This window comes from Triticum urartu, chromosome 4A, assembly GCF_056163025.1.
Source record: "Triticum urartu cultivar PI428250 chromosome 4A, HENAU_Tu73, whole genome shotgun sequence".
NCBI lineage: Eukaryota > Viridiplantae > Streptophyta > Magnoliopsida > Poales > Poaceae > Triticum > Triticum urartu.
This window is the reverse complement of record NC_141876.1, coordinates 16,896,589-16,968,677: the sequence shown is the minus strand read 5'-3', so window position 1 is coordinate 16,968,677 and position 72,089 is coordinate 16,896,589. Positions and strand designations below refer to the sequence as shown.

The 72,089-nt window shown below is 45.2% G+C and overlaps 2 protein-coding genes and 2 non-coding genes across 4 annotated transcripts; all 4 read right to left on the bottom strand.

Moving 5' to 3' along the window:
* Positions 1 to 19,900: 19,900 nt before the first annotated feature.
* Positions 19,901 to 21,440, bottom strand: LOC147974487 (uncharacterized). The gene is made up of 4 exons (XM_087520053.1): positions 21,423 to 21,440; positions 21,237 to 21,354; positions 20,415 to 21,110; positions 19,901 to 20,295 (listed from the first exon to the last, which is right to left on the bottom strand). Exons 1-4 carry the CDS (start codon positions 21,438 to 21,440, stop codon positions 19,901 to 19,903), a joined length of 1,227 nt encoding a protein of 408 aa, XP_087376179.1.
* A 25,896-nt stretch (positions 21,441 to 47,336) lies between these two features.
* Positions 47,337 to 52,317, bottom strand: LOC147974484 (glycine-rich protein). The gene is made up of 4 exons (XM_087517528.1): positions 51,558 to 52,317; positions 51,302 to 51,471; positions 48,115 to 48,186; positions 47,337 to 48,034 (listed from the first exon to the last, which is right to left on the bottom strand). Exons 1-4 carry the CDS (start codon positions 52,225 to 52,227, stop codon positions 47,549 to 47,551), a joined length of 1,398 nt encoding a protein of 465 aa, XP_087373654.1. The 5' UTR covers positions 52,228 to 52,317; the 3' UTR covers positions 47,337 to 47,548.
* On the bottom strand, positions 49,091 to 49,179 carry LOC147974486 (small nucleolar RNA Z161/Z228). Its single transcript, XR_015602353.1, has one exon. It is a non-coding gene; the product is annotated as a small nucleolar RNA Z161/Z228 (small nucleolar RNA).
* LOC147974485 (small nucleolar RNA Z161/Z228) lies at positions 49,349 to 49,436 on the bottom strand. Its single transcript, XR_015602354.1, has one exon. It is a non-coding gene; the product is annotated as a small nucleolar RNA Z161/Z228 (small nucleolar RNA).
* Positions 52,318 to 72,089: the final 19,772 nt, after the last annotated feature.

Here is a 72,089-nt window from a genome sequence, read left to right as displayed (position 1 = left end):
GACGCGCCTGATACGTCTCCAACGTATCTATAATTTTTGATTGCTCCATGCTATATTATCTACTGTTTTGGACATTATTAGGCTTTATTATCCACTTTTATATTATTTTTGGGACTAACGTATTAACCGGAGGCCCAGCCCAGAATTGCTGTTTTTTTGCCTGTTTTAGGGTTTCGAAGAAAAGGAATATCAAACGGAGTCCAAACGGAATGAAACCTTCGGGAACGTGATTTTCTTAACAAACAAGACCAGGGAGGCTTGGACCCTACGTCAAGAAAGAAAAGAGGCGGCCACAACGTAGGGGGCGCGCCTACCCCCCCCCCCCACGCGCGCCCTCCACGCTCATGGGCCCCCTGTTGCTCCACTGACGTGCTCCTTCCTCCTATATATACCTACGTACCCCCAAACAATCAGATACGGAGCCAAAAACCTAATTCCACCACTGCAACTTTTTGTATCCACGAGATCCCATCTTGGGGCATGTTTCGGAGCTTTGCCGGAGGGGGCATCGATCACGAAGGGCTTCTACATCAACACCATAGCCCCTCCGATGAAGTGTGAGTAGTTTACCTCAGACCTACAGGTCCATAGTTAGTAGCTAGATGGCTTCTTCTCTCTTTTTGGATCTCAATACAATGTTCTCCCCCTCTCTTGTGGAGAACTATTCGATGTAATCTTCTTTTTGCGGTGTGTTTGTTGATACTGATGAATTGTGGGTTTATGATCAAGTCTATCTATGAATAATATTTGAATCTTCTCTGAATTCTTTTATGTATGATTGGTTATCTTTGCAAGTCTCTTCGAATTATCAGTTTGGTTTGGCCTACTAGATTGATCTTTCTTGCAATGGGAGAAGTGCTTAGCTTTGGGTTCAATCTTGCGGTGTCCTTTCCCAGTGACAGTAGGGGCAGCAAGGCACGTATTGTATTGTTGCCATCGAGGATAACAAGATGGGGTTTTCTTCATATTGCATGAGTCTATCCCTCTACATCATGTCATCTTGCTTAAGGCGTTACTCTGTTTTTTAACTTAATACTCTAGATGCATGTTGGATAGCGGTCGATGAGTGGAGTAATAGTAGTAGATGCAGGCAGGAGTCAGTCTACTTGTCTCAGACGTGATGCCTATATACATGATCATACCTAGATATTCTCATAACTATGCTCAATTCTGCCAATTGCTCAACAGTAATTTGTTCACCCACCGTAGAATACTTATGCTCTTGAGAGAAGCCACTAGTGAAACCTATGGCCCCGGGTCTATCTTTATCATATTAATCTCCTACTACTTAGTTATTTCCTTTGCTATTTACTTTGCTTTTATTTTACTTTGCATCTTTATCATAAAAATACCAAAATTATTATCTTATCATATCTATCAGATCTCACTCTCGTAAGTGGCCTTATAGGGATTGACAACCACTATTTGCGTTGGTTGCGAGGATTTATTTTTTTTGTGCAGGTACGAGGGACTCGCGCGTAGCCTCCTACTGGATTGATACCTTGGTTCTCAAAAACTGAGGGAAATACTTACGCTACTTTGCTGCATCATCCCTTCCTCTTCGGGGAAAACCAACGCAGTGCTCAAGAGGTAGCAGCGCCCAGGGGGTAGAGCGCGCCCTCCACCCTCATGGACGACTCGGGACTCTTCTGGCTCAACTCTTTTACTCCGGGGGCTTCTTTTGGTCCACAAAAATAATCAAAAATTGGGACGTCAATTGGACTCCGTTTGGTATTCCTTTTCTGTAAAACTCAAAAACAAGGAAAAAACAAAAACTGGCACTGGGCTCTAGGTTAATAGGTTAGTCCCAAAAATCATATAAAATAGAAGATAAATGCATATAAAACATCCTAGATGGATAATATAATAACATGGAACAACAAAAAATTATCGATATGTTGGAGACGTATCAAACACTACTAGTCACCCACAAGCACCAATCTATAGTTCCCGTAGCAAGATTAAACACAAGAGATGAACTAGGGTTTGAGATGAGATGGTGTTGTTGAAGATGTTGATGGAGATTGCCCTCCCCAACATGGAATAGTTGTTGGTGATGATGATGATGATGATTTTCCCCTTCGGGAGAGAAGTCCCCCCGGCGGAATCGCTCCGCCGGAGGGGAAAAGTGCTCCTGCCCAAGTTCCGCCTCGAAACGGTGGCGCTCTATCCCGAAAGTCCTCCTCTTATTTTTCTAGGTCAAAATTACTTATATACCAGAAGATGGGCACCGGAGGTGGGCCTGGGTGAGCACAACCCACCAGGGCACGCCATCACAAACGATTTAACGGCAAAAAATTGTGTGTGATGTACCTGTGAACGGAAACGTTTTCCTTGGAGCGACTGTGTGGGATGTGCATACGAAGGGAAACGATTAGCGGGGACTGACTATGTGGGATGTACTTGCGACGGAAACAATTTTGTTGTATAATTCTATTTTTTATCTGTACTGTATGTATTTTCGTATTTGAGCGCTCGCCGGTCGCACACGACCTTATTTTTCCGAACGTGTGTGCCAGGAGGGCATATCCCCGGCGATTTCTGGGTCGTGTGGGAAGGACCCCCCCTATCGCCCACACTCACTTGGAGACGGTTCCAGATGCCGTCACGGAAAGGGGTTTTAAACCGTTTGTTTAGGACCGACGCGCACCAGTGTATTATGTTCACACACGGATTTTGCTGCGGAAATCGTGTGTAATTTAAACTACAGTACTTGTAAATTCTGCGACCAGCGCGTGTACTATTCCCGTCGATCTAGATTCCGGCCGCCAATAAATACTACCTTGCTCATGTCAGCCGCCAATAAATACTACCCTGTGTAGGATCGAAAGTATGTCTAGAGGGGGGTGATTAGACTACTTGACGAAATAAAAATCTAGCCTTTTCCTAATTTTAATTCTTGGCAGATTTTAGCAACTTAGCACAAGTCAAGCAAACAACCTACATGTGCAATTCTAAGAGTATAGCAGCGGAATGTAAAGCAATTGCATATGAAGGTAAAGGGAGGAGTTTGGAGGGAGCAAACGCAATGTAGACGCAGAGATTTTTGGCGTGGTTCCGATAGGTGGTGCTATCGTACATCCACGTTGATGGAGACTTCAACCCACGAAGGGTAACACTTGCGTGAGTCCACGGAGGGCTCCACCCACTAAGGGTCCACGAATAAGCAACCTTGTCTATCCCACCATGGCCATCGCCCACGAAGGACTTGACTCACTAGGGTAGATCTTCACGAAGTAGGCGATCTCCTTGCCCGTACAAACTCCTTGATTCAACTCCACAATCTTGACGGAGGCTCACAAGTGACACCTAACCAATCCAGGAGACACCACTCTCCAAGAGGTAACAAATGGTGTGTTGATGACGAACTCCTTGCTCTTGTGCTTCAAATGATAGTCTCCCCAACACTCAACTCTCTCTCATAGGATAGGATTTGGTGGAAAGATGATTTGAGTGGAAAGCAACTTGGGGAACGCTAGAGATAAAGATTTATGTGGTTGGAATGAAGTATCTTGACCTCAACACAAGTGTAGGTGGTTCTCTCTCAGAAAATGTATGTTGGAAGTGTAGGCATGTTCTGATGGCTCTCTCCACGAATGAAGAGTGGGTGGAGGGGTATATATAGCCTCCACACAAAATCTAACCGTTAAACACAAATCACCAAACTCGGTGGGACCGAATCATACATCTCGGTTAGACCGATTTAGTTCACAATGTGACCGTTAGGGTTTTTGGTGGGACCAACATGTCATCTCGGTGGGATCGATATCGTTAGGGTTAGGGCATAACGTAATCTCGGTGAGACCGATTAAAGAAACTCGGTGAGACCGATTTTGGTAATAGACTAACCAGAGAGTTGGTCAGGCAATCTCAGTGGGACCGATTCCCTCTCTCGATAGGACCGAAACATTATGAAAGGGAAACAGAGAGTTTGCATTGCAATCTCGGTGGGACCGATCGCTCATCTCGGTTGGACCAAAACGTTACGAAGGGAAACAGAGAGATTACAATCCCATCTCGGTGAGACTGAGATCCCTATCGGTAGGACCGAAAAGACTAGGGTTTGTGGCAGTGGCTATGTCAAGTGAACTCGGTGGCGCCGGATAGATCAAATCGGTGGGGCCGAGTTTGACTTTTGGTTTGGGGTATATTTGGATATGAGAAAGTGGTTGAGGGCTGTGGAGCATATCACTAAGCACTTTGAGCAAGAACCTCACTAAGCAACACCTCACCCCCTCTTAATAGCATTGGCTTTTCCTATGGACTCAATGTGATCTTGGATCACTAAAAATGAAATGTAGAGTCTTGTGCTTTGAGCTTGAGCCAATCCTTTTGTCCTTAGAATTTTGAGGGGTCCACTTTCTAATCCATGCCATGCCAATCATTGAGCTTTTCCTGAAATATTTATCTTCAAGTAGCATTAGCTCAATGAGCTATATGTTGTTAGGAATTACCAAAACCACCCAGGGATAGTTACACTTTCAATCTCCCCCTTTTTGGTAATTGATGACAACATATAGATCAAAGCTTCGACAAATGATTATAAGATTTGAAAAACATCGCTGCTTTGAGAAGTATGTGATAAGCAAGAGCTCCCCCTAAATTTGTGCATTATTTAAAATTTGCTTTTGAATGCAAATGCACAGTCGATTAGGATCATGGGTTACTCTTCCATGTCACATACATCTTGGTGGAGCACTCAAAATGATAGAAATTAAAAGCATGCACTCATCACCAAGCAAGTGAATGATCATATATGGAATATAAAGGATAGCATCATTCAACCAAACATTAAGGTAGCATATGATCAACCACATGATCATATAAGTATCTCACAAGGACATAAAGTATCTCACACAAGAACACAATAAAGTAGTTCAACCAAAATAGCAAGAGAGATAAAAAGCAAGACACTCTCTCTCGAAGCCTATGATCTATACATATTTCTCCCCCTTTGGCAACAAGTTACCAAAAAGTTTGAAAATGCATAGTGATATACGTCTCTCAGGCTTGGTCTTCGGGAGGTGGTGTAGATATAAATCCAAGGACGAAGGCTTCCGATGAAGTAGTTGGTCCTGATGGAGAGGGTGCTGGAGGTGGCACTAGAGCTGTAGCTGCTGGTGCTGACATTGAACCTCTAGCATCTGAGACTGGTATTGCAGCAGACCTTGGAACTCGTGGCACACACTTAAAAGCATCAGTGGTTGCTTTTCCTCTCCTCTCATCTACTTCCTCCTGAAGCTTCTCAACTGCAGTCTGAATCTTAGTCACCTTCAAATCAAGATCATAGAATTTTTTTTTCCACAATCCTCTCCAGGCTCTCTTGATTCTGAGTCAGGGTGGCCAAGCCCTTCTCAATCATCAGTGTAGCTTGAATAAGATAGCCTAACTGATCTTGCTTGCTCTTCAGGAAGACTCGAGATGCCTCTTCAACACTTGGCATCTGGGCAGCTTTCTCAGCCTTTTCCTTGGCTCTCTTCTCCTGGACTTGAGCTGATGATGGTTCTTCCTCATTCATCACAGTAGTGTTGTCTTCAAACTCAGGATATAGAGGTAGATGCTCCTTGTCCAACAAGTAAGTCCTTGTGCCCATTTTAGAGTTGATGAGCTCCTGAATGTGTGGGGCATACCCACAACTCCTCTTTTGATCAGCAGCAGTCCTTTTGATCGTTTCTACAAACAAGCTCATAACTTTGAATTGTTGGGGAACATCAAAAATCTGCAGCATGTTGCTGGAGTGTCCTCTGATCATCTTGTGATCTCCTGACTTGGGTAGCAATGTGTTCCTTAAGATCGAGTTAATGGTAGGCAGACCAGACAATAAGAAATGCACAGATCCAAGCTTGTGAGTTTCTAAAGCCTTATTAGGGATCTCCTTGTACATGTTTGCCATTGAGTTGTGGTCTTTCTTCTTGGTGGCATACACATCCAAGTCATCTCCATGTTCCTTTGGGGCATTGATTAGCTTGGCCCATTCATCAACTGTGGACTGGTACCTAGTACCCTCAGACATCCAAACTATCCTCCCATCTGGATAGAAGTGGGCAGTGGAGTAGAACTGCATGATCAACTCATCATTCCATTTGGTGAGCTTTTGTCCAACGAATTCATCTACTCCACAAGCCTTAAAGCTGTCATACACTTCAGGGAAGTGATCTTCATTTTCCTGGATGAACTCCCAGTCCACCCATTTCAAGTCACACACTATGGGCTTCTTGTCAAGAAGAATAGTCTCATAGAAACCTCGTTGTTCCTTTGTATGGAACCTGTAGTCAACTGCAGTCCTCCTCCTAACAGCATAGGGATCAGACTGTCTCCACAACCTCAGCCCTGCATCTTTCCTGATGTGCATGTCCTCAGTGACTGGGTGAGCATCATTGTGGTCAGGAATTTTGGGCTTCAACTTCCTCAAAACAAGAGAATCATCTTCTTCTTCTTCAGCTTCAGGCACTGGGGCCTTGTTCTTCTCCTCAACAGGTATACTCCTGGTGTTCCTCTTGGGTTTTGGGGGTTTCTGAGCAGCAGCCTTGGGAGCAGACTTGGGCTTAGATGGAGCATCCCCTGACTTGATTGCATCCCCCATAAGCTTCTGAGCCTTAGGAGCTGGTGCAACATCCTCTTCCTCCTCCTCTTCTTCTGAATCTCTCATAATGGAGAATCTACCAAGTACTCTGGTAGTGGTCTTCTTGACCCTTTCTTTTCTTTTCTTTCCTTCTTCAACTGCCTCTTCAGGTGGCTTGGAGGTTTCAGCAGTTGAGGCTCTGGCCTTTGACATGGGAATCCTCTTTGCTGGAGCCTTCTTGTGCATCCCTGGCTTTGTTGTAGCAGCTGAGCCATACTCTTTCTTTAGCACCTTTTTCTTGGAGCTGACTTCTTCCTCAACAGCCACATAATCCTCATCCTTAGAATCTGAGGTCTTCTTCTTCCTTGTTCTGGTGGCTGCCTTGGGCAAGTTGCTTGGTGTGCTCCTGCTGTCCTCATCAGAAGTGCTAGAGGGACTAGTGCCCTCACTCATATGAACCTGCTCCTCAGACTTGTTCTGGCTGTCACTTTGATTAGACATCTTGCTGGCAAACTGTCAGTAGACCCTGTGAATAGATTGTAGATGGGGTAGAGTAGATGAGCATCACAAAGTGCATAATTTTTGCAAAATAGATGACTTAAAAACTTAATTTTAGTTCTTCACGGAAAGCATTTCAGATCTACCGATTTGTAAACTCGATGATACCACAGCAGCTATTGGAACCTAAACTAGTGAACTCGGTCAAACCGAGTCACAGTTCGGTGGCACCGAGACTGCTAGGGTTTCATAGAGAATTGAACTCGGTCACACCGATTTGCAATTTTCGGTCAGACCGAAAACGCATGTGCAATGGCCTAAGCCAAATCGGTGAGACCGATTTCTACAACTCGGTCAGTCCGAGATGAGTTCGGCGGAGACCTAACCCTAAATTTTCAAATCAAATCTAATCTACGGGATGCTTTCGCTGGACAGGATGATTTCATACATGGCAAGATTCATGGAAAGGCAATGTGCTACGAATCGGAGTTAAGGAATAGCACAAAGATCAAGTGCATACCCTACTTCAGCGGTGAACTTGCTACGGCGGCAACGGCGGGGCAGATTCCCATTGACGGCGGCGGAGACCAGCGGTGGGAGGTCGCTGGCAGCGAGAGGACGATCCGGAGACCCGAGGAGGCAGAGAAGGTCACGCGCGGGTGAAAGGTTTTGGAAAAATTTCCAAAATTTGACCCATCAGTATATATAACCTGACCCTGTCGGTGTGATCGAGTGGAACAACTTGGTGGCACCGAGATGCAGAACTGCAAGCGGTTACTACAACTCGGTGTTACCAAAAAGTTCTAATCGGTTGCACCGAGATTGAAAACCTAGATCAACTTAGTGATCTCGGTGTGACCGAAATGGATGACTCGGTCATACCAAAGTGCACAAAGAGGTTTTGGAAGTTTAAGTCTATGACGAATCGGGGACTCCGAGTGCTCCTCACACAGAGTGGTTCGAATCTGACTTGATCAAACTTTGTGATGTAGCATGAATAGAGTTTGAGACGAGGAAAGCATAGATAGATAGATAGAGGGAGTTCTTAGGCATTCTTGTGCATCCATTTGGCAAAAGAGAAAAAGCCAAACAATCAAAGCAACAAATGGATGTCCTCGAATGATTAAAATATGCAACCAACATGCTCACACAATAAGATGGCAAAAGAAATATGTGACAAAGCATGCACAAACACTCTAGCATCTATCAAGCAATTTGGCGACGACTAGGTCATCTATATATGAGTATATTGACTTAGGAGTCAAATGAGAACATTTGATCGTAGGTCATACTCATCGTTTAAGCACAAGTGGGGTTGCCACTTTTACATAAAGCATTGTTGTGTTCACACCATTAGAGTTGCTTTAGCTCAATTAATTAGAGTAAAGCTCCCCCTAGATGTGATATCCCCCCTTAAGAGGGATGAACTAACCTTGGGTTTTGTCGATGATGACTTCATGTAGGTGTTGAAGATGTAGATGCTCAATGTTGATGTAGATCCTTTGGAGCAATCCTTTGAAGTGAGTTGCACTTTCAATACCTACACGGGTTAGTCCCACAAGGAACAAACAAGGATATCCATAGACATAGAGTGATATCACATGAGATGATGTCCATGAATGCATTAGGTTACCTTGTCCCTTGTCTTACCAACAAGAGGGTTTGTGACTCCTTGAACTAGTGCAAGGTATGGAAGTTGTTTGCACTTGTCCTCGCCAAAATGATATGAGTGAAGTGTGTTGGTGGAGTCGCCCACAAGAACTATCTAGTTCTTCTTCTTCGGGATCCACACCATCTTGATGGGAATCCTTGGAGTTGTAGTCGTACTTGATGAAGTAGAACTTGATGTAGCCTTGGGAACCCACTTGACCAAGGCTTTGGGAGCTTCTTCAAATGCATCAATCTCCTCTTGAAGCTTGTCCTTGCCATTTTGCTTGTGGTCTTGTGGTGGAAGATCATCTTGAGCGTGTGTTCCTTGGAAAGAAGTAGGATCATACTTTTCTTGTTGAGGAACAAATTTCATCTTGGGGTATTGATCTTCTTCCCACTCAACTCCATTGGCATTGAACTTTCGTTCAAAACCAACACCTTGATTCTTCCGGTGTCTTCCTTGCTTGCGTACAATTTCCTCAAATTGCTTACTTCTGGCAAGGCTCTTGTAAACACCTTTCTATATAATTCCCTTCAATAAGCTATTTTCTTGCTCAAGTGTAACTTGGTAAGAGAATCATTAGTGGAATCAAGAGAACTACTAGAAGCAACATCATTGAGTTTAGCATGATTATTGTTACTACTAGAAGAAGAATCTTCCTTACTCTTGTTGCTAGATTTAACTTGTGGCACGTAAGTAGACAAAAGTAAATGTTTGCCAATGTAAGAAGAACTTTTCTTGCGAAGATCATCATTGATCGCTTTTAAGAACCCATGTTGTTGCTCAAGGTTGAGCTTTTCGAAGCGTAACTTCTCAGTCTTTAAAAGCTCTCGATTATTTTCCAAGGTAGTTTCATGAGCTAACTTAAGAGTGTTTAGCTCTTTAGTTAGAAGCTCAATCTCCTTCTTATCATCGTCATTCGTTTTGTCTTGATTAGCATGATTAATAGCAAGTTCATCATAGTTTTCATCACTAGAATTGTCAACAAGTAAATCATCATCACCTAGCAAGTCATCTTCATCACTATTGAAATCAACATACTCGGGGTGTGATACCTTTGGGCCTTTAGCCATGAAGCATCTTCCAATCCCTTCATTTGGTGACTCAAATATGTCGTAGGAGTTGGTTGACACAAGTGCTAGACCGGCAACACCTTCATCTTGAGTATATTCGGAGTCGGAGTGATAACTTCTCTCTGAGTGATCGTCGGAGTCGGAGCCGGATACCCATTCACCAACGTGAGCTTGATGTCTTCATTTTTTGTTGCCCCTTGATGATTTGTCCTTCCTTTCCGAATCCTTGCTTCTCCGTGATGTTCTTCGTTCATAATGGTCATCTCTACTCCTTCTTTCTCTTGGTGGTGATTCTTCTCTCCTATTCCTTATTTTGGGAGAACCTTCTCTTCTTTTGTAGGGAGTCGTACACTCGTTGGAGTAGTGTCCGGGTCTTCCACAATTGTAGCAATTACGTTCACGACTTGAAGATCTTTTGTCATTGTAGGACCTTGACTTGGAACTTCTTTCCTTGCTTCTACTCTTGTAGAACTTGTTGAAGTTCTTCACCATTAGGCTCAATTCTTCATTGAAGTTTTGTTTCTCACTTGATGATGTGGGAGCATCATATGAGGCTTTGTAAGCACCACTTGACTTGTTGTGAAGCTCTTCCTTATCCTTGAGTGACATCTCATGAGCAACAATCCTTCCAATGACTTCCGTTGGCTTGAGATCTTTGTAATTGCGCACCATTTGGATCAATGTGCACACGGTATCATATTTTCCATCCAAGGCTATTAGGATCTTCTTGATGATGAATCTATCGGTCATCTCTTCACTTCCTAAGCCGGCAATCTCATTTGTGATGAGAGCAAGCCTAGAGTACATTTCAGCGATACCTTCACCATCCTTCATTTTGAAATTGTCAAGTTGACTTTGAAGCACATCCAATTTGGATTCCTTGACAAAGTCGGTACCTTCGTGCATATCAATCAAAGTATCCCAAATTTCCTTTGCATTCTCAAGACGGCTGATTTTGTTGAATTCTTCGGGGCACAATCCGTTGAAGAGAATTTCACAAGCTTGAGCATTTTATTGTAGCATCTTCAACTCTTCCGCGCTAGCCTCACGGTTCGGTTCCCTCCCATCACCTTGCAAGCCAATACACATAATAGCCCAACAGCGGGGTTATGTCCAAGAATATGCATTTTCATCTTATGCTTCCAACTAGCAAAATTTGTACCATCAAAATAAAGACCTCTACAGTGGTAATTTCCCTCACTAGACGTCATACTCTCCTAGGTTGTGAAACCAAGGCTATGATCACCAAAGCTATGGAAATCAAGTCAAATGGAGACCAAAGCTCTGATACCATGATACGTCCATTTTGTATCACGCTTTTATATCAATATTTATTGCATTATGGGTTGTTATTACACATTATGTCACAATACTTATGCCTATTCTCTCTTATTTTACAAGGTTTACATAAAGAGGGAGAATGCCGGCAGCTGGGATTCTGGGCTGGAAAAGGAGCAAATATTAGAGACCTATTCTGCACAGCTCCAAAAGTCCTGAAACTTCACGGAAGATGTTTTCCAAATATATAAAAAATACTGAGAGCAAGAACTTCACCAGGGGGCACACCCTGCCCACGAGGGTGGGGGGCGTGCCCTACCCCCTGGGCATGCCCCCTACCTCGTGGGCCCCCTGGTGGCCCTCCGGTGGCCATCTTCTGCTATATGGAGTCTTTCGATGGGAAAAAATCACAAACCATCTTCTCGAACGAAACTCCGCCGCCACGAGGCGGAACCTTGGCGGAACCAATCTAGGGCTCTGGCGGAGCTGTTCTGCCAGGGAAACATCCCTCCCGGAGGAGGAAATCATCGCCATCATCATCACCAACACTCCTCTCATCGGGAGAGGGCAATCTCCATCAACATCTTCATCGGCACCATCTCATCTCAAAACCCTAGTTCATCTCTTGTATCCAATTCTTGTCTCCAAGTCCGGGATTGGTGCTAGTAGGTTGCTAGTAGTGTTAATTACTCCTTGTAGTTGATGCTAGTTGGTTTAATTGGTGGAAGATCATATGTTCAGATCCTATATGCATATGAATACCCCTCTGATTATGAACATGTTTATGCTTTGTGAGTAGTTACTTTTGTTCCTGAGGACATGGGAGAAGTCTTGCTATTAGTAGTCATGTGAATTTGGTATTCGTTCGATATTTTGATGAGATGTATGTTGTCTCTCCTCTAGTGGTGTTATGTGAACGTCGACTACATGACACTTCACCATAATTTGGGCCTAGAGGAAGGCATTGGGAAGTAATAAGTAGATGATGGGTTGCTAGAGTGACAGAAGCTTAAACCCTAGTTTATGCGTTGCTTCGTAAGGGGCTGATTTGGATCCATATGTTTCATGCTATGGTTAGGTTTACCTTAATACTTTTGTTGTAGTTGCGGATGCTTGCAATAGAGGTTAATCATAAGTGGGATGCTTGTCCAAGTAAGGACAGAACCCAAGAACCGGTCCACCCACATACCAAATTATCAAAGTACCGAACACGAATCATAACGTGATGAAAACTAGCTTGACGATATTCCCATGTGTCCTCGGGAGCGCTTTACATCATATAAGAGTTTGTCCAGGCTTGTCCTTTGCTACAAAAAGGATTGGGCCACCTTGCTGCACCTTATTTACTATTGTTACTTGTTGCTCGTTACAAATTATCTTATCACAAAACTATCTGTTACCACTAATTTCAGTACTTGCAGAGAATACCTTGTTGGAAACCGCTTATCATTTCCTTCTGCTCCTCGTTGGGTTCGACACTCTTACTTATCGAAAGGACTACGATAGATCCCCTATACTTGTGGGTCATCATACCACTTGTAGGATCGAAAGTATGTCTAGAGGGGGGTGATTAGACTACTTGACCAAATAAAAATCTTGCCTTTTCCTAATTTTAATTCTTGGCAGATTTTAGCAACTTAGCACAAGTCAAGCAAACAACCTACACATGCAATTCTAAGAGTATAGCAACAGAATGTAAAACAATTGCATATGAAGGTAAAGGGAGGAGTTTGGAGGGAGCAAACGCAATGTAGACACGGAGATTTTTGGCGTGGTTTCGATAGGTGGTGCTATCGTACATCCATGTTGATGGAGACTTCAACCCACGAAGGGTAACGGTTGCGCGAGTCCACGGAGGGCTCCACCCACGAAGGGTCCACGAACAAGCAACCTTGTCTATCCCACCATGGCCATCTCCCATGAATGACTTGCCTCACTAGGGTAGATCTTCATGAAGTAGGCGATCTCCTTGCCCGTACAAACTCCTTGATTCAACTCCACAATCTTGATGGAGACTCCCAAGTGACACCTAACCAATCTAGGAGACACCACTCTCCAAGAGGTAACAAATGGTGTGTTGATGATGAACTCCTTGCTCTTGTGCTTCAAATGATATACTCCCCAACACTCAACTCTCTCTCATAGGATAGGATTTGGTGGAAAGATGATTTAAGTGGAAAGCAACTTGGGGAACGCTAGAGATCAAGATTTATGTGGTTGGAATGAAGTATCTTGACCTCAACACAAGTGTAGGTGGTTCTCTCTCAGAAAATGTATGTTGGAAGTGTAGGCATGTTCTAATGGCTCTCCACGAATGAAGAGTGGGTGGAGGGGTATATATAGCCTCCACACAAAATCTAACCGTTACACACAAATCACCAAACTCGATGGGACCGAATCATACAACTCGGTCAGACTGATTTAGTTCATAATGTGACAGTTATGGTTTTCGGTGGGACCGACATGTCATCTCGGTGGGACCGATATCATTAGGGTTAGGGCATAATGTAATCTCGGTGAGACCGACTACACAAACTCGGTGAGACCGATTTTGGTAATAGACTAACCAGAGAGTTGGTCAGGCAATCTCGGTGGGACTGATTCGCTCTCTCGGTAGGACCGAAACATTACAAAAGGGAAACAAAGAGTTTGCATTGCAATCTCGGTGGGACCGATCACTCATCTCGGTTGGACTAAAACGTTACGAAGGGAAACAAAGAGATTACAATCCCATCTCGGTCTGTGGCAATGGCTATGTCAAGTGAACTCGGTGGCGCCAGATAGATCAAATCGGTGGGGCCAAGTTTGACTTTCGGTTTAGGATATATTTGGATATGAGAAAGTGGTTGAGGGTTGTGGAGCATATCACTAAGCACTTTGAGCAAGAACCTCATTAAGCAACACCTCACCCCCTCTTAATAGTATTGGCTTTTCCTATGGACTCAATGTGATCTTGGATCACTAAAAATGAGATGTAGAGTCTTGTGCTTTGAGCTTGAGCCAATCCTTTTGTCCTTAGCATTTTGAGGGGTCCACTTTCTAATCCATGCCATGTCAATCATTGAGCTTTTCCTGAAATATTTATCTTCAAGTAGCATTAGCTCAATGAGCTATATGTTGTTAGGAATTACCAAACCCACCTAGGGATAGTTGCACTTTCACTCATCTACATCCTTCCTTCCCTCGCTCGCCCTCTCTCTCTCAAATCTCTGCCATGGACAACACGTCCGAACCATGCGGTCCGGACGTATGCGGGGCAGTTGAGGGACGGCGTTGAAGATGTCCTGATATTGAAAGTCACGCATTTGGCTAAGGACCACGCAAAATGGCTGAAATGTAAGCATGCTGTATGGATGCAAAACATCCCTTGCTACCTCACATCGTTGGGGAGAACTTCTACTTCCTCTTAGAAATCCATATCGTCCTCCTCCTCCCCATTTAATTTCATGCTAGCAAAATAGTCTTTCAAGCTAGGTTCTGGCAATTTTTACACTTGCTAACACCTGACCCCACCACCGATGCAAGTGTTGCCTTCCCTCACCTTCGCATCCTCTTTTTCTCCAAGATCTGTTGGTGAGAAGAAACCTGGTGGAGATGACAGTTCGTTGTTGGCTTCGGCGGCGATCGTCGAAGGAGATTGTTTTACTCGTCAAAATAATTGTGACAGATTTTTTTTGAACATCAGTACAAACACAAGCGCTCGTATACACGCGCATACACTCACCCCTATGAACGCACGCACGCACACCCTGCTCCTATGAGCACCTCCAAAATACTGAGCCGGCATATCATCTTGAGATTTACGAACTCGCCGTAGGCACCTCGTCTTCGACGGAAATGTCTTCTCCCACTGTCGGGGAAATGACACCTATGGGATCATAGGGAATCCGTACTATGGTTGATAGGGCACGGGGCTGTGGAAAGAGCAGGTTTAGGAGATCAACACGGGGGAGTTTTATCCAGGTTCGGGCTGCAAACGATGTGTAATACCCAACTCCTGCTTTGGTGTGTTTATCTCGCGTTCTTGGACTAGCTACAAGACGCGCAGGGTCCAAAAAGTCCGAATCCTTCCTCAGTACGCCTCGGGCCTCCCTTTATAGTCAAAGGGGTCGCCGCAGTGGCACACAGGAGGTGGAAAGTATGTACTGTACACAAGTCTATCGCCTGGCATCATAGGACAAACGCATTTAATGCGCTGCTGACGTGCCCTCTTACTTTATCGAGGACAGCAAGGAAGCTCGTCCCGTCCGTCGCTGCCTCACCTCGCTCTGACATGTGTCCATGCTGACGAGGCGTGCAGCGCCACACTGGCTGGCTGGCTGCTGAGCTGGTGCGGTGGCAGAGTCTTCACGAAGATCTGCATGCCACCTCGCAGGTGCTTGCTGAGTTGGTTTGGAAGCCGCACGCCGCCATGTAGGTGCCTGCTTAGTTGGCGGGCTAACTGTTGTGTTGGAACAGCGGTGGAGCCTCGGTAGGTGTGGGCCTGGCTGTGGCCCTGCAAATGTCCCCGGCAAGAGCCTTGCCGGGGTCTCGGCAAGGGTCTTGCCAGGGTCTCGTGGTTGTCCCCGGAAAGGATCTTGCCAGGGGCCTTCGTCTTCTGGTTCTCATCTAGTCTTGCAAGCCTTCGGTCTTCACAAAGATCTTCATGCCACCATGCAGGCGCCTCCCGAGCCTTGGCTCCAATGTTGTTGATGGTGTCGGAACTCTTAGGCTTAAGGGTGGCGGCCTCGCTGGTGTTGGGCAAGTTGCCCCAGCAAGGCTCTTGCCGGGGAAAGCCTACCTTGTCCCTTTGCTCCTCGCGCCTCGGGCTTGAGCGCTGCTCTGGTAGTCTTGTTCTTTGCTTCCTCTTCGGCCCTGCCAAGCGCGGCCGCAAATGTGGCTGCGACTGCCCGTGCACAAGTAAAGGGGTACAGAAGGCCCCTCATTTGTACACCGACAGGAGCCCCCGGTCCTGGGCCACATATAAGTGTGGAGCGTTATTGGGCCAGGCCTAGAATGGTGCGCGGGCACGCGTGGCAGAGTTTTACCGCAGTGACTCCCTCGCCAGTTGCGCTTCCCCACGGCCCGCGTTGAATGTGTGACGTGGGGATCATGCATGGAGCGGTTGCAGCATGCTTGCGTCACGTCGTCGTGGATAATAAAGAGGCGGCTCGCGTCTTCCCCATAACAAAATAGGAAGCCGCAGGGGCGTGGCTCATTTACTAGGTGGACTCAGGCCGTGGTCTTCAAGGCGCCCGCTCCCCACGATCACGGGGCGGAAAACGGTCTCTTCACTTGTCCTCTTGATTTTAGCTTGCTCTCCACGTGTCCTCCATGCCCCTGGGAGGGTAGGTGATGAATACGGAGGGCACGGGCCTTAACACCACAGCGGGGAGCCGGGTCATCGCTGATTGGAGCAGCGGGTCGGTCCCGATTCCCTATGCTTCTGGCTGCCAGATTGGTCGAGTGGGGCGGCCGCCCTTCGGTTGGGGGGACCGAGCCCCGGCCCTGTCCCCTTATAAGAAGGGGAGAGGGATGGCATCCTTCAACATTCATCTCCTTCCATCTTGACTCCTTCCTTCCCTTTGCCATGGCGAGAGGGCGTGCCGGCGCTCCAATGGCAGCGACAAGCGCCTCTGCTCGACAGTGCGTCCCCCCTCCCCAGGAGCTCACGGTGGCAGATCCCGCCATGAGAGGGAGAGGGAGGGGGCGTGGCCAAGGCCACCGTGGCACTCGGGGGAGAGGAGGACGGGGCGGCGCATCGGCCGCACCTCCGCCAGTGGCTCTTCCCCCAATGGAGGGCCATGTCGGAGACCAGCCTCGCGAATTCTTCATTAGGCTGTACAAGTCGGTGCACGGCCACCTCCGCCTTCCCACTCCATTCGCTCGGGAGATGGAGCTCGACCCACCACAGGCCTTAAGGCTGCACATGAGGGGCTGCGGGAATGGCAGCATGCGGGTCGACGTCGACTTCCCCGCCCCTCATGTTATGTATCTCCGCCGTGGATGGAAAACCTTCGCTCGTGCCCATAGCCTGTCGGAGGGGATCGTCCTCCACTTCAAATTGATGGAGAATGGCCTGCTCTCCGTCAAGGTCTTTGGGCACTTGGGGACTCGCCTAAGGTGTTGCATGGAGAGCTCCTCCGACAGCGAAACCTCCTCCTCGAGCGAGAGCGGCGAGGAGGACAGCGCCAGCGGTGACGAGGGGATCAAGCGGGAGGACGCCGATTCCGACTCCGACTGACCACCTCGCCTTCCTCCCTCGGCCACGCGCCTTGCCGAGGGCTTTCCTCATCAAGCTCTCCATCGGCGTGTTCCCTGTCGCCTCCTTTTTGCCTTCACCTGTCGCACCTGGGAGGAAAGGGGCAAGAATGGAGATCATGGGGCACTTATCTTTCTTTTAAATTGTAGGCACTTGCCAAATCTTAGTTTCTAGATAATGTAATCTCTTGAGCCCATGCTTGTGTCATGTAACCTCTGTACTTGTATTAGCATGTTAATGAAAAAAAAGTCTAGCCTTGTCGGGGATCCGTGCACGCGTACGTTCATGATGAGGCGGAATGCCTCCTTAATGTAAATAAACGAGTCCTCCCGGCAAGCTGTCCTGCCGGTGCCCTCCGTGTCTGCCGGAGAATCACATCTGCCGGGTTACAGACAAAGGGCCCAGCCCCCCGTCCACCCCCTTTTAACAAGGGCTACTACGACCACTCTGACCGAAGCAGCGTTTGGGTCGGGAATGGGAGCACCCGACTTTTTAAAAGAAGGGTGGCGAGGTTTTCTAATGCACAAGTCACAGGTTACGAACACGAATGGGCAAGAGGTAAACTTTATCTATTTGGTTTGCCGGGGATCGCCGTGTCGGGCGGTCTTTGTAACTTCTTGCCGGGGCCGGGGCCGAGTCCTTGGCGGGATCGCGCGTCCTTGCCATTGCTGGAAAGAAGATAGGGCAAGAGCATGGAACCTTGGCGGTCCACTAATATTTATTGGAATCAAAAAGCAGTACAGTACCCTGGACAAGCATTCATATACGTATACACATAAACATGGAAATCAACAGGAAACTATACATACTACGAGATTCCTTTCCCTGACTACGCACAGGGTCTACGCCTGGCTCTGTACATAAGGTTACATGCCTTGCCGGCAAGGCTAGTACAAAATGGGGGTTGTCGGGGCTCCCGACAACCGCACCTTAGGGGTAAAACTTGTGAAGATGTTCGATATTCCAGGAATTGCTCACCGGAATGCCATCTTCGGTCTCTAGGCGGACTGCGTCGGGCCTGGTGACTCGTATTACCCGATAAGGGCCTTCCCACTTTGGCGTCAACTTGTTTGAATTCTTCGCGGATTGGATTCGCCGAAGAACAAGGTCGCCTTCCTCAAGGCTTTGGGCGTGAACCTTGCGGCTATGGTAGCGACGCAAGGCTTTCTGGTAGCGAGCGGCTCGCACAGCGGCCCGAAGACGATCTTCCTCAAGGAGTGTCGCATCATCTTGGCACAACTGCTCTTGCTCAAGCTCATCATAAGAGAGCACTCGAGGTGACCCGTATATGAGTTCCGTGGGGAGAACTACTTCTGCCCCATATACCAGGGCAAAGGGTGTCTGGCCAGTAGCTCGATTTGGCGTCGTTCTGATCAACCAAAGAACTGTTGGCAACTCAACAATCTAGCGCCTTCCGTAGTTGTGCAGCCTGTCAAAAGTTCTGGTCTTGAGGCCTCGCAACACTTCTGCATTCGCCCTCTCGACCTGGCCGTTACTGGGATGTGCCACAGAAGCAAAACAAACCTTGCCGCCGAGGTCTTGGGTGTATTGCATGAAGGTGTGGCTTGTGAACTACGTGTCATTATCGGTGATGACCCTATTGGGCACACCAAAATGGTAGACTAGCCCCTTGAAGAACTTGATGGTTGACTGTGATGTCACCTTTCTCACTGGCTCCACTTCCGGCCACTTTGGGAACTTGTCGGTCGTGACGTACAAGTACTCAAAGCCCCCGACAGCACGGGGAAAGGGGCCCAGTATGTCGATCCCCCAGACCGAAAATGGCCAGGAAACAGGGATTGTCTGAAGAGCTTGAGCTGGTTGGTGAAGCTTCTTTGAATGGAACTAGCACACTTCACACTTGGTTACTAGTGCAGTTGCATCCTGGAGAGCGATGGGCCAGAAGAAACCTTGTCGGAACACTTTGCCGGCAAGAGCCCTTGGTCCTATGCGGGAGCCACACATGCCTCCATGTATCTCCGCCAACAGCCTCAGTCCATCCTCCCGAGGAATGCACTTCAATTTCACGTCGTTTGGTCTCCTTCTGTATAGGGTATTATCCACAAACTGGTACATGCTGGACCGATGGGCTCCTTTCTCTGCTTCTTCCTGTTCCTTAGGGAGCCTCCTGCTTGGAGGAAACGGACGGTATGTTGTGCCCATGCCGGAGCCTGGGGCTCGACGGCAAGGACTAAAGGCACATCTTCGGCCCTAAGGGCAGCTGCCTCTACGGTCAGAGCTTGAGGCCCTGCCGGGGGTTGCTGCTCTCCGTCAAGCTTGGGGCACCTGGCAACATCCTTGCCAGCGGCTCCTAGGAGCTCAGCGGGAAAGTACTTGTCGGGGCCTGTCTTCCTTCGTTTGTTCTATCCTGCTGATGGCTCAACGGATGGCTGAGTTAATTGAAGCACAAAGGTACCTAGTTCCACAGGCAACTTGAGGGCAGCGCGTTTCAACAGGTTGTCAGCAATGTCGTCCTCCACTCGGGGAACGTGCTCTGCTTGCAGTCCGTCAAAAAGCTCTTCCAACTTCCTCACTTCATCCACATAGGCTTCCATCAACGGGCTCTGGTAATCCTTGATGACTTGCTTAACGACGAGCTACGAATCACCTCTGATAATGAGCTTCCTGATTCCGAGGTTTGCCGCGATCCTGAGACCGGCAAGCAATCCCTCGTACTCCGCCATGTTGTTCGTTGATTTTTCCCGGGGAAAGTGCATCTGGATCACGTACTTGAGGTGCTCTCCGGTGGTCGCAACGAGTAGCACGACGGCACCAGCACCTTGCAGTGAGAAAGCACCATCAAAGTACATAATCCAATCGCGACGGGTCACCTTGCTGGGAAGGGTGGTCTCTTGAATCTCTTCATCGGGCGTTGCGGTCCATTCTGCTATGAATTCTGCCAAGGCTCGGCTCTTGATCGTTGAAGTACTCTCAAACTTGAGGCCAAAGCTCGACAGCTCCAACGCCCACTCCGCAATCCTCCCAATCGCATCTGGTTGTGCAAGATTCGTTGCAAAGGGAGGCGGGTGATGACAGTGATCTCGTGTGCTTGGAAATAGTGGCGCAGCTTTCTCGAGGCCATAAGGAGGCCAAAAAGTAGCTTCTACATACCAGAATATCTTGACCTAGCCCCTTGCAAGAGGGAACTGACAAAATAAACCGGGTGCTGCACCACCTTCTTCTGTTCCACTTCGCCCATCTGCGCAGACTCGGTGTTGCCGGGACGGGGCCTTGCCAGGGGTTCCGCCTTGCCGGTGTCAGGCCCTGCCGGGGAGGACCCCAGCCCATCATCTGACGGCTCCGCTGCCACTGTTGCTTCTTCCCCAAGTTCCCTCTGCGCCATCAGCGCAGCACTGACCACTTGATTCGTTGCTGCCAAGTATAGCAGCAACGGATCTTGTGGTTTAGGCGCGACTAGTATTGGCATGGAGGAGAGGTACCTCTTAAAATCTTGCAGCGCCTCCTCTGCCTCTGGAGTCCATTTCACTGGAGCCGCCTTTTTCAAAACTTTTAAAAAGGGGAGGGCGCGCTCAGCAGATTTGGAGATGAACCTACTCGGGGCAGCAACGCAGCCGGCGAGCCTACGGACGTCTTTGACCCGTTTTGGCGCCTCAATCTGCTCAATTGCTTTGATCTTGTCAGGATTTTCTTTGATTCCGCGTTGAGACATAAAGAAACCAAGAAGTTTGCCGGATGGGACACCGAACACGCACTTCTCTGGGTTGAGCTTGAGGTTGATCTTGCGTAGATCTGCAAATGTTTCTTCTAGGTCCTGCACGAGCGTGGCCCTGTCCTTGGTTTTGACCACTATGTCATCCATATAGGTTTCCATATTTCTATGCAGCTGGGGCTCAAAACCAATTTGGACTGCTCGGGCAAACGTTGAACCAGTGCTTTTCAACCCGAAAGTCATTCGTGCAAAACAGTACGTACCACATGGGGTGATGAACGCGGTCTTTTCTTCGTCTTCCTTCATCATGAAGATCTGGTGGTATCCTGAATAGGCGTCGAGGAATGACAGCAAGTCACACCCAGCAGTGGAGTCCACTATCTGGTCAATGCACAGCAAGGGGAAAGGGTCCTTTGGATAGGCCTTATTGATATCTGTGTAGTCAGTACACAGCTTCCACTTCCCATTTGCCTTGCGCACTACCACTGGATTAGCCAACCACGTGGGGTGGAGCACTCCTCTGACCAAGCCTGCCGCCTCCAACTTTCTGATCTCTTCGATGATGAACTCTTGTCGCTCCAAACCTTGCTTCCTGACCTTCTGCTTGACGGGTCACACATGAGGACAGACAGCAAGATGGTGCTCAATCACCTCCCTGGGAGCACAGGGGATGTCGGATGCTTGCCATGCAAACACATCGACATTCGCACGCAGGAAGGCGACGAGCGCGCTTTCCTATTTGTTGTCGAGGGTGGAGCTTATAGTAAAAGCCTCGACCGTGCCGTCCTCATTTACGGATACCTTCTTGGTTTCCGGTGGTGCAGCCTTGGATTTTTTGCTCTTGCCGGTGGAGCTCTCTGGCACGTCCTCGACGGGAGCACTGCACTCCGAAGAGGCGCGCTTTCCGGAGTGGGTGGCAGAGGTCTCGCCAGAAGAGGTCTTGCCGGTCTTCTTCCTGAAGGAAATATGCCCTAGAGGCAATAATAAAGTTATTATTTATTTCCTTATAATCATGATAAATGTTTATTATTCATGCTAGAATTGTATTAACCGGAAACATAATACATGTGTGAATACATAGACAAACAAAGTGTCACTAGTATGCCTCTACTTGACTAGCTCATTAATCAAAGATGGTTATGTTTCCTAACCATGAACAATGAGTTGTTATTTGATTAACGGGATCACATCATTAAGAGAATGATCTGATTGACATGACCCATTCCATTAGCTTAGCACCCGATCGTTTAGTATGTTGCTATTGCTTTCTTCATGACTTATACATGTTCCTGTAACTATGAGATTATGCAACTCCCGTTTACCGGAGGAACACTTTGGGTACTACCAAACGTCACAACGTAACTGGGTGATTATAAAGGAGTACTACAGGTGTCTCCAAAGGTACATGTTGGGTTGGCGTATTTCGAGATTAGGTTATGTCACTCCGATTGTCGGAGAGGTATCTCTGGGCCCTCTCGGTAATGCACATCGCATAAGCCTTGCAAGCATTGCAACTAATGAGTTAGTTGCGGGATGATGTATTACAGAAGGAGTAAAGAGACTTGCCGGTAACGAGATTGAACTAGGTATTGGATACCGACGATCGAATCTCGGGCAAGTAACATACCGATGACAAAGGGAACAACGTATGTTGTTATGCGGTCTGACCGGTAAAGATCTTCGTAGAATATGTAGGAGCCAATATGGGCATCCAGGTCCCGCTATTGGTTATTGACCGGAGATATGTCTCGGTCATGTCTACATTGTTCTCGAACCCGTAGGGTCCGCACGCTTAAGGTTACGATGACAGTTATATTATGAGTTTATGCATTTTGATGTACCGAAGGTTGTTCGGAGTCCCGAATGTGATCACGGACATGACGAGGAGTCTCGAAATGGTCGAGACATAAAGATTGATATATTGGAAGCCTATGTTTGGATATCGGAAGTGTTCCGGGTGAAATCGGGATTTTACCGGAGTACCGGGAGCTTACCGGAACCCCCCGGGAGCTATATGGGCCTTAGTGGGCTTTAGTGGAAAGGAGAAAGGGGCAGCCCAAGGTGGCTGTGCGCCTCCCCCCTTCCCCTAGTCCTATTAGGACTAGGAGAGGTGGCCGGCCCCCTCTCTCTCTTTCCCCCCTCAAGGAGTCCTATTCCAACTAGGATTGGGGGGGAATCCTACTCCCAGAGGGAGTAGGACTCTCCTGGCGCGCCTCCTGTGGCCGGCCAGCCTCCCCCCCCTCTAGTCCTTTATATACTGAGGTAGAGGCACCCTAGAACACACAAGTTGATCCACGTGATCTATTCCTTAGCCGTGTGCGGTGCCCCCAGCCACCATATTCCTCGATAATACTGTAGCGGAGTTTAGGCGAAGCCCTGCTGCTGTAGTGCATCAAGATCGTCACCACGCCGTCGTGCTGACGGAACTCTTCCCCGACACTTTGCTGGATCGGAGTCCGGGGATCGTCATCGAGCTGAACGTGTGCTCGAACTCGGAGGCGTCGTAGTTTCGGTGCTTGATCGGTTGGATCGTGAAGACGTATGACTACTTCCTCTACGTTGTGTCAACGCTTCCGCAGTCGGTCTGCATGGGTACGTAGACAACACTCTCCCCTCTCGTTGCTATGCATCACCATGATCTTGCGTGTGCGTAGGAAATTTTTTAAAATTACTACGAAACCCAACAGTGGTATCAGAGCCTAGGTTATTTATGTTGATGTAATATGCACGAGTAGAACACAAGTGAGTTGTGGGCGATATAAGTCATACTGCCTACCAGCATGTCATACTTTGGTTCGGCAGCATTGTTGGACGAGACGACCCGGACCAACATTACGCGTACGCTTACGCGAGACCGGTTCCCCCGACGTGCTTTGCACATAGGTGGCTTCCGGGCGACTGTCTCTCCAACTTTAGTTGAACCAAGTATGGCTACGCCCGGTCCTTGCGAAGGTTAAAACGGAGTCTATTTGACAAACTATCGTTGTGGTTTTTATGCGTAGGTGAGATTGGTTCTTGCTTAAGCCCGTAGCAGCCACGTAAAACTTGCAACAATAAAGTAGAGGACGTCTAACTTGTTTTTGCAGGGCATGTTGTGATGTGATATGGTCAAGACATGATGCTGAATTTTATTGTATGAGATGATCATGTTTTGTAACCGAGTTATCGGCAACTGGCAGGAGCCTTATGGTTGTCGTTTTATTGTATCCAATGCAATCGCGATGTAATGCTTTACTTTATTACTAAGCGGTAGTGATAGTCGTAGAAGCATAAGCTTGGCGAGACGACAACGATGCTACGATGGAGATCAAGGTGTCACGCCAGTGATGATGGTGATCACGACGGTGCTTCGGATATGGAGATCACAAGCACAAGATGATGATGGCCATATCATATTACTTATATTGATTGCATGTGATGTTTATCCTTTTATGCATCTTATCTTGCTTTGATTGACGGTAGCATTATAAGATGATCTCTCACTAAATTATCAAGAAGTGTTCTCCCTGAGTATGCACCGTTGCGAAAGTTCTTCGTGCTGAGACACCACGTGATGATCGAGTGTGATAGGTTCTACGTTCAAATACAACGGGTGCAAAACAGTTGCACACGCGGAATACTCAGGTTATACTTGACGAGCCAAGCATATACAGATATGGCCTCGGAACACGGAGACCGAAAGGTCGAGCGTGAATCATATAGTAGATATGATCAACACACCGATGTTCACCATTGAAAACTACTCCATCTCACGTGATGATCGGTTATGGTTTAGTTGATTTGGATCACGTAATCACTTAGAGGATTAGAGGGATGTCTATCTAAGTGGGAGTTCTTTAATTAATTTGATTAACTAAACTTGAATTTATCATGAAACTTAGTACCTGATTAGTATCTTGCTTGTTTATGTTTGATTGTAGATAGATGGCTCGTGCTGTTGTTCCGTTGAATTTTAATGCGTTCCTTGAGAAAGCAAAGTTGAAAGATGATGGTAGCAATTACACGGACTGGGTCCGTAACTTGAGGATTATCCTCATTGCTGCACAGAAGAATTACGTCCTGGAAGCACCGCTGGGTGCCAGGCCTGCCGCAGGAGCAACGCCGGATGTTATGAACGTCTGGCAGAGCAAAGCTGATGACTACTCGATAGTTCAGTGTGCCATGCTTTACGGCTTAGAATCGGGACTTCAACGACGTTTTGAACGTCATGGAGCATATGAGATGTTCCAGGAGTTGAAGTTAATATTTCAAGCAAATGCCCGGATTGAGAGATATGAAGTCTCCAATAAGTTCTATAGCTGCAAGATGGAGGAGAACAGTTCTGTCAGTGAGCATATACTCAAAATGTCTGGGTATAATAATCACTTGATTCAATTGGGAGTTAATCTTCCAGATGATTGCGTCATTGACAGAATTCTTCAATCACTGCCACCAAGCTACAAGAGCTTCGTGATGAACTATAATATGCAAGGGATGAACAAGACTATTCCCGAGCTCTTCGCGATGCTGAAAGCTGCGGAGGTAGAAATCAAGAAGGAGCATCAAGTGTTGATGGTCAACAAGACCACTAGTTTCAAGAAAAAGGGCAAAGGGAAGAAGAAGGGGAACTTCAAAAAGAACGGCAAGCAAGTTGCTACTCAAGAGAAGAAACCCAAATCTGACCTAAGCCTGAAACTGAGTGCTTCTATTGCAAGCAGACTGGTCACTGGAAGCGGAACTGCCCCAAGTATTTGGCGGATAAGAAGGATGGCAAGGTGAACAAAGGTATATGTGATATACATGTTATTGATGTGTACCTTACTAATGCTCGCAGTAGCACCTGGGTATTTGATACTGGTTCTGTTGCTAATATTTGCAACTCGAAACAGGGACTACGGATTAAGCGAAGATTGGTTAAGGACGAGGTGACGATACGCGTGGGAAACGGTTCCAAAGTCGATGTGATCGCAGTCGGCACGCTACCTCTACATCTACCTTCGGGATTAGTATTAGACCTAAATAATTGTTATTTGGTGCCAGCGTTAAGCATGAACATTATATCTGGATCTTGTTTGATGCGAGACGGTTATTCATTTAAATCAGAGAATAATGGTTGTTCTATTTATATGAGTAATATCTTTTATGGTCATGCACCCTTGAAGAGTGGTCTATTCTTATTGAATCTCGATAGTAGTAACACACATATTCATAATGTTGAAGCCAAAAGATGCAGAGTTGATAATGAGAGTGCAACTTATTTGTGGCACTGCCGTTTAGGTCATATCGGTGTAAAGCGCATGAAGAAACTCCATACTGATGGACTTTTGGAACCACTTGATTATGAATCACTTGGTACTTGCGAACCGTGCCTCATGGGCAAGATGACCAAAACACCGTTCTCCGGAACTATGGAGAGAGCAACAAATTTGTTGGAAATCATACATACAGATGTATGTGGTCCGATGAATATTGAGGCTCGTGACGGATATCGTTATTTTCTCACCTTCACAGATGATTTAAGCAGATATGGGTATATCTACTTAATGAAACATAAGTCTGAAACATTTGAAAAGTTCAAGGAATTTCAGAGTGAAGTTGAAAATCATCGTAACAAGAAAATAAAGTTTCTACGATCTGATCGTGGAGGAGAATATTTGAGTTACGAGTTTGGTGTACATTTGAAAAATTGTGGAATAGTTTCGCAACTCACGCCACCCGGAACACCACAGCGTAATGGTGTGTCCGAACGTCGTAATCGTACTTTACTAGATATGGTGCGATCTATGATGTCTCTTACTGATTTACCGCTATCGTTTTGGGGATACGCTCTAGAGACGGCCGCATTCACGTTAAATAGGGCACCATCAAAATCCATTGAGACGACGCCTTATGAACTGTGGTTTGGCAAGAAACCAAAGTTGTCGTTTCTAAAAGTTTGGGGCTGCGATGCTTATGTGAAAAAGCTTCAACCTGATAAGCTCGAACCCAAATCGGAGAAATGTGTCTTCATAGGATATCCAAAGGAAACTATTGGATACACCTTCTATCACAGATCCGAAGGCAAGACTTTTGTTGCTAAATTCGGAAACTTTCTAGAGAAGGAGTTTCTCTCGAAAGAAGTGAGTGGGAGGAAAGTAGAACTTGACGAGGTAACTGTACCTGCTCCTTTATTGGAAAGTAGTACATCAAAGAAAACTGTTTCTGTGACACCTACACCAGTTAGTGAGGAAGTTAATGATAATGATCATGAAACTTCAGAACAAGATACTACTGAACCTCGTAGATCAACCAGAGTAAGATCCGCGCCAGAGTGGTACGGTAATCCCGTTCTGGAAGTCATGATGCTAGATCATGATGAACCTACGAACTATGAAGAAGCAATGGTGAGCCCAGATTCCGCAAAGTGGCTTGAAGCCATGAAATCTGAGATGGGATCCATGTATGAGAACAAACTATGGACTTTGGTTGACTTGCACGATGATCGGCAAGCAATTGAGAATAAATGGATCTTCAAGAAGAAGACTGACGCTGACGGTAATGTTACTGTCTACAAAGCTTGACTTGTCGCGAAAGGTTTTCGGCAAGTTCAAGGGATTGACTATGATGAGACTTCCTCACCCGTAGCGATGCTTAAGTCCGTCCGAATCATGTTAGCAATTGCCGCATTTTATGATTATGAAATTTGGCAGATGGATGTCAAAACTGCATTCCTGAATGGATTTCTGGAAGAAGAGTTGTATATGATGCAACCAGAAGGTTTTGTCGATCCAAAAGGAGCTAACAAAGTGTGCAAGCTCCAGCGATCCATTTATGGACTGGTGCAAGCCTCTTGGAGTTGGAATAAACGCTTTGATAGTGTGACCAAAGCATTTGGTTTTATACAGACTTTCGGAGAAGCCTGTATTTACAAGAAAGTGAGTGGGAGCTCTGTAGCATTTCTGATATTATATGTGGATGACATATTACTAATTGGAAATGATATAGAATTTCTAGATAGCATAAAGGGATACTTGAATAAGAGTTTTTCAATGAAAGACCTCGGTGAAGCTGCTTACATATTAGGCAGAAAGATCTATAGAGATAGATCAAAACGCTTAATTGGACTTTCACAAACAACATACCTTGACAAAATTTTGAAGAAGTTCAAAATGGATCAAGCAAAGAAAGGATTCTTGCCTGTGTTACAAGGTGTGAAATTGAGTAAGGCTCAATGCCCGACCACTGCAGAAGATAGAGAGAATATGAAAGATGTTCCCTATGCATCAGCCATAGGATCTATCATGTATGCAATGCTGTGTACCAGACCCGATGTGTGCCTTGCTATAAGTCTAGCAGGGAGGTACCAAAGTAATCCAGGAGTGGATCACTGGACAGCGGTCAAGAACATCCTGAAATACCTGAAAAGGACTAAGGATATGTTTCTCGTATATGGAGGTGACAAAGAGCTCGTCGTAAATGGTTACGTTGATGCAAGCTTTGACACTGATCCGGACGATTCTAAATCGCAAACCGGATACGTGTTTACATTAAACGGTGGAGCTGTCAGCTGGTGCAATTCTAAACAAAGCGTCGTAGCAGGATCTACATGTGACGCGGAGTACATAGCTGCTTCGGAAGCAGCGAACGAAGGAGTCTGGATGAAGGAGTTCATATCCGATCTAGGTGTCATACCTAGTGCATCGGGTCCAATGAAAATCTTTTGTGACAATACTGGTGCAATTGCCTTGGCAAAGGAATCCAGATTTCACTAGAGAACCAAGCACATCAAGAGACGCTTCAATTCCATCCGGGATCTAGTCCAGGTGGGAGACATAGAGATTTGCAAGATACATACGGATCTGAATGTTGCAGACCCGTTAACTAAGCCTCTTCCACGAGCAAAACATGATCAACACCAAGGCTCCATGGGTGTTAGAATCATTACGGTGTAATCTAGATTATTGACTCTAGTGCAAGTGGGAGACTGAAGGAAATATGCCCTAGAGGCAATAATAAAGTTATTATTTATTTCCTTATAATCATGATAAATGTTTATTATTCATGCTAGAATTGTATTAACCGGAAACATAATACATGTGTGAATACATAGACAAACAAAGTGTCACTAGTATGCCTCTACTTGACTAGCTCGTTAATCAAAGATGGTTATGTTTCTTAACCATGAACAATGAGTTGTTATTTGATTAACGGGATCACATCATTAAGAGAATGATCTGATTGACATGACCCATTCCATTAGCTTAGCACCCGATCGTTTAGTATGTTGCTATTGCTTTCTTCAAGACTTATACATGTTCCTGTAACTATGAGATTATGCAACTCCCGTTTACCGGAGGAACACTTTGGGTACTACCAAACGTCACAACGTAACTGGGTGATTATAAAGGAGTACTACAGGTGTCTCCAAAGGTACATGTTGGGTTGGCGTATTTCGAGATTAGGTTTTGTCACTCCGATTGTCGGTGAGGTATCTCTGGGCCCTCTCGGTAATGCACATCACATAAACCTTGCAAGCATTGCAACTAATGAGTTAGTTGCGGGATGATGTATTACAGAACGAGTAAAGAGACTAGCCGTTAACGAGATTGAACTAGGTATTGGATACCGACGATCGAATCTCGGGCAAGTAACATACCGATGACAAAGGGAACAACGTATGTTGTTATGCGGTCTGACCGATAAAGATCTTCGTAGAATATGTAGGAGCCAATATGGGCATCCAGGTCCCGCTATTGGTTATTGACCGGAGACATGTCTCGGTCATGTCTACATTGTTCTCGAACCCGTAGGGTCCGCACGCTTAAGGTTACGATGACAGTTATATTATGAGTTTATGCATTTTGATGTACCGAAGGTTGTTCGGTGTCCCGGATGTGATCACGGACATGACTAGGAGTCTCGAAATGGTCGAGACATAAAGATTGATATATTGGAAGCCTATGTTTGGATATCGGAAGTGTTCCGGGTGAAATCGGGATTTTACCGGAGTACCGGGAGCTTACCGGAACCCCCCGGGAGCTATATGGGCCTTAGTGGGCTTTAGTGGAAAGGAGAAAGGGGCAGCCCAAGGTGGCTGTGCGCCTCCCCCCTTCCCCTAGTCCTATTAGGACTAGGAGAGGTGGCCGGCCCCCTCTCTCTCTTCCCCCCCTCAAGGAGTCCTATTCCAACTAGGATTGGGGGGGAATCCTACTCCCAGAGGGAGTAGGACTCTCCTGGCGCGCCTCCTGTGGCCGGCCAGCCTCCCCCCCTCTAGTCCTTTATATACTGAGGTAGAGGCACCCTAGAACACACAAGTTGATCCACGTGATCTATTCCTTAGCCGTGTGCGGTGCCCCCAGCCACCATATTCCTCGATAATACTGTAGCGGAGTTTAGGCGAAGCCCTGCTGCTGTAGTGCATCAAGATCGTCACCACGCCGTCGTGCTGACGGAACTCTTCCCCGACACTTTGCTGGATCGGAGTCCGGGGATCGTCATCGAGCTGAATGTGTGCTCGAACTCGGAGGCGCCGTAGTTTCGGTGCTTGATCGGTTGGATCGTGAAGACGTACGACTACTTCCTGTACGTTGTGTCAACGCTTCCGCAGTCGGTCTGCGTGGGTACGTAGACAACACTCTCCCCTCTCGTTGCTATGCATCACCATGATCTTGCGTGTGCGTAGGAAATTTTTTGAAATTACTACGAAACCCAACACTTCCCTCCCGGGGCTCCAACGGCAGGAGCAAGTGCCTTCTGGTAGAGTTGGTTGGCGCAGATGAGCTCGTCTTTCTTGTCAGAAGGGACGGTGATGATGGCCAGCGGCCCGGCATCTTCAATGTGTTGTAGGCATACTGTGACGCTGCCATAAACTTGCCCAGCGCTGGGCCGTGATGACCCACAAGTATAGGGGATCTATCGTAGTCCTTTCGATAAGTAAGAGTGTCGAACCCAACGAGGAGCAGAAGGAAATGATAAGCGGTTTTCAGTAAGGTATTCTCTGCAAGCACTGAAATTATAGGTAATAGATAGTTTTGTGATAAGATAATTTGTAACAAGCAACAAGTAAATAAAGTGCAGCAAGGTGGCCCAATCCTTTTTGTAGCAAAGGACAATCCTGGACAAACTCTTATATAGAAGAAAGCGCTCCCGATGACACATGGGAATTATCGTCAAGCTAGTTTTCATCACGTTCATATGATTCGCGTTCGGTACTTTGATAATTTGATATGTGGGTGGACCAGTGCTTGGGTGTTGTCCTTACTTGGACAAGCATCCCACTTATGATTAACTCCTATTGCAAGCATCCGCAACTACAAAAGAAGTATTGAGGTAAACCTAACCATAGCATGAAACATATGGATCCAAATCAGCCCCTTACGAAGCAACGCATAAACTAGGGTTTAAGCTTCTGTCACTCTAGCAACCAATCATCTACTTATTACTTCCCAATGCCTTCCTCTAGGCACAAATAATGGTGAAGTGTCATGTAGTCGACGTTCACATAGCACCACTAGAGGAGAGACAACATACATCTCATCAAAATATCGAATGAATACCAAATTCACATGACTACTAATAGCAAGACTTCTCCCATGTCCTCAGGAACAAAACTACTCACAAAGCATATTCATGCTCATAATCAGAGGGGTATTAATATGCATATAGGATCTGAACATATGATCTTCTACCAAATAAACCGACTAGCATCAACTACAAGGAGTAATCAACACTACTAGCAACCTACAGGTACCAATCCCAGACTTAGAGACAAGAATTGGATACAAGAGATGAACTAGGGTTTGAGAGGAGATGGTGCTAGTGAAGATGTTGATGGAGATTGGCCCCCTCCCAATGAGAGGAGCGTTGGTGATGACGATGGCGATGATTTCCCCCTCCCGTAGGGAAGTGTCCCCGGCAGAACAGCTCCGCCAGAGCCCTAGATTGGTTCCGCCAAGGTTCCGCCTCGTGGCGGCGGAGTCTCGTCCCGAAAGCTTGCTTATGGTTTTTTCTCGGACGAAAGACCTCATATAGCAGAAGATGGGCACCAAAGGGCCAACAGGGGGCCCATGAGGTAGGGGGCGCGCCCATGGGGGTAGGTTGCGCCCCCACCCTCGTGGCCAGGGTGTGGGCCCCCTCTAGAACTTCTTGTGCTCAGTATTTTTTATATATTCTGAAAATAGCTTCCGTGAAGTTTCAGGACTTTTGGAGCTGTGCAGAATAGGTCTCTAATATTTGCTCCTTTTCCAGCCCAGAATCCCACCTGCCGGCATTCTCCCTCTTTATGTAAACCTTGTAAAATAAGAGAGAATAGGCATAAGTATTGTGACATAATGTGTAATAACAGCCCATAAAAAAATAAATATCGATATAAAAGCATGATGCAAAATGGACGTATCAACTCCCCCAAGCTTAGACCTCACTTGTCCTCAAGCGAAAGCCGAAATCAAAAAATATGTCCACATGTTTAGAGATAGAGGTGTCGATAAAAATAAAATATGGACATAAGGGCATCATGATCATTCTTAGAACAGCAGCTTATATAATTATTGTCATATGATCTCTTATGCTAGAGTAACAATTCAATAACAATTTCAAGTATGAATCATAAACTTCATTGAAAACTAACAAACTATAATCTCGGTCATTGAAGCAATTGCAATTTATCATAACATAGGAAAGAGTCAATATAAGAGCTTTTCAGCAACCACATACTCAACTATCATATAATCTTTCACAATTGCTAACACTCACGCAATACTTATGGGTATGGAGTTTTAATCGGACACAGAGAAAGATAGGGGCTTATAGTTTTGCCTCCCAATGTTTTACCTCGAGGGTAATGTCAACAATAATAGTTCATGAAAACTCACATCCAATTAGCCATATATACCAGGATCTTTCCAACATATTGTGCTTGCCAAAAGATAAAATGTACAAAGGAAAGGTGAAGATCATCATGACTCTTATGTAAGGTGGGAGATAAAAGTAAAAGATAGGCCCTTCGCAGAGGGAAGTAGAGGTTGTCATGCGCTTTTATAGTTGGATGCACAAAATCTTAATGCGAAAGAATGTCACTTTATATTTCCACTTGTGATATAGACCTTTATTATGCAGTCTGTCGCTTTTATTTCTTCCACGTCACAAGATCGTATAAAGCTTATTTCCTCCACACCAATCAATCGTACATATTTAGAGAGCAATTTTTATTGCTTGCACCGATGACAACTTACTTGAAGGATCTTACTCAATCCATAGGTAGATATGGTGGACTCTCATGGCAAAACTGGGTTTAAGGGTATTTGGAAGCACAAGTAGTATCTCTACTTGGTGCAAAGAATTTGGTTGGCATGAGGGGGGAAAGCAAGCTCAACATCTTGGATGATCCATGACAATATACTTTATTTCAGATATAAGAAAACATAACCCATTACGTTGTTTTCCTTGTCCAACATCAACTCTTTAGTGCTCACAATCATAAAAGATGTCCAAGATAGTATATTTATATGTGAAACCTCTCTTTCTTTATTACTTCCTATTAATTGCAACAATGACCAAAACTATGTTTGTCAACTCTCAACAACTTTTATTCATCATACTCTTTCTATGTGAAGTTATTACTCTCCATAAGATCCATATGATCTCTTTTATTTCTTTTATTCTTTCTTTTTCTTTTATTCACTCAAGATCATAGCAAGATAATCAAGCCCTTGAATCAACACTAATCTTTATTATATAGCTCACGGACTCGATTACATAGAGGGATCATAAAGCAAAACTCAAAACTAGATCATACCAAAAACTATATTCTACTAGATCAAGATATTACTAAAAGGATCGAACTAAGAAAAATGGTAAAGATAAAAGTGATGGTGATACGATACCGGGGCACCTCCCCCAAGCTTGGAAGTTGCCAAGGGGAGTGCCCATACCCATATGATCAGTTCATCTTTGTTGGTGAAGAAGGTGATGGTTTTGTTGATGGCGTAGGCTTCTTCCTTAATTTGTGCTTGAGGACAGAATTTTGGTCCCTTAGGGCATCGATCTCCTGCTCCGGGCTCAATATCTTTTTGCATAGTTCCTGCTTGTTTTCCTGCAAGAGGCGAAAAGGGATAAACTCGATCTTAGGTTTCTTTACTCTATCCGGGAGGCTTGACTTTTTGAACTCCACATGCATGTCCTCAGGTTGAGGTAATGGGACTTCATCTTCTTCTGAGCTCGTCTCCTCCCTTCCCTTGGGTTCATAGTCCTCTTCTTCTTCTGTAGTCCAACCACAATGCTCCACATCCCCATAGACCTTAGGATCTGCAAGGTAATCATCCACATAGCTTTCTCCTTCCGAATCCTGGGACGACATGTTGCTCTAATCTGCAGAAGGACAGCTCGAAACAAAGACATGAGATATTTGCGTGATACGGGGTCAAAACCTTCGGGGGGTTAAATAATGAATTTTTACCGACCAAAAGAAGTATCGTGCAAGAAAACGGAGTTCGGGGAGCACACGAGGTGCCCATGAGGTAGGGGAGCGCGCCCTGGGGGATAGGGCACGCCCTCCACCCTCGTGTCCTTCCCGGACTGCTTCTTATTTTTCTATTTTTCTAAATATTCCAAAACGGAGAAAAATTGCCATTAGAACTGTTTTGGAGTCGGTTTACTTACCGTACCACATACCTATTCCTTTTCGGAGTCTGAAACGTTTCGGAGAGTGTCCCTTATGTATTCCTCTGGGGTTACGGTTTCAATAACATTGGTTTCAACATTTATAGGATTACCTGAGATATAATGTTTGATTCTTTGACCGTTCACCACCTTCGGATTTGTGCCTTCTAAGTTGTTGATTTTTATGGCATCGAAACGGTAGACCTCCTCGATAACGTAAGGACCTTCCCATTTAGAGAGAAGTTTTCCTGCAAAAAATCTTAAACGAGAGTTGTATAGCAATACATAATCACCTACATTAAACTCACGCTTTTGTATCCTTTTGTCATGCCATCTTTTAACTTTTTCTTTAAACATTTTGGCATTCTCATAGGCTTGGGTTCTCCATTCATCAAGTGAGCTAGTGTCAAATAAACTTTTCTCACCGGCAAGTTTGAAATCATAATTGAGCTCTTTAATAGCCCAATAAGCCTTATGTTCTACTTCGAGAGGTAAGTGACATGCTTTTCCATAAACCATTTTATACGGAGACATACCCATAGGATTTTTATATGCAGTTCTATAGGCCCATAATGCATCATCAAGTTTCTTGGACCAATTCTTTCTAGATCTATTAACAGTCTTTGGCAAAATTAATTTGAGTTCTCTATTACTTAATTCTACTTGACCACTAGACTGTGGGTGATAAGGAGATGCAATTCTATGATTAACATCGTACTTAGCAAGCATTTTACTGAAAGCACCATGAATAAAATGTGAACCACCATCAGTCATTAAATATCTAGGGACTCCAAACCTCGGAAAAATAACTTCTTTAAGCATCTTAATAAAGGTGTTATGATCAGAACTACTAGTTGGAATAGCTTCTACCCACTTAGTAACGTAATCAACAGCAACTAAAATATGTGTATACCCATTAGAGGCAGGAAAAGGTCCCATATAATCAAAGCCCCAAACATCAAACGGTTCAATAACAAGTGAATAATTCATAGGCATTTCTTGACGTCTACTAATATTACCAATTCTTTGACATTCATCACAAGATAAGACAAACTTACGGACATCCTTGAAGAGAGTAGGCCAATAAAAACCGGATTGCAATACCTTATGTGCAGTTCTATCTCCAGCGTGGTGTCCTCCATAAGCTTCGGAGTGACACTTGCGTAGGATCTATTCCTGTTCATGCTCAGGTACACAACGTCTAATAACACCATCTACTCCTTCCTTATAAATATGTGGGTCATCCCAAAAGTAATGTCTTAAATCATAGAAAAACTTTTTCTTTTGCTGGTATGTGAAACTACGTGGTATAAATTTAGCAACAATGCAATTAGCATAATCAACATACCATGGAGCAGTATGAGAAGCATTTATGACATTTAATTGTTCATCAGGAAAGCTATCATCAATAGGTAGTGGGTCATCAAGAACATTTTCTAACCTAGACAAGTTATCTGCAACGGGGTTCTCAGCTCCCTTTCTCAATAATATGCAAATCAAATTCTTGTAGCAAGAGAACCCATCTAATAAGTCTAGGTTTAGCATCTTTCTTTTCCATAAGATATTTAATAGCAGCATGATTCGTGTGAATAGTTACTTTAGAATCAACAATATAAGGTCTGAACTTATCACAAGCAAATACAACTGCTAAGAATTATTTTTCAGTAGTAGCATAATTTCTCTGGGCATTGTCTAGAGTTTTACTAGCATATTGAATAACATTTAATTTATTATCAACTCTTTGCCCTAGAACAGCACCTATAGCATAATCACTAGCATCACACATAATTTCAAAAGGTAAATTCCAATCAGGTGGCTGAACAATAGGTGCAGAGATCAATGCTTTCTTAAGTATTTCAAATGCTTCTACACAATCATCATCAAAGACGAATGGTATATCTTTTTGTAATAAATTAGCCAGAGGCCGAGAAATTTTTGAGAAGTCCTTGATGAACCTCCTATAAAAGCTGACATGGCCAAGGAAACTTCTTATACCTTTGATGTCCTTGGGACACGACATCTTTTCAATAGCAGCAACTTTAGCTTTATCAACTTCAATGCCCCTTCCAGAAATTTTATGCCCCAAGACAACACCTTAATTAACCATAAAGTGGCACTTCTCCCAATTCAGGACAAGGTTAGTTTCTTCACATCTCTACAAAACTCGATCAAGGTTGCTTAAGCAATCATCAAAAGATGATCCATAAACGGAGAAATCGTCCATGAAAACCTCACAAATCTTTTCACAAAAGTCAGAGAATATAGCCATCATGCATCTTTGAAAGGTAGCAGGTGCATTACATAAACCAAAAGGCATACATCTATAAGTAAAAGTAACGAAAGGGCAAGTAAAAGTGGTCTTTGATTGATCATCATCTGACACAGGTATTTGAGAGAAACCAGAATAACCATCTAGAAAGCAAAAATGTGTATGTTTGGGTAATCTTTCTAGCATTTGATCAATGAAAGGTAAGGGGTAATGATCTTTTTTAGTAGCCTTATTTAATTTGCGGAAATCAATTACCATCCTATAACCTATAATAATTCTTTGTGGAATCAATTCATCTTTATCATTAGGAACGACAGTAATACCTCCCTTCTTAGGAACACAATGGACAGGACTTACCCACTGACTATCAGCAACAGGATAAATTATACCTGCCTCAAGGAGCTTTAGTATTTCTTTTCTTACCACTTCTTTCATCTTAGGATTCAGTCGTCGTTGATGATCAATAACTGGTTTGGCATCTTTCTCCAAATTTATTTTGTGTTGACATAGAGTGGGACTAATGCCCTTAAGATCATCAAGAGTATATCCAATAGCAGCATGGTGCTTCTTCAGAGTTTTCAATAATTTTTCTTCCTCCTTCTCTGAAAGGTTAGCACTAATAATAACAGGATATATCTTCTTTTCATCAAGATAAGTGTATTTAAGAGTATCAGACAAAGGTTTAAGCTCAAACACGGGATCACCCTTGGGTGGAGGAGGATCCCCTAAGATTTCAACAGGCAAGTTGTGTTTCAGAAAAGGTCCCTGTTTAAAGAACACTTCATCTATTTCCCTTCTTTCATTCATAAACATATCATTTTCATGGTCTAGCAAATATTGTTCTAAAGGATCACTAGGAGGTACGGCAATAGAAGCAAGACCAATAATTTCATCTTTACTAGGCAATTCCTCTTCACGGTGTTGTCTACTAAATTTAGAGAAGTTGAACTTATGAGACATATCACCTAAACCAATAGTAACAACATCCTTTTCGCGGTCTATCCTAGCATTAACAGTGTTTAAGAAGGGTCTACCAAATATAATGGGACAAAAGCTATCTTGTGGGGAACCAAGAACAAGAAAATCAGCAGGATATTTAGTTTTCCCACACAAGACTTCAACATCTCTAACAATCCCAATTGGTGAAATAGTATCTCTATTGGCAAGTTTAATTGTGACATCAATATCTTCTAACTCAGCAGGTGCAATATCATGCATAATTTCTTTGTATAAGTCAATAGGTATTGCAATAGCACTAGCACCCATATCATACAAGCCATGATAACAATGATCTCCTATTTTAACAGAAATAACAGGCATGCCTACCACATGTCTATGTTTATCTTTAGCACAAGGTTTAGCAATTCTAGTAGTTTCATCACAGAAATAAATAACATGCCCATCAATATTATCAACCAAGAGATCCTTAACAATAGAAATATTAGGTTCAACTTTAACTTGCTCAGGGGGTGTATAGGTTCTAATATTGCTTTTATGAACCACAGTTGAAGCTTTAGCATGATCTTTTATCCTAACAGGAAAAGGTGGTTTCTCAACATAAGCAGTAGGAATAATAGGATCATTATAAGTGATAGTTTTTTCTTCAACTTTAATAGGTGCATCTACTTTTACTTCAATGGGAGGATGATATTTAAACCACTTCTCCTTAGGGTGATCAACATGAGCAGCAAAATATTCACAGAAAGAAGCTACTATCTCAGAGTCAAGTCCATATTTAGTGCTAAATTTACGGAAAATATCGGTATCCACAAAAGATTTAACACAATCAAACTTAGGTGTCATAACTGACTCCTTACCTTCGTCGAGATCCCAATCTTCAGAGTTGCGTTTAATTATTTCCAATAAATCCCATTTGAATTCAATAGTATTCATCATAAAAGATTCAGCACAAGAAGTATCGAGCATGGTGCGATTGTTATCAGAAAGCCGAGCATAAAATTTTTGGATAATCATTTCTCTTGAGAGCTCATGATTGGGGCATGAATATAACATTGATTTAAGCCTCCCCCAAGCTTGAGCGATGCTTTCTCCTTCGCGAGGCCAAAAATTATATATATAATTGCAATCATGATGAACAAGATGCCTAGGATAAAACTTCTGATGAAATTCCAATTTCAATCGTTTGTAGTTCCATGATCCCATATCATCACATAGCCTATACCATGTCAATGCATCTCCCTTCAAAGATAAAGGGAAGACCTACTTCTTGATAACATCATGGGCATACCTGCTAGCTTCAATAATCCACAAACTTCATCCACATATATTAGGTGCTCATCAGGATGTAATGTTTCATCTCCTGCAAAAGGATTAGCTAGCAGTTTTTCTATCATACCCGAAGGAATTTCAAAGTAGACATTTTCATTTTCAGTAGGTTCAGTAGGTTGAGGAGCAACTCTTTGCTCTACTGGTCGAGGTGAAGATACCCCGAACAAGCCCCTCAGAGGATTACTTTCCATAGTAACAAATACAGTAAATTTCAGCACACTATATAAATTTTTCCTTACTAAATTCCACCTACCAAAAGTGCTTCACTCCCCGGCAACGGCGCCAGAAAAGAGTCTTGATGACCCACAAGTATAGGGGATCTATCGTAGTCCTTTCGATAAGTAAGAGTGTTGAACCCAACGAGGAGCAGAAGGAAATGATAAGCGGTTTTCAGCAAGGTATTCTCTGCAAGCACTGAAATTATAGGTAATAGATAGTTTTGTGATAAGATAATTTGTAACGAGCAACAAGTAACAAAAGTAAATAAAGTAAAGCAAGGTGGCCCAATCCTTTTTGTAGCAAAGGACAAGCCTGGACAAACTCTTATATAGAAGAAAGCGCTCCCGAGGACACATGGGAATTATTGTCAAGCTAGTTTTCATCACGTTCATATGATTCGCGTTCGGTACTTTGATAATTTGATATGTGGGTGGACCGGTGCTTGGGTGCTACCCTTACTTGGAAAAGCATCCCACTTATGATTAACTCCTATTGCAAGCATCCGCAACTACAAAAGAATTATTAAGGTAAACCTAACCATATCATGAAACATATGGATCCAAATCAGCCCCTTACGAAGCAACGCATAAACTAGGGTTTAAGCTTCTATCACTCTAGCAACCCATCGTCTACTTATTACTTCCCAATGCCTTCCTCTAGGCCCAAATAATGGTGAAGTGTCATGTAGTCGACGTTCACATAGCACCACTAGAGGAGAGACAACATGCATCTCATCAAAATATCGAACGAATACCAAATTCACATGACTACTAATAGCAAGACTTCTCACATGTCCTCAGGAACAAACGTAACTACTCACAAAGCATATTCATGTTCATAATCAGAGGGGTATTAATATGCATATAGGATCTGAACATATGATCTTCTACCAAATAAACTGACTAGCATCAACTACAAGGAGTAATCAACACTACTAGCAACCTACAGGTACCAATCCAGACTTAGAGACAAGAATTGGATAAAAGAGATGAACTAGGGTTTGAGAGGAGATGGTGCTGGTGAAGATGTTGATGGAGATTGGCCCCCTCCCGATGAGAGGAGCGTTGGTGATGACGATGGCGATGATTTCCCCCTCCCGGAGGGAAGTGTCCCCGGCAGAACAGCTCCGCCAGAGCCCTAGATTGGTTCCGCCAAGGTTCCGCCTCGTGGCGGCGGAGTCTCGTCCCGAAAGCTTGCTTATGGTTTTTTCTCGGACGAAAGACCTCATATAGCAGAAGATGGGCACCAAAGGGCCAACAGGGGGCCCATGAGGTAGGGGGCGCGCCCAGGGGGTAGGGCGCGCCCCCCACCCTCGTGGCCAGGGTGTGGGCCCCCTATGGAACTTCTTGCGCTCAGTATTTTTTATATTCTAAAAATAGCTTCCGTGAAGTTTCAGGACTTTTGGAGCTGTGCAGAATAGGTCTCTAATATTTGCTCCTTTTCCAGCCCAGAATCCCAACTGCCGGCATTCTCCCTCTTTATGTAAACCTTGTAAAATAAGAGAGAATAGCCATAAGTATTGTGACGTAATTTGTAATAACAGCCCATAATGCAATAAATATCGATATAAAAGCATGATGCAAAATGGACGTATCAGGCGGCCAAGGATCCCGTTGTAGGGCAAGGGGATCTCGGCAACATCAAAAACGATCTTCTCCGTCCTATAGTTCAGCTCGCCCCCGAATGTAACGGGCAACATGATTTTACCTTTCGGCTGACTCCTCCCCGGGTTGACCCCTTGAAACGTGTCCGTCTCCTCGAGGTCTCCGTCAGGGATTTACAACCTCTTGATCACGGCAGGCGAGATCAAGTTCAGTTCGGCCCCACCATCAACTAGCACTTTTGTTACCTTGAGGTTGCGTATTGTTGGTGAAACCAACGACGGCAAACACCCGACCTCAGTTGTGCGATCAGGGTGGTCCACGGTGTCAAAAATGATAGGGGTACTGGACCACTTCAGTGGCTTCTAGGCATCGAACGATGGCTCTACCACAGTGATCTCACGCGCCCACTGCTTCAGTTGGTGGTGAGAGGAGTGCAGCGAGGCGCCACCGTCTACGCACATGGCCTCCGTAGCTTTCTCGAACTCGTGCTTGCCGGACTCGTCGTCCTCATCATGATCATCATCTTCCTCCTTCTTATCACGGCCCCGAGCGGGCCTCTCTTGTTGATTATCTTTGCCACGGCGTCCTCCTTGGCCACCACGCTTCTTGCCGGACCCCTCAGCACAGTCCTGACCCTTCTCCTTGTCCCGCCTTTCATATTCAGCTTTCTGCTTTTCTGCAAGCAACTCAACCTATCGGCAGTTCTGGAGGTCATGGCCCTTGGTGCGATGGATCTTGTAGTACTGCTTGTTGGAGCCTCCTGGCTTGTCGGCAGCTGCCAAGGCCCGGCAGGCGGCACACCCAGCAACTTCCTTGTCGGGGTCGTCTGCCTTGGCCTTCTTGGCGGTGCCGGGGTCGCCGGAACCCTCAACGGCAAGCACGGTCTTGCCCTTATGCTTCCTATTGCGGCGTCGGCCCTTATTTTTCGGGGTGACGGCATCTTCATCCGAGGAGTCGGTTTCCGCACCGACGTCCTCGCCGCGGTACTTCCTTCCTTCCTTAGCCCGAGCACATCTATCAGCCAGAACATAAAGTTCGGCTACATCCTTAACCTTGTTCATCGCCAGCTCTTCACACATCTTGCGGTTGCGTACATTCTGATGGAATGCACTGATGACAGCTGCGGGGTGAACATCTGGGATGGTGTACTGTACACGGCTGAACCTTTGTATGTATTTGCGCAGGGTCTCGCCATCCTTCTGGGGGATGACATGTAAATTGCTTGCCTGGTCTGGAGCTTGGTGGCCTCCGATGAAGGCGCCAACAAACTCATGGCACAGATCCGACCAAGGAGAGATGGAGTCCACTAGAAGGTGCATCAACCATGACATGACGTTGGGTTTGAGTGCCAACGGAAAGTAGTTGGCGAGCACCTTGTCGTCGCGAGCCCCGGCGGCTTGCATCGTGATGGTGCAGATGCTGAGGAACTCCGACGGGTGAGTCTTGCCGTTGTACTTTTCTCCAACATCAGGCATGAACGTGTGGTGGGAGGGCCATTGGAACTGCCGCAGCTCTCGGGTAAAGGCTGGACAACCCACCTCGTAAGGCAGGTCGCCGGAACCCCCCGGCGCTGGATGGTCCATAGTAGGCCCCACACGCCGATCTAACTGATGACGCGCTTCCCGTCGTCGCTCGATGGTGGTTCGAGCATCTTCCTGAGCTCGCTCTCGAAGAACTCGGCGTTGGTCACAGCGGGTTCGCGGGTCGGATGACGCTGTGGAAACATTGTCACATGCGTCGGCCCGACGAGCCGGTGGCTGCTGTCGCGGCCGAGGAGGAGGAGAGTGCACCGTGGTCGCAGCATCCCCGGTTCTCCCGCCACCAGCATGCACTGGCTCGACAGAACGCCGGCACGAGGGTCCTACTAGGAGCGGCTCGTCTTTGTTGGCGAAGCTGATGAGGCTTTGAATGGTGGCCCTCCACTCGTCGAGCTTCTCCGCAGCGGGAGGGAAGTCGAGGAGCAGTTGCACGCACGCCAACGCTTCTGCTGGCGTGGGCGCCGGCGAAAGCTGCGTGGACCGTGACGCGCTCCGACTTCTAACCACGTTAGAAGGAGCTCTGTCATGATCTCGCGGTCGCGCGCCGCTTCCGCCAGCGTCCAGGTGCGCACGCCGGCCTGGTGCGTCCTGAGAATGACGCAAAGGGCTCTTCCCGCGGCGGCGCCCAGGGGCGCCGACATCGCGGTGTTGCTCATCGCGCGTGGCCTGGGAAGGTCGCAGCGTGGACGCCGGCTGGGGCATCCGGGAGGTCGCCGCGCCACCCGTGGGCAGCACAGCCCCGTCCCCGGGCCCAGCGGCGTATGGCTCATCGTCTTGGGCCCGAACGACGCCGCTCGCCTGGCTCCGATTGTCAGAGTGGCATGGATGCTCGTGGGCCACGTCTCCGGCACCATCCGTATCCACCCGGTCGCCCGCCCGTGCTGGTGCGAACGGGCCCGCTCCGGATGACCCGATCGCCGTGATCCCCTTGTTCTTGGGGGGCCATGGTGATGATGAAGTCGATGCGCTAACTTTCAAACCGGATTTTCACAGCTTGCGCCCCCTACCTGGCGCGCCAAAGATGTCGGGGAAACGACACCTATGGGATCACAGGGAATCCCTACTACGGTTGACAGGGCGCGGGGCTGTGGAAAAAGCAGGTTTAGGAGATCAACACGGGGGAGTTTTATCCAGGTTCGGGCCGCAAACGATGCGTAATACCCTAATCCTACTTTGGTGTGTTTATCTAGTGTTCTTGGACTAGCTACAAGACACGCAGGGTCCAAAAAGTTTGAATCCTTCCTCAGTACGCCTCGGGCCTCCTTTTATAGTCAAAAGGGTCGCCACAGTGGCACACAGGAGTTGGAAAGTATGTACTGTACACAAGTCTATCGCCTAGCACCTTAGGACAAACGCATTTAATGCGCTGCCGACGTGCCCTCTTACTTTATCGGGGACGGCAAGGAAGCTCGTCCCGTCCGTCGCCGCCTCGCCTCGCTCCGACGCGCGTCCATGCTGACGAGGCGTGCAGCGCCACGCTGGCTGGCTGGCTGCTGAGATGGTGCGGTGGCAGAGTCTTCACGAAGATCTGCATGCCACCACGCAGGTGCTTGCTGAGTTGGCCTGGAAGCTGCACGTCGCCACGCAGGTGCCTTCTTAGTTGACGGGCTAACTATTGTATTGGAACGGCGGTGGAGCCTCGGTATGTGTGGGCCTGGCTGTGGCCCGACAAATGTCCCCGGCAAGGGCCTTGCCGGGGTCTCGTGGTTGTCCCCGGCAAGGATCTTGCCGGGGGCCTTCGTCTTCTGGTTCTCATCTAGTCTTGCAGGCCTTAGGTCTTCACAAAGATCTGCATGTCACCATGCAGGCGCCTCCCGAGCCTTGGCTCCAATGTTGTTGATGATGTCGGAACTCTTAGGCTTAAGGATGGCGGCCTCGCTGGTGTTGGGAAAATTGCCCCGGCAAGGCTCTTGCCTGGGCTATGCAAGCTGTCTCGGCAAGGCTCTTGCCGGGGAAAGCCTACCGTGTCCCTTTGCTCCTCGTGCCTCGGGCTTGAGCGCTACTCTGGTAGTCTTGTTCTTTGCTTCCTCTTCGGCCCTGCCAAGCGCGGCCGCAAATGTGGCTGCGACTGCCGTGCACAAGTAAAGGGGTACAAAAGGCCCCTACTTTTGTACACCAACACCCACTGAATGCGCGTCGCCGAAAATCCTGAAATAAATAATTGCGACAGATTGTCGAGCATTTAGCATAGGGAATGCTCAGGCGAGCCGGCCCATGTAGTGCAAGTCGCTGGTCGTTCCTCTATATTTTTCTGTTTTTATTACTAGTTTTCAGATGATTGTTTTATTTTGGTTTTCCAGAAAACACATTTTTTAGTGATTTTTAAAAAAAATTGAACAGCTTTTGTAAATTTGAGAGCAACTTTTCAAATTTCAGAACACTTTTGTATATTATATGAGCATTCTTTTGAAAGCAAACATTTCTTAAGTTTTTTGAACATTTTTAAATTTGGTAACATTTTTTCAAAATAAAAATATTACCAGTAGACGTCAGTTTCCACCATGAGAGCTCCCTTCATGCATCATCAGGTCGCCCTAGTTAAAACACCATGCCCGTGGACTTTCGGTTTTAAATATTTTCTTAAACAATGGTTTTCGTGCGTGAATGGCAACTCAGGATCAGCCACATGAATGAAACGCTCTTCGGAACTTTTCGAGCCCAATATGATCAGGTATTTTACTCGTATAAAAGTGTGGCCAAGAAATAATTAATGTTAACTTCAAGGCAAAAAAAATAATTTATGACAACAATATAGCATGAATAGTACTTGCATCTAGCCCTTTTTTTACATATCTTTGACCACGGATATAATAAAAGTTATTCCCTGTTTAATCTTTTATAGGAGTGCAAAAAAAATCAAAATGGAGGCAAAAGATTTGCCTCATCTATAAATTAAGATGAGAAGAGAGTTTGTTACAGAAGTCACTTTTACACGGCATGAAAGATTACTCGGACAAAATAATAGACCCTAATTTCTTTGCTCCAGCGGTGACCCAAAGGTTTGCCTCGCAAACGATGGAGTTTAGCAAGATTGGTGAAGGAGCGCTTTTCTGCCGGAAAACACGGGCATTCCTCTCATTCCAAATGGTCCATGACACGAGCATGGTAAGGGAGGCCATAGCCTTCCTATTGGGGACTCCGGCGCCGATTCTATTTGTCCACCACTCCTCTACCGAATCCTCTAGCTGCCACGTAGAAGTGTCCATGTGGTGAAGGCCGAATTTCGCGATGATCGAGTTCCATAGTCAAATGGTGTAGCAGTATTTGAAGAAGAGATGTGGTCCACTTTCTTGCTCTCTCTTGCAAAGAGTGCAAAGCCCACAGTTTGACCATCCTCGTTTTGCAAGTCTATCCGCGGTCCAAATTCTATCTTGGATAGCCGACCAAGCAAAGAATTTAGCCTTTGGCGGCGCCCAAGCCTTCCACATCATTTGATCCATGGGGGAGAGGACCAAGCCAAGAAACTGGGCCTTGTAGGCGGAGGCCGCAGAGTAGTACCCACTTGTCGTGTGCTTCCACACAATGGTATCTTCGGCGCGTTCGTCAAGATGGACATTGTTCACAAGCGCCCATAGGGTGAAGAATTGTCAGATGTGTTGAACGGATACAACCGTGGAGGTGTTGATCTTGAGGATCCACGCATTATTTTTTAGGGCCTCATGCACCTTCCAATTCTTCCTCGAGGAGGCCGCAAAAACGAGCGGAGCAACGTCTTTGGGCTTGCATCCATGAAGCCAAGAGAATTCCAAAAAGGTGTTTTAGCACCATTCCCCATGGCGATGGTTGTAGACGCATAGAAGAAGTCAAGATCCTCCTCGTCACATGGATTTCCCAATCCCACCCATATCTTGTGTGGCGCCGTGCATTCGAACCATGGCCACCTCAAACGCAAGGCCCTCGCAAATTTGTCGGTGTTAAGGACCCCTAGACCGCCATATTCGCGCGGGCGGCAAACAAACTCCCAATTCACCTTGCACTTGGCACCTGTCGTCTTGTCCGATACGGACCAAAGGAAAGCTCACTCGAGTTTGTTGATGTTTTGAAGAATGCTCGGTGATATGACCAATGGCGTGATGAACTAGATCGCTTGTGAGGTGATGACGGACTTGGCAAGGGTTGTGCGCCCAATGATGGTGATATTTTGGCCATCATAGGTAACCAACTTGCTCGCTACCTTGTCCACAAGGAATTGCAAATCCACCTTCTTAAGCTTCCAGGCGGATAGAGGAAGGCCCAAATATCTTAGGGGGAAGGACGCCCTTTTCGCCGGCAAGCGTTGAAGGATGTGCTCCAGGTTGAGATGATTGCATCGAATGGGCACAACGGAGCTCTTATGGGAATTGGTGCATAGCCCGGTGACCTCCCCGAATCCGCGCAAGATGACCGAGAAGTTGTCAATATCATTTTTAATTGGGGCCATGAAAGTGGCAGCATCGTCTACATACAGTGAAGTTCTCACGATGACCCCTCTCCCCCACACTTTACCCTTTCTGGGTTGCCCTGACCATGCTTGATGGGGTGGCCAGCCACCCCATTCACCAGGATCCTCGAAGATTATGTTCATAGAAGGGCAGCTATATAGGAGGGCAATTTGATCGTGTTTGATCATGTTTGATTCCATACTTCGGAAAAGGAATCAACACAAGGAGAACTCATTGTACTAGCATTTTTTTTTTGAAGAAAATGTTCCACGGATCATGGAGAACTCCAGTGTTGTGCTACGTTTTGTTTTCAATCTATGCTTCCTAACGTGGTCGTTGCCACGACACATCGAACGAGTAAAGAGTTACTAAAAACACACTCGCACATCCAGAAAAAGAAGCAACAAGGGAACCAACAAACATGACCTGAAGCTATTTTCGACCAAGATTCCACATTTATCGACCAACCATATGCAGTCATTGGATTGGACCAACAAAACCAACTCACAGATGGGGGACGGTTTGCGACGTAATAACAGGCTAAGTTAGTTCTATAATAACAAAATGGCTCCCAGACTCTCTCCCTCTCGTGACCTCCACCCAAGCAAAATAATTCAACAACTAAGCATTTGCCTCAACCCTCTCGGTGTACGCATGGCCGCCTCCCTGCGCGCCACCTCCTCCCTGGTTGCTGTAGTAAGAGTTGCCGCCGCCAGACCGACCACCCCTAGCCCTGTTGTTGAAGTTCCTCGGCTGGTAGTACCCCTCTTCGTTGTTGTTGTTGTAGTAACCGCCACCACCACCCCGGCCATTCTGGTACCCGCCACCGCCTCCCTGGTATCCGCCACCCCCACCCTGGTATCCACGCCCATTCTGGTATCCGCTGCCCATGCCGCGGCCGCCTCCACGCCCGCCACGGCCATTGGGGTAGGCCCCCCTCCTGCCACGACCACCTCCCCGCTGATTCTGATGAGACCGCCTAGGGTGCTGGAACTGCTGCTCTTTTGGCTCAGCATCCCTCTCATCTTGCTCTTCCATGTCAAACTTCTCCTGCTCTGCCTGAACAGAGGGATATTCCTCGGGAGGGTTCACAGGGGCTTCAAGATCCTGAAACTGGCATGTTAGCATCAGCCTGAAAATACGTATCTGATATACAGAAAAACAATCCACAGGTCATCGGTCTTTACCACATTCTGCACGTCCGCTGAATCAGACTGATGATCATTGTAAATCTCTGTAGCATGGGAGTCTTCCTTCTCCTGTCAACAAGTAAACATACCAACAAGATCAATATAAGCTCAATCATTTCTACTTTTAGAGGTCAACAAACAAAATACTTGACCCCTCAAAATGTCAAACAATAAAACCATGTGAACTTCAAATATAAACACCCATCTGATAATTACAAAACGTGCATCATTTGCTCAGTCTATCATAGCGCAGCTTAAATGAATAATAACCAAGCCAATACAACTAAGCAACAGTAGAAACACGTCACACTAACCAAAACAATAAATCTAGCGAAGTATATTATTTAAAATCTCATAAGCAGAAACACTTCACACATGGTAGCGCTTTAGGTGAACACTCAAAAGTCCCGACTCTGATCACCATATGCTAGTACCAGGAAATTAGTGGTGCTTTTGCTTTTCTGGACAAAATATAGTGGCTGATTATTTGTTTTACTTATTATACAATTGAACCTAGAGACAAGGAGTCTGGAATCAGAGTACAGCTAGCCAGGAGAACCAGTCTTCTGGAAAATATGACCCTCTCATCAAGAATAACAATTACATGTACCTACATTTTGTTCTCTATATCTATATACACCAGCTATCATGACACTAGCACGGGCATGGCTCACTGGGCAGCCACCGGCAAATAACACCCAAATCTTCAGTGAAAATATGAATCATCTTAATAACAGGCAGTGCAAGTGCTGATGACACTGCTAATACAAGTTTGTTTTAAAATAGAACATATGGAAAGTGCTATTTTTACAAAAATAGATACACTCAGAATGAGAAGGACATATCGAGTCAACAGCTGAAAATATATGAACAGAAAAATAATGCAATCAACCCATCAAACAAAGCTAAGGCACTCCGTACAAATAAAAACCACAGGAGAGCCCAAATCACGTACAAACTGAAGAAACAGAAGGGGCATCAGAGAACATATGAATGCACCATTACACACAAAGTGTCTCAGACGACCGTCATGAGTTGCAAATGGTCTCTCATCACATGCACAACACAATATTGTTTAAAAACAGTTTGCATGTTAACATGTTAACTTTCCCACCCAAGATCGTCAATGATAGTTCTACCAATAAACATGTGCACGAAAGTTTCAGGAGTTCAGGTTATTCTAAAACTTGCATTAACACAATTCTCTCCAGGAACTAAAAAATACTGAAATGCCATCAGCGAAATATGAATGCACCATTACACACTAAGTGTCTCAGATGACCATCGTGAGTTGGATAAGGTTTCTCATCATATGGCGCAAAACAAAAACAGTTCCAGCGACTGGAAAACACACAAAAGTTAAACATTCACCCAAATTCATGATTGGATGTTTGAAAAATGCAAGACAGCATGATTTCTCCAGGAGAACTATTTAATTATGAATGCACCATTTCAAATGTACCTCATTGATTTATCATAGGTATGGAGGTGCATCTTAATGGTACTCTACACCAAAGAACTGTGATATTACCAAAGGTGTTGTAAGTTGATGGCACTGCTGTCTAGCTTTTGTTCCAATAAACATAATATTAAAAGGTGGGGGATGGCATTGTACAGTTTGTAAATATAATGTCTTGAGGCAACATGCAGCAGATGATGCCTGCACAATGTCTACGTTGTTATAAAAAATGGAATGTGAGAGTGAACTCACAGGTTAGGAATCAGTTTAGAAATTTAGGAAAATGACACTAACTTTAGTTTGAGTACACATACAAAAGAGTGGGTACAGCAGCAGCCTTGTCTTCTACTCCCTCCGTTCCAAAATAGATGACTCAACTTTATACTAAAGTTAGTACAAAGTCGAGTCATCTATTTTGGAACGGAGGGAGTACATATTTAAATTGTAAGTGATTTTATGACGATTAATGCTGGGTAAATAACATCTCTATAATCAAGCTTGCGTAACGAAACTGGCAAGAACAATAAGGCTAGATTCAGTAACTAGAAAGACTGTAAAGGGCCTAGGACCTTGCAGCTTAATCCTAAAATAGAAGTCAAAGAAGATTCCTCAGGACTCAACAAAGATTATGAATGACCTATAGTTATGAAAGAGAATCTGCACCTCAGGAAAGTAATCCTGCAACAATATCATAAGTACACAGCTAGAATGCCAGAGTACCAGACCCAAAAAATATTCAGCTTTTAAGTTGTTTTATCAAAGTTATGTTGGTCCTAAGTCATAATCATACAGTAGATATGCAACAAGCAAGAATGACAGATAGAGGTAAAATGGAATGCAGGAGCATGTGCTTCTTCAGTAGATAGTAAATACTCCCTCTGTAAAGAAATATAAGAGCAGAGGGAGTAAATAATTTGAGTGTCTTAAAATTCAGGTAAAATTACACGTGCAAATGTGTGATCCATTCAGATTCCGGTAGCTTTTCTTGGAAAAACAAACATATTTTTGCGCCTGAGCAAAAGAAACAAATCTAGGTCTCTAAAATGCAGTTCTCTAAATGCAGTTCTTTTAGGAGCACAAAACTTGCTTTATACAAAGGGTACAAATATTGTCAGAGCGCTAAACTTGGTTTCTCCACTCATGCTGCAGAAATGCCAGTTTTTTTAGTTAAATTTACAAACAAAATACATGTGTACCCTTTTTCAGAATGTTTTTACATCAGGTATTAGTGTTTTTTCAACCAGCATTTAAAGCTATGGACAACAAAGTAGACTCCAAAAAATTAGACACACAAAGTAGAAAAGAAACAAATGCAAGATAAACAATCATGCTATTGCAAGACCACAACGATGGATTCTAGATAGTGGTGACACTACACATAATATTATACAAAGCACACAGTGGTTAAGTTATTATCTTCAGCAGTTTTTCCAGAACTACCAATGCACAGGCACTGTCTGTTATATCTAAGCAACGGCCCACAACATAGAACAGCATAATCTACATCCCAAATGGAGAGACCTTGCAGTTTTCCACATTGATCGTTACTACTGAATCAGCACAAACAGCAGCAGCAGCAGCAGCAGCAATGATGATAATAACAATACTAGGAGCACATCATTGACCAATCGTTGACAAAGATCAGAGCACAGTTTAAGGGCAATGATAACTGCACCATGCTAAGCATAAATTAAATTACACAAAAAATGCAGTTTGCGATTTCACCTTGTGATCTTCAGCAGCTAGGTTCTCCTCCACTGCTGATGCCTCTGGTGAGGCAGTCATGCTCTCCTGTGCCTGCACACCTTCAGCTCCATAGCTCCCTCCTCCAACTGCAGCTGCTGTGTAGTAGTCTGATGCCATGATCCTGTCCAGCTTAGCCCTCACCGCAGCATCTACAGCCAAAAGCCACAGCTTTCAGTCAGCAACAATTTCCAACCAAACCAGATAACAAATCTACTAGTATATCAACAACACTCACAAGTAACAGAGGAGCCAGGATGGATCGGCTCGTCGGCGCGGGCGAGCCATAAGCGGGCATGGTGGGCACAGGCCTGGAGGGCGTCACGGTGGGAGACGCCCACCGCGGAAGCAGGGCGAGCAGCGGCAAGGGCGGCCACAGCGGACACGACGTCGAGGTCTCCCTCCACGAGCAGGTCCACGGTGTCGTCCCCGACGCAGTCGTATGTGATGCAGCTGCTCCGCTCATGCTCGCGGGCGACCATGGTGGCGATGAAGTCGCTCTGCGGCTTGACGTCGAAGAGGGCGCCGAAGTAGACGAGCGCGAGGAGGTCCTGGACGGAGGAATCGGAGCCGGAGGGCTCCGGGGCCGGGGCGGGGGCGGGGGCGGGGGCGGGGGCGACGGCGACCTCCTCGGCGACGGCGACGGCGAGGGGCGCGCGGAGGCGCTCGAGCTCGTCGATGACGGCGGCGAGGGTGGGCTTGGAGCGCATCACCTCCTTCTGCTCCTGGTTGAGCGTCTTGCCGGCGGCGACGGCCTCCTCCATCTGCGCGATGCGGTTCTGCTTCTTGCGCAGCGCGCGGAGGCGCTTGGTGACCACGGAGAGCGTGGGCCCGTCGTTGGCCTCGGAGGCGGCCGCCGCCGCCGCGGCCGCGGAGCCGGAGGCGGAGGCGGTGGGGGAGGCGGCCATGGCGGCGGCTAGGGTTTTAGGGGCGATTTGGGGATTTGGGCTTGGGAGGCGCGTCGGGTCGAGTCGGGGCGGCGAGATTGGGGCGACGTGGGAGACTGGAATTTATGGACGAGGGAGGGGTAGGGCGATTTGCGGGCGGGCCAGATGGCCGCGCACGCATCGCAAAGCACTGCCTCCGTCTAGAATGAGCTCGATCATTCTTTGTTTTTGCGAAATTTCAACTTTTGTTTTTTTTTTGAGTTGGCGAAATTACAGCTTGTATATAACACACATAAAAGTACAAGCAGCTTATGGTTTGTTTTCTTACCTGTGTTTTATTATATTATTATATTATAAAAAGTATATATGAGCAATCACATATTTGAGTAGGGACTTTTAAGAGTTTTGTTTTGGTGCCTGGCGTGAAGCCAATGAGGATGCCCATAGATGTGCAAAGCAAGCCTATGAGGATAGATGGAGGTGTCTTTCGTTGAACTATATTTCTCCTTTCTTTCATGATTATATTGACATCTCTTGTAATCCTCGCGAGTAATGAATGTCAGTGTTTACAAGCCTTAACAATTTTAGAAGCGGGCCTTCAACAATTCATTGAACTCTTGGTTGTGTGGAATGAATGTCATCCGAAATGAAACATACAACTACGAGGCCTTGAGTGCTTAACGAAGACATGTGTCGTTTTATATCCACAAATGATCAAGATTTTCAAAGCGACGATGCAAATGACAAAAGAATAGTTGTTGTTTTCACATAGAGAACATTGTACGTCCTCAAAAGAGTATGATGGAGAAAGGTGGCCTCCTGGGCAAAAAGAACAAAGATAACTGTAGAGTAGGTATTGTCTTCATACGAATATAACCTCATTCGCTTGCATCTGAACAACTCGATATATTGTTGTCATAAAGGATCAAATAAAGGCACTCATGAACATATATAACTCTTGCGTTTTCTACCATACCCTTCGGCTTCGGCGTCGAGCCCACCCGACAGATTTGCCTCCCCTCTTCCTACTGCTCCAGCGGTCGATAGCGGGGAGGGGAATCCCAGTGCCTTTGCTTTGACTAGTAGTTTAGGTTAGTTTTTGTTGTCTTGCAGGTGCGGCGCTTCTTCTTCGAGTTTGTCTTTCGAGCTCTGATTCTCCACAGGTTCTGTCTATCTTGACGTTGTTGATGGAGCTTCGTGTAGATTCTTGACATCTCATTAGGGCAGCAAGGTTAGGGCTCCTCGTCGTGCATGCCCGACAACGAGATTTGATGATAATTGCTTCAAATATATTCAAGAGTCAAACGACTTCCCAACTATTATCGACAAAGGTCAAGACGGCTTTGATAGGAGAGCGGTGACAACAACACGTGTGTGGCTCGTTCTCGCAGCGGCAGTGGTCGCTCATTTTTTTTAGAGACCTCTGATGTAATTTTGATTATGTTTGAGGTTATTTGTACTTTTGATGATCTTTTATAATATTGATGGATCTTTTTCACAAAAACATATTTTTTTTAAACCTCAAGAAGTTTACATGAATGGGTAAAACTAAAAATGGCTTTTTTTTGTTGATGATTGGTCTTATTAGCAATCCTTATATGAATAAACCAGACTACTTCGAAATAGGTAAGAAACGTCTTGCATGAAAAATCACCGTGGGCGGGTGTTGGATGGGCCTTTGACGGCAATATACCCAAATGAATTGTCAATTTTGTTGGTTCCAAGGTTACGAGCCCATGAGCTCCGAAGCTATAGAGGTAGCGACAAGCTTTTCTGAATATCTTCCTTTACTGAACTCCCTTTTATGGTCCACTACACAAGGAAATAACAGCCAAAAAATGGATCATAGATCCCACTATGGAGTATGTCGACACATAAGAATTGTACCAACAGAGTCTGCATTACGATTCCATGGCTACGCTCACTTGTTCCTGACTCTGTTGTATGCACGGTGGTTTATTGGTCATCGGCTCACTACTAGCTAAAACAGAAGTTCCATTAGAGAGCGTTTTCACGTGCTAGAACCTCTTAGGATACATAATTTTTCATGAGGCTGATTCTAAGCTGCCATCCATGCACAAATATATGCATCATCGCTGACTTGGCTACACCACTACTTCTCTTTTGTGTTTTGTTATGCAATAATTTGAAAACCTAGGAATATGAAGAAAGAAAGTATGATTGAGTGCCATGGAATTCTACATGATTACATAACACATAATTTCTTTTGCAATATGTGCATTTTGATGGCGCACATAAAGCAAACACAAGAAATTTAGAGGACTGAGGAGCGAGAAGAGAGATAGGCTGAAAGTTATTGGACTTGACAAAGTAAAGGAATGAGGTTTGAGCTCACATCGAGATTTGTATGGAATGGGGGCGTATAAATAAGTTCCGTAGGAATTTAGTAACCAAGCCCTATAAGACTAGTCATAGTGGGGAGTAACTTAGACTAGTAACATATATATGTTACTAGTCTATGTTACTATCTCCATAGTGGGAAGTGTCATAGGTGTAGTAACATACATAGCTACATTTATTGCTTTGTAGACTCATTTTGCATTGGAAAGCGCTATGTGATGGTAACATATTATGTTACTCTATTTGCCTCTCTCCTCTTTAATTACATGACACATCATCTTTTTTGCTTATGTGACATCTATGTTACTACTTATGTTACTCCCACTACGACTAGCCTAATCCAAAGAGCTTTTCTTTAACATAAGTACAGACGCAAGCGCTTATACATACGCGCATACACTCACCCCCTATAATCTAAAGAGCTTATGTAGGGGGGAAATCCTTACGATACAGAACCTATAAAATTCATATCAAAATCGTACAATCCAAAGAGACACACTAATATTTGTTTGCCACATAAGTCATCCGTTTCTTAGTAGTTACGGGTGATAACTATGAAAAGACCGACTCATCCCTCCTAGAGCAGAACCCTAGATAACAAGGAGTCAATGGGAGTGATCCAGAGAAGCGCCTCCCCCTTGCCCTAGTGGAAGTGCTAGTGATCGACTAGAGAGGGGGGGGTGAATAGGCGATTTTTATGAAAGTCTTCAGAACATGGAAGTTTCGAAGACAAACGAAGAAATAAACCTATTATCATGCAGCGGAAGGTAGACTACACTAAGGAAGCCATAGTCAAGTATTCAATGAAGTGAAAGCACAACGACTAATAGCAGCTAGGCAGTATAGATCAGGTAGGAAGATAGTGTGAAACCAATCAGAACAAGCGGTCACTCAGTGAAGACAAAAGATAATACAATCATACAATGACTTCACTAGAGCTAACAGTAAGTAAAGGAATGGGAAGAATGAAACCAGTGACTCGTTGAAGACAATGATTTGTTGGACCAGTTCCAATTGCTGTGACAACTGTACGTCTGGTTAGGGAGGCTGAGATTCAACTCGGAAGACCGTGTCTTCACATTATTCCCCTTGAGCTAAGGACACCCTGTCCTCGCCCAATCACTCTGGTAAGTCTTCAAGGTAGATGATACGTCTCCGTCGTATCTATAATTTTTGATTGTTCCATGTCAATATTATTCAACTTTAATATACTTTTTGGCAACTTTTTATACTATTTTTGGGACTAACATATTGATCCAGTGCCCAGTGCCAGTTCCTGTTTGTTGCGTGTTTTTTGTTTCGCAGAATATCCATATCAAACGGAGTCCAAACGGAATAAAAACTGACGGAGATTTTTTTTGGAATATATATGATTTTTGGGAAGAAGAATCCACGTGAGATGATGCTCGAGGGGCCCACGAGGTAGGGGGGTGCGCCCCAGGGTGTCAGGCGCGCCCCTGACCCTCGTGGCCACCCCGTAAGGCGGTTGGTGCCCTTTTTTTGCCGCAAGAAAGCTAATTTCCGGATAGAGATCGTGTCAAAATTTCAGCCCAATCGGAGTTATGGATCTCAGGGAATATAAGAAACGGTGAAAGGGAAGAATCTGGGAACACAGAAACAGAGAGAGACAGAGAGATAGATCCAATCTTGGAGGGGCTCTCGCCCCTCCCATGCCATGGAGGCCAAGGACCAGAGGGGAAACCCTTCTCCCATCTAGGGAGGAGGTGAAGGAAGAAGAGGAAGAAGGGGCACTAGTAGAAAACAGGGCTTTGGTCCAGGCTGGGTCAGCCCATTAGTCCCGGTTCAGTCCAGAACCGGGACCAATGGGGGCATTGGTCCCGGTTCGTCAGCCCAGGGGGCCAGCCGGGCCACGTGGGCCATTGGTCCCGGTTCATCTGGATCTTTTGGTCCCGGTTGGTGGGATGAACCGGGACCAATGGGCCTCGCTCCTAGCCCATCACCATTGGTCCCGGTTGGTGGCTTGAACCGGGACCAAAGGCTCCCCTTTAGTCCCGGTTCATGTCACCAACCGGGACCAATGAGGTGCCTATATATACCCCTCGCTCGCGAGCAGAGCACCCCAGTGCTATGTTTTTCTCTGGCCGAGGGGGAGAGGGCTTGGTGGTGCTCTAGCTCACCTCCTATGCACACGAGGTGTTCGATGGAATGCCCGAGCCACACTACTTAAACTTTCTCCTCTCCAAGCTCGACCTCCAAGCTCCATTTTCCATAATATTTGTCTAGGTTTAGCGGTCCGTCACGCCCCGTCCCCGTCTTCACCGCCGTCGATCACCCGCGCCGAGCTCATCGCCGGCACCACCTGGTGAGCCTCTTGTTCTTATCTTCTTTCTGAAAGGAAAAATATTCTTACTTGTATGTTTACATAGATACTTGTATTATTTTCTTACTTTTATTATTGCATCTTATATAGTGCGATGGTTTTGGTATCCGCCCCCGTCGGCCCTCGTTCTGTCTATGATTCGGATGTGGTATATATATTATCTTTATAACTATTGGTTCATTTATTGTTTATGAAAATTATGCCGATCAACGTGACATAGATTTTATTTATGTATGATGTATGTGAATCGGAAATGCCAACCGACCCTATTGTCGAGAGGTTAAATTTAGTTGAAGAAGAAAACAATTTGTTGAAGGAAAAAATAAAAAAATTGAGGAGGAGAAGATGATATTGGAGTTGCATGTTGCGGATGCCGTCGATGATCACAAGATCAAGATGGATGCAATGCGCTTGAAGATTAGAAAGATTAGAAAATATGCCATTCATACCGAGGCTTGGTATCATTATGCCGTTGGATCAATTGTTACCTTGGTTGCGATTATGATCGCATTTGTTTTCGCATTGAAATGTTTTACATAGTTTCAATGTATGGTTTAATTAATTAGATGCTCTGGAGACCTATATGTTGTTAGATGAGAACTATGTATGCACTTTGGTTTTTATTGTGATGATGAACTTCTATTAATTTGGACACTTAATTATATATAATGCACGCAGATGAACCAGCAATGGATGTATGGTGACAGACACACCTGCGAGTACATTAAGGGCGTGCATGAGTTTCTCGATGCGGCTGAGGCAAACAAGCAGAATGGTTTTATGTGTTGTCCATGCACTGAATGTGGGAATACAAGGTCTTACTCTAACCGGAAAATCCTTCACTCCCACCTGCTTTACAAGGGTTTCATGCCACACTATAATGTTTGGACGAGGCACGGAGAAATAGGGGTTATGATGGAAGACGGCGAAGAAGAAGAGTACGATGACAACTATGTGCCCCCTGAATACGGTAATGCTGCAACGGGGGGAGCTGGTGAAGATCAAGAGGAACCAGACAATGTGCCCAATGATGCTGCAACGGGTGAAGCTGCTGAAGATCAAGAGGAACCAGACGATGTGCCCGATGATGATGATTTCCGCCGGGTCATTGTCGATGCAAGGACGCAATGCGAAAGTCAAAAGGAGAAGCTGAAGTTCGATCGCATGTTAGAGGATCACAAAAAAGGGTTATACCCCAATTGCGAAGATGGCAACACAAAGCTCGGTACCGTACTCGAATTGCTGCAGTGGAAGGCAGAGAATGCTGTGGCTGACAAAGGATTTGAGAAGCTACTGAAAATATTGAAGAAGAAGCTTCCAAAGGATAACGAATTGCCCGACAGTACATACGCAGCAAAGAAGGTCGTATGCCCTCTAGGATTGGAGGTGGAGAAGATACATGCATGCCCTAATGACTGCATCCTCTACCGCGGTGCATACAAGGATCTGAACGCATGCCCGGTATGCGGTGCATTGCGGTATAAGATCAGACGAGATGACCCTGGTGATGTTGACGGCGAGCCCCACAGGAAGAGGGTTCCTGCGAAGGTGATGTGGTATGCTCCTATAATACCACGGTTGAAACGTCTGTTCAGAAATGAAGAGCATGCCAAGTTGATGCGATGGCACAGTGAGAACCGAAAGAAAGATGGGAAGTTGAGAGCACCCGCTGACGGGTCGTAGTGGAGAAAAATCGAGAGAAAGTACTGGGATGAGTTTGCAAAGGACCCAAGGAATGTATGGTTTGCTTTAAGCGCGGATGGCATTAATCCTTTCGGGGAGCATAGCAGCAATCACAGCACCTGGCCCGTGACTCTATGTATGTATAACCTTCCTCCTTGGATGTGCATGAAGCGGAAGTTCATTATGATGTCAGTTCTCATCCAAGGCCCTAAGCAACCTGGCAACGACATTGATGTGTACCTAAGGCCATTAGTTGAAGAACTTTTACAGCTGTTGAATGGAAACGGTGTACGTACGTGGGATGAGCACAGACAGGAGGAATTTAACCTTAAGGCGTTGCTGTTCGTGACCATCAATGATTGGCCCGCTCTCAGTAACCTTTCAGGACAGACAAACAAAGGATACCACGCATGCACGCACTGTTTAGATGACACTGAAAGTATATACCTAGACAAATGCAGGAAGAATGTGTACCTGGGCCATCGTCGATTTCTTCCGACCAACCATCAATGTCGAAAGAAAGGCAAGCATTTCAAAGGCGAGGCAGATCACCGGAAGAAGCCCGTCATGCGTACCGGTGATCACGTACTTGCTATGGTCAATGATTTACACTACGTAATCTTTGGAAAGGGTCCCGGTGGACTAGCTTTTCCGAATGACGCTGAGGGACATGCACCCATGTGGAAGAAGGAATCTATATTTTGGGACCTACCCTACTGGAAAGACCTAGAGGTCCGCTCTTCAATCGACGTGATGCACGTGATGAAGAACCTTTGCGTGAACCTGCTAGGCTTCTTGGGCGTGTATGGGAAGACAAAAGATACACCTGAGGCACGGGAGGACCTGCAACGTTTGCACGAAAAAGACGGCATGCCTCCGAAGCAGTATAAAGGTCCTACCAGCTACGCTCTTACGAAAGAAGAGAAAGAAATCTTCTTTGAATGCCTGCTCAGTATGAAGGTCACGACTGGCTTCTCGTCGAATATAAAGGGAATAATAAATATGCCAGAGAAAAAGTTTCAGAACCTAAAGTCTCATGACTGCCATGTGATTATGACGCAACTGCTTCCGGTTGCATTGAGGGGGCTTCTACCGGAAAACGTCCGATTAGCCATTGTGAAGCTATGTGCATTCCTCAATGCAATCTCTTAGAAGGTGATCGATCCAGAAATCGTACCAAGGCTAAGGAGTGATGTGGCGCAATGTCTTGTCAGTTTCGAGCTGGTGTTCCCACCATCCTTCTTCAATATCATGACGCATGTCCTAGTTCATTTAGTCGACGAGATTGTCATCCTGGGGCCCATATTTCTACACAATATGTTCCCCTTTGAGAGGTTCATGGGAGTCCTAAAGAAGATGTCGACGACAAACAAGCAAAATGCTGCGAAGAAGAAGCATCACCATCGCATGGGGTCAGATGGCTACCTCGTAGCCCGACCTAAGTGGGCCAAGACTGAGAATGATCTGGTTGATAAAGGGATCGAACCAGAGACAATTAACTGGCCAGACCGTTGCCGGACTTGGTTCTTCGGGGCTGGCGGAACCTTGGACCCTGTAACAGGGAAGTGCATTTGGACGAACGATCAAATGGACATACCAGTCAGGAAGCTTCAGCAGTATATCGAAGCAGCGCAGCAAGGGACGTTCTTTCCAGATAGAGAGAACGACGAGTTCACAATGGCCCTCGGGAATCCTGAGCACCCTGGACGGACACGAGGCACGCCAGGATCCATTCCGTGGAAGGTTGGGTTTCCGGACGCAGGCGGTTACAAATCCCAGGAGAGGAGGAAAAAATTGCAGCAGTCCCAAATGCAGGCGCTGCAAGCAAGGGTACAAGCGATAGAGGAACGAGAAGCAAATCGCAGCAAACATACTGCCGAAGCTACCCCGCCATCTCAGCGGAGAAGCAGCGTGGCTTCCACCGAGCTGCTTCAGCCGGAGCATGCCTTGACGGCTCCTGCCAGCTATCCCGTGGATGCTATCACAGAGTCTCAAAATTGCCACCTTATGACGCAATGGATGAATTTGAAGGTCAAGGCGGCTGTTGGCTCTGTTTATCCTACTGAACCCGGCGCAACTTTTCACTGCCGGCCCATTCCAGAAGGATATGCTAGGGTGATGGTGGATGAAATAACGGAGGGATTTGAGGACCTCCACCTTGACCACCCTACCGGTGAAGGGGAGACTAGGCTGGGGTCTGCTCTGAAGACTCCATGCCTATGGCGGAAGGAGCTCATCAACCTTCCGAACTGGACGCCTCCGCCTCCTCCTCCTCCTCCAGCAAGTCGGGGCACTCCGCCTCCTCCACCGCCTCCTCCTCCGGCGAGTCAAGGCACCCCGCCTCCTCCTCCGGCGAGTGACGATCAGGGCACTCGACCGTCTCCTTCTCCGGCGCGTGGCGGCACTCCGCCTCCTTCTCCGCCTGCGCCGACGCGCCCGAGCAGCCAGCCTCCTCCTTCTCCGCCTCGTCAGCAAGGGAGGAAGAGACCTGCCGCCGCTCCGGCTGCTCCGGCGCGTCGTAGTCCTTCTCCTCCGCCTCGTAAGCAAGTAAAGAAGACAACCGCTCCGTCTGCTCTGCCGGCGTCTAGCAGTACAGCCAGAGGCGGGAGGAAATACAGATTTGGTCCTTCTCTGAAGACTCCAGAGAAGTTACCATACGAGAGGACCCCGGAGGAGAACACCGAGATCGCACGAGAAGAAGTGAGGAACTACTTTGAAGGGGTGAAAGCAAAGAAACATCCACCTCCGGAGGAGAAGGTAGATCCGGTGAAAGCGAAGCGCACTCTGGCTGCCCTGACAAAACCACCCAAGTCTCCGCCGAAAGGAAACTATGAGCGCATTATTGGAAAGGAATTTGCCGAAGTGGAGCGGTCGGGAAGTACTATCGGTGAACAAGCAAAGCAATCGTGCCCCCCACTCAAGGTGCCTAGTGACAACGTCGCTAATGATCTGAGGATGGTGCCTGGTTATAGCAATCTTGGCGATTACCTGCCCGACAATGTACATTATGATTTCATGGAGGTGCAGATACAAAGATACGAGTACGGGAAGCCTCTCGTCAAAGATGAAAGATCTCTATCAACGATGATGCGAAGATTGCATGATTGGTACTTGAAAATCTGCAGAGACTCTGGGGGGAGGAGTACTTTGTATGTGAAAGTTAAAAAGGAGCATGACCTCGTTGGAATTGAACTGTTGCCTGTTCCATTTGAGGAGTTCTTTCAGTTTTTCAATCAATTGGCCCTCGATAAAACAACTGTCACCTGCTACTGTCTGTAAGTAGTACTACTTCTGTCATTAAGTCTCTCTATATAGCTCAGCTCTTTCATTGCATGTATTTATAATCATCCTCACTATATTATGCAGATTGAAGATCGCCGAATTGAAGAAAAGACAAGTCGGTGATATTGGGTTCATTAACACATATCTCATAGATGCAACTCAGGTTAAATTTCATGCCGCAGCTACCGAGGCCAACTTGCTACGATCGTTGGTAATAAATGAAAACAAAGATATAATACTCTTTCCTTACAACTTCAAGTGAGTGTTACTGTCTTGTGCGTATTCTGTTTCCCTTATATATTAGTCAAGGTTATAGTAATGTAATTGATGAGTTATGCATGCGTGTGCAGTTACCACTATATTCTCCTAGAGATTAAGCTTGAGCAGGGACTAGTAACCGTCTTAGACTCAAGACAAAAAGATCCCCAGGACTATGCAGACATGACTCAAATGCTCGAGAAGTAAGTTAAATCGATCATTATCCACCATATCAGCAACTTTGTTCATTTCCTGATATATCAAGTAATTGTTTTCTTTGTCTGGCAGGGTTTGGAAAAAATTCTCCAAAAAAGCTCCAGGACTCCCGAAGAAGCTGCAATTTAGACACCCGAAAGTAAGTACTATAGTAGCATGTTCCGTGCATCTCCTATTGATCTGGCATTCTTGCTTATCAGTTTGATTGACCTCTATTTCTTGTAAAGTGGCTGTGGTAGGAACAAGGGAATGATTTCTGTGGATACTACGTTTGCGAGTCCATCCGCCACACAATCTGTGAGCGGGGCTACACTGACGAACAATATGAAGTACGTAAATAACAACATTCACAATTTTATTTTATTACCATCATTTGTGTTGAGTTTCATTCATATATATATGTATTGACCCCCTTCTTCAAATTAGATGTTTTGGAAGCGGGATGAACTCCTAGCACCAGCTCGCATGTGAGCAATTCAAGAGGAATTGGCGGCATTCTTTCTTGACCACGTGATCGCTGAAGACGGAGAATACTATGTGGACCATGAGTCCGTATGATTATATTTGTAAGAGATAATTATTGTATATATGTAGCCGGTAGTGTCGGATAGATATACGAGAACTTGTTGTTCGACCAATCTCTCGGAGAAGGAGAGGTGGTCGATATCACTTCTCTCTGTATGCATATATGTTCATGACGATCTTCTGTTTCCTTCGTTTGCTTACTAGCTAGCTAGCGTGTCTAGTCCTCTCTATATGTATGTATAGTATGTAGCGTCGACAAAGCACGGACATAAGAGAGGACACTTCTCTCTATTAATTATAGCTAGCTAACACAATATATGAAACACCTAAATTAACCCCCCAAAACCCCCAAAAACCCCCTTTCAAAAAAACAAAAACCCCAGCCACAGAAATGCTGACGCGTGGATGCCTATTGGTCCCGGTTGGTGCCACCAACCGGGACCAAAGGGTCTCCTGCCTGGGCTCCGCGCACAGGCCACGTGGAGGCCCATCAGTCCCGGTTCTGGATTGAACCGGGACTAAAGGGATAGGGCATTAGTACCGACCCTTTAGTCCCGGTTCAGGAACCGGGGCAAAATGCCCTTACAAACCGGGACAACATGCCCTTTTTCTACCAGTGGGGGCCCCTCTCCCCCTCTCCTCCGGTGGCGCCGGAACGCCGCGGTGGCCATCATCATCATCACCGCGATCTTCACCAACACCTCCGCCATCTTCACCAACATCTCCATCACCTTCCCCCCTCTATCTACAGCGGTCCACTCTCCCGCAACCCGCTGTACCCTCTACTTGAACATGGTGCTTTATGCTTCATATTATTATCCAATGATGTGTTGCCATCCTATGATGTCTGAGTAGATTTTCGTTGTCCTATCGGTGGTTGATGAATTGCTATGATTGATTTCATTTGCTTGTGGTTATGTTGCTATCCTTTGGTGCCCATCATATGATTGCGCGTGTGGATCACACCCTAGGGTTAGTTTGTATGTTGATAGGACTATGTATTGGAGGGCAAGAGTGACAGGAGCTTCAACCTAGCATAGAAATTGATGCATACGGGATTGAAGGGGGACCAATTTATCTTAATGCTATGGTTGGGTTTTACCTTAATGAACATTAGTAGTTGCGGATGCTTGCTAATAGTTCCAATCATAAGTGCATAGAATTCCAAGTCAGGGATGACATGCTAGCAGTGGCCCCTCCCACATAATACTTGCTATCGGTCTAGTAAAGTAGTCAATTGCTTAGGGACAATTTCGCAACTCCTACCACCACTTTTCCACACTCGCTATATTTACTTTATTGTTTCTTTATCTAAACAGCCCCTACTTTTTGTTTACTTGCTCTTTATTATCTTGCAAACCTATCCAACAACACCTACAAAGTACTTCTAGTTTCATACTTATTCTAGGTAAAGCGAACGTCAAGCGTGCGTAGAGTTGTATCGGTGGTCGATAGAACTTGAGGGAATATTTGTTCTACCTCTAGCTCCTCGTTGGGTTCGACACTCTTACTTATCGAAAACTGTTGCGATCCCCTATACTTGTGGGTTATCAAGACCTTTTTCTGGCGCCGTTGCCGGGGAGCAATAGAGTGGGGTGAATATTCTCGTGTGTGCTTGTTTGCTTTATCACCAAGTAATTTTTATTTGTTGTTCTTAGTTGTTTTCTATCTTTAGTTATGGGTAGGAAACGCAAAATACCAAAAAAAATAGTTGTACCTACTGAACCAATGGTTGAAGAACCAATCAAAATCTATCACACTGTTGAAGCTTATTACTTGGATCATCTTCGATCCCTTTGTGCTCGTGCCGAAACCCCAACTAGCTTAGTTGAGGGCAAATCTTTAGATGAGCATGCTTGTTATGTGCAACACCGTATATCTGAAAAAGGGAAATTATTATGGAGTCAAATTCAATGTTTGCAATGCTATGCTTGGAATTTATGTGAATTATATGATTTTACTTGTTGTTCTGAAAACCCTAAGAAACACCTTCCCTACCAATGTGAGTTTATTGATAATGGAATCTTATCTTCTTATGCTAAAGGTGTTTATAGTTACTATGATGTTCAACAAATTGAAGAATTTGTTGCTTATAAGGGTGCTTTTGAAATTGCTTCTTTGATTGAAAAGTATGATGCTACTTTTCACAAATCTGAAAAATTTGCTATACTTAAATATTGCTATGATAATTATGCTTCTAATACCTATGTTAAACAATATATTGAGGAATACTCCGCTGTCCAAGAAGAGACTAATATTTTGCAGGAGTCTATGGAAGAAGAAGTTGATGACACTGTGAGCTCATTGGATGAAAAAGATGAGGAGGAGAGCGAAGAACAAAAGGAGGAAGAGCGGATTGATCACCCGTGCCCACCTTCTAATGATAGTAACTCTTCAACTCATACATTGTTTAATTCCCCTTCGTGCTTACCGAAGGATGATTGCTATGATGATTGTTATGATCCCATTGATTCTCTTGAAATATCCCTTTTTGATGATGCTTGCTATGCTTGTGGCCAAGATGCCAATATGAATTATGCTTATGGAGATGAACTTGCTATAGTTCCCTATGTTAAACATGAAATTGTTGCTATTGCACCCATGCATGATAGTCCTATTATCTTTTTGAATTCTCCAAACTACACTATATCGGAGAAGTTTGCACTTATTAAGGATTACATTGATGGGTTGCCTCTTACCGTTGCACATGATGATTTTGATAGATATAATATGCATGTGCTTGCTGCTCCTAATTGCAATTATTATGAGAGAGGAACTATATCTCCACCTCTCTATGTTTCCAATATGATAAAATTGCAAGAAACTATTTATACTATGCATTGGCGTTTACTTTGTGTGCATGAATTGTTCTTTTATGACATGCCGATGCATAGGAAGAGAGTTAGACTTCGTCATTGCTTGATATATGTTGCTTTGTGCTCACTACTAAATTACAAATCATTGTTAATTAAAATTGGCTTTGATATACCTTGGGATTCGGGTGGATTCACTACTTGAGCACTATATGCCTAGCTTAATGGCTTTAAAGAAAGCGCTGCCAGGGAGACAACCTGGAAGTTTTAGAGAGTCATTTATTTCTGTTGAGTGCTTTCATATAGTTTAAAAACAACAAAAATAAAAGAGGAACCCAAAACTTTTTCAAAAAGGAAAGCGAAAGTGAGAAAGACAAGCATTGTTGAAGTGGGAGAGCTCCTTGAACTTTGTTCATGCTCATGGCAACTTTGTGAATCTTGATTACAGAAACTTTTCAATAAAAATAATTATCCCCTTGTACAATTCCATTGTATTATAAAAATAATGTGCCAAGGTTTGCCTTTAGGATGTTTACATTTGCTTGATGGTTTGTACGGTGCAGGACAGAAACTTTGGCTGTAGTGCGCGATTTTACATTTTTAGATGGAACGTCAAATGGTTCTGATTCTTTTTTGCATTGTGTTCCTATACAAATTTTTTATTTTTCCTAATTTTGGTAGAATTTTTCAAGTATCAGAAGTATGGTGAATGTTCATATTATTACAGACTGTTCTGTTTTAGACAGATTCTGTTTTTGATGCATAGTTTGCTTGTTTTGATGAAACTATCAATTTATATTAGTGGATTAAGCCATGAAAAAGTTATATTATAGTAGACACAATGCAAAAACAAAATATGAATTGGTTTGCAACAATACTTAGAGTAGTGATTTGCTTTATTATACTAACGGATCTTACCGAGTTTTCTGTTGAAGTTTTGTGTGGATGAAGTGTTCGATGATTGAGAAGGTTTCGATGTGAGAAGAAGGAAGAGAGGCAAGAGCTCAAGCTTGGGGATGCCCAAGGCACCCCAAGTAAATATTCAAGGAGACTCAAGCGTCTAAGCTTGGGGATGCTGGGGAGGCATCCCCTCTTTCTTCAACAAATATCGGTATGTTTTCGGATTCGTTTCGTTCATGTGATATGTGCAAGTCTTGGAGCGTCTTTTGCATTTAGGTTTTTATTTTTCTTTTTATGCACCATGCTGGTATGAGATAGTCCTTGGTTGATTTATAGAATGCTCATTGCACTTCACTTATATCTTTTGAGTATGGCTTTATAGAATGCTTCATGTGTTTCACTTATATCATTTGAAGTTTGGATTGCATGTTTCTCTTCACTTAGACAACCGCCATTTGTAGAATACTCTTTTGCTTCACTTATATTTGTTAGAGCATGGGCATATATTTTGTAGAAAGAATTAAACTCTCTTGCTTCACTTATATATATTTAGAGAGATAACAGGAACTGGTCATTCACATGGTTAGTCATAAAATCCTACATAAAACTTGTAAATCACTGAATATGATATGTTTGATTCCTTGCAATAGTTTTGCGATATAGAGATGGTAATATTAGAGCCATGCTAGTGGGTAATTGTGGATTGTAGAAATACTTGTGTTGAGGTTTGTGATTCCCGTAGCATGCACGTATGGTGAACCGTTATGTAATGAAGTCGGAGCATGATTTATTTATTGATTGTCTTCCTTATGAGTGGCGGTCGGGGACGAGCGATGGTCTTTTCCTACCAATCTATCCCCCTAGGAGCATGCGCGTAGTACTTTGTTTCGATGACTAATAGATTTTTGCAATAAGTATGTGAGTTCTTTATGACTAATGTTGAGTCCATGGATTATACGCACTCTCACCCTTCCACCATTGCTAGCCTCTCTAGTACCGTGCAACTTTCGCCGGTACCTTAAACCCACCATATACCTTCCTCAAAACAGCCACCATACCTACCTATCATGGCATTTCCATAGCCATTCCGAGATATATTGCCATGCAACTTTCATCATCATCATATACATGACTTTGAGCATTCATTGTCATATTGCTTTGCATGATCGTAAGATAGCTAGCATGATGTTTTCATGGCTTGTCCATTTTTTGATGTCATTGCTACGCTAGATCATTGCACATCCCGGTACACCGCCGGAGGCATTCATATAGAGTCATATCTTTGTTCTAGATATCGAGTTGTAATATTGAGTTGTAAGTAAATAAAAGTGTGATGATCATCATTATTAGAGCATTGCCCCAGTGAGGAAAGGATGATGGAGACTATGATTCCCCCATAAGTCGGGATGAGACTCCGGACTTTACAAAAAAAAAGAGGCCAAAGAAGCCCAAACAAAAAAAGAGGCCAAAGAAGCCCAAATAAAAAAAGGCCAAAGAAGCCCACCAAAAAAATAAAAAAATATATAAAAAAACAAAAAAAGAGAGAAAAAGAGAGAAGGGGTAGTGCTACTAATTTTCCACACTTGTGCTTCAAAGTAGCACCATGTTCTTCATATAGAGAGTCTCTTGAGTTATCACTTTCATATACTAGTGGGAATTTTCATTATAGAACTTGGCTTGTATATTCCAACAATGGGCCTCCTCAAGTGCCCTAGGTCTTTGTGAGCAAGCAAGTTGGATGCACACCCACTTAGTTTCTTTTGTTGAGCTTTCATACATTTATAGCTCTAGTGCATCCGTTGCATGGCAATCCCTACTCACTCACATTGATATCTATTGATGGGCATCTCCATAGCCCGTTGATACGCCTAGTTGATGTGAGACTATCTTCTCCTTTTTGTCTTCTCCACCATCATATTCTATTCCACCTATAGTGCTATGTCCATGGCTCACGCTCATGTATTGCGTGAAAGTTGAAAAGGTTTGAGAACGTCAAAAGTATGAAACAATTGCTTGGCTTGTCATCGGGGTTGTGCATGATGTGAATATTTTGTGTGGTGAAGATGGAGCATAGCCAGACTATATGATTTTGTAGGGATGAGCTTTCTTTGGCTATGTTATTTCAATAAGACATAATTGCTTGGTTGGTGATGTCTACTACACAACCTTCTTCTTGTAGACGTTGTTGGGCCTCCAAGTGCAGAGGTTTGTAGGACAGTAGCAAATTTTCCTCAAGTGGATGACCTAAGGTTTATCAATCTGTAGGAGGCGTAGGATGAAGATGGTCTCTCTCAAGCAACCTTGCAACCAAATAACAAAGAGTCTCTTGTGTCCCCAACACACCCAATACAATGGTAAATTGTATAGGTGCACTAGTTCGGCAAAGAGATGGTGATACAAGTGCAATATGGATGGTAGATAAAGGTATTTGTAATATGAAAATATAAAAACAGCAAGGTAACTAATGATAAAAGTGAGCGTAAACGGTATTGCAATGATAGGAAATAAGGCCTAGGGTTCATACTTTCACTAGTGCAAGTTCTCTCAACAATAATAACATAGATAAATCATATAACGAGCCCTCAACATGCAACAAAGAGTCACTCCGAAGCCACTAATAGCAGAGAACAAACGTAGAGATTATGGTAGGGTACGAAACCACCTCAAAGTTATTCTTTCAAATCAATCTGTTGGGCTATTCCTATAAGTGTCACAAACAACCCTGGAGTTTTTACTAGAATAACACCTTAAGATACAAATCAACCAAAACCCTAATGTCACCTAGATACTCCATTGTCACCTCAAGTATCCGTGGGCATGATTATACGATATGCATCACACAATCTCAGATTTATCCAACCAACATAAAAGTACTTCAAATAGTGCCCCAAAGTTTCTACCGGAGAATCAAGAACGTGTGCCAACCCCTATGCATAGGTTCATGGGCGGAACCCGCAAGTTGGTCACCAAAACATACATCAAGTGGCACGTGATATCCCATTGTCACCACAGATAAGCACGGCAAGACATACATCAAGTGTTCTCATAAAGACTCAATCCGATAAGATAACTTCAAAGGGGAAACTCAATTCATCACAAGAGAGTAGAGGGGGAGAAACATCATAAGATCCAACTACAATAGCAAAGCTCGGGATACATCAAGATCATGCCATAGAGGAACATGAGAGAGAACACGAGAGAGAGAGATCAAACACATAGCTACTGGTACATACCCTCAGCCCCGAGGGAAAACTACTCCCTCCTCTTCATGGAGAGCGCCGGGATGATGAAGATGGCCACCGGTGATGGATTGCCCCCTCCGGCAGGGTGCTGGAACGGGTCTAGATTGAGTTTCGTTGGCTACGGAGGCTTCTGGCGGCGGAACTCCTGATCTATTGTGTGTTCTGGAAGTTTTAGGGTACGTAGGTATATATGGGTGCAGGGAGAACGTCGGTGGAGCTACGGGGGCCCCACGAGGCAGGGGGGCGCGCCCAGGGGGGAGGGCGCGCCCCCCACCCTCGTGAGCACCTCCCGTATCTTCTGACGTGGGGTCCAAGTCCATCAGGTGGGTTTCCTTCCAAAAATAACTTCTCCAGTTGATTTCGTTCCGTTTTGACTCCGTCTGATATTCCTTTTCCTCGAAACACTGAAATAGGCATAAAACAGCAAATCTGGGCTGGGCCTCCGGTTAATAGGTTAGTCCCAAAAGTAATATAAAAGTGGATAATAAAGCCCAATATTGCCTAAAACACTAGATAAAGTAGCATGGAGCAATCAAAAATTATAGATACGTTGGAGACGTATCAGTTGGTATGCTTGAAGTATTATTACTTTTATGTCAAAGGATAGATTATTGCTTTGAATCACTCGTGTCTTAATATTCATGCCATGATTAGACATATGATCAAAATTATGCTAGGTAGCATTCCACATCAAAAATTATCTTTTTAATCATTTACCTACTCGAGGACGAGCAGGAATTAAGCTTGGGGATGCTGATACGTCTCCGTCGTATCTATAATTTTTGATTGTTCCATGCCAATATTATTCAACTTTCATATACTTTTTGGCAACTTTTTATACTATTTTTGGGACTACAATATTGATCCAGTGCCCAGTGCTAGTTCCTGTTTGTTGCATGTTTTTTTTCGCAGAATATCCATATCAAACGGAGTCCAAACGGAATAAAAACTGACGGAGATTTTTTTTGGAATATATATGATTTTTGGGAAGAAGAATCCACGCGAGACGATGTTCGAGGGGCCCACGAGGTAGGGGGCGCGCCCCAGGGTGTCAGGCGCACCCCTGACCCTCGTGGCCACCCCGTAAGGCGGTTGGTGCCCTTCTTTTGCTGCAAGAAAGCTAATCTCCGGATAGAGATCGTGTCAAAATTTTAGCCAAATCGGAGTTACGGATCTCCAGGAATATAAGAAACGGTGAAAGGGAAGAATCTGGGAACGCAAAAACAGAGAGAGACAGAGAGATAGATCCAATCTCGGAGGGGCTCTCGCCCCTCCCATGCCATGGAGGCCAAGGACCAGAGGGGAAACCCTTCTCCCATCTAGGGAGGAGGTCAAGGAAGAAGAGGAAGAAGGGGGGCCCTCTCCCCCTCTCCTCCGGTGGCGCCGGAACGCCGCCGTGGCCATCATCATCACCGCGATCTTCACCAACACCTCCGCCATCTTCACCAACAACTCCATCACCTTCCCCCCTCTATCTACAGCGGTCCACTCTCCCGCAACCCGTTGTACCCTCTACTTGAACATGGTGCTTTATGCTTCATATTATTATCCAATGATGTGTTGCCATCCTATGATGTCTGAGTAGATTTTCGTTGTCCTATCGGTGGTTGATGAATTGCTATGATTGATTTCATTTGCTTGTGGTTATGTTGCTATCCTTTGGTGCCCATCATATGATTGCGCGCGTGGATCACACCCTAGGGTTAGTTTGTATGTTGATAGGACTATGTATTGGAGGGCAAGAGTGACAGGAGCTTCAACCTAGCATAGAAATTGATGCATACGGGATTGAAGGGGGACCAATTTATCTTAATGCTATGGTTGGGTTTTACCTTAATGAACATTAGTAGTTGCGGATGCTTGCTAATAGTTCCAATCATAAGTGCATAGAATTCCAAGTCAGGGATGACATGCTAGCAGTGGCCCCCCCCACATAATACTTGCTATCGGTCTAGTAAAGTAGTCAATTGCTTAGGGACAATTTCGCAACTCCTACCACCACTTTTCCACACTCGCTATATTTACTTTATTATTTCTTTATCTAAACAGCCCCTACTTTTTGTTTACTTGCTCTTTATTATCTTGCAAACCTATCCAACAACACCTACAAAGTACTTCTAGTTTCATACTTGTTCTAGGTAAAGCGAACCTCAAGCGTGCATAGAGTTTTATCGGTGGTCGATAGAACTTGAGGGAATATTTGTTCTACCTTTAGCTCCTCGTTGGGTTCGACACTCTTACTTATCGAAAACTGTAGCGATC

Bases quoted from the DNA above. Each gene is read 5' to 3' on its own strand.
- LOC147974487 (XM_087520053.1), bottom strand. The intron at 21,111-21,236 runs GTACGTACTGTT...TGGATGACATAG, and splicing joins CGCGTTCATCACCCCATGTG to TGGTCAAAACCAAGGACAGG. The intron at 20,296-20,414 runs GTATGTAGAAGC...TTGCACAACCAG, and splicing joins GGCTAGGTCAAGATATTCTG to ATGCGATTGGGAGGATTGCG.
- LOC147974484 (XM_087517528.1), bottom strand. From the start codon at position 52,227: ATGGCCGCCTCCCCCACCGCCTCCGCCTCCGGCTCCGCGGCCGCGGCG. The intron at 51,472-51,557 runs GTGAGTGTTGTT...TTTTGGCTGTAG, and splicing joins TCCTGGCTCCTCTGTTACTT to ATGCTGCGGTGAGGGCTAAG. The intron at 48,035-48,114 runs GTAAAGACCGAT...TGCCAGTTTCAG, and splicing joins CAGCGGACGTGCAGAATGTG to GATCTTGAAGCCCCTGTGAA.